Genomic DNA, 72,089 nt, shown 5'->3' on the forward strand with positions numbered 1-72,089 from the left:
AGCACCGAGCCTTGCAGTACCCCACTAGTCACTGCCTACCATCCTGAAAAGGTCCCGTTTATTCCCATTCTTTGCTTCCTGTCTGCCAACCAATTCTCTATCCACATCAATACCATACCCCCAATACCATGTGCTTTAAGTTTGCACACTAATCTCCTGTGTGGGACCTTGTCAAAAGCCTTTTGAAAATCCAAATCTACCACATCCACTGGTTCTCCCCTATCCACTCTACTAGTTACATCCTCAAAAAATTCTATGAGATTTGTCAGACATGATTTTCCTTTCACAAATCCATGCTGACTTTGTCCGATGATTTCACTGCTTTCTAAATGTACTGTTATCATATCTTTGATAACTGACTAGCACTTTCCCCACCACCGATGTTAGGCTAACCGGTCTATAATTCCCCGGTTTCTCTCTCCTTCCTTTTTTAAAAAGCAGGGTTACATTAGCCACCCTCCAATCCTCAGGAACTAGTCCAGAATCTAAAGAGTTTTGAAAAATTATCACTAATGCATTCCCTATTTCTTGGGCCACTTCCTTAAGCACTCTGGGATGCAGACCATCTGGCCCTGGGGATTTATCTGTCTTTAATCCCTTCAATTTACATAATAGCACTTCCCTACTGACATGTATTTCCCTCAGTTCCTCCATCTCACTAGACCCTCTGTCCCCTACTATTTCCGGAAGATTATTTATGTCCTCCTTAGTGAAGACAGAACCAAAGTAGTGTTACGAGAATACACATAAAATTAAGATGTTTGCTGGCCTGGGTTCGCATCAGTGGCATCAGCAGTTGGTCTGCCACCTGCCCTCAGGGGAAGGAGAGATAAGGAACAATGGAGCAGCGTCTGGAGATGTGTAATGAAGGGACGTGGGAGAGAGAGCTGTCTGGAGCGGCTCCCCCCTTTGAACCTTGAACTGTTTGAAGTGATGGACAGGCGATACCCCAGCAGGGGGATAAAAAGAGACCAGTTCGCTAAGGCAACACACACACGCCACCCGAGGTAACGAGACCCTGGAAGCGGTGCGCCTCTCACGAGTGGGTGAGAAGTATCAGACAACGACCAGGGTGGAAAGGTACGATCAGCGGGAACCCGGTGTGTGTCCGCCCTTGCCTGGGTGCCGGGTTCACTGCAGAGGATCGACCGCATCTGGAGGAGGGGTCACAGTCGGTGACCTCAGGTGACATCACCAAGGACCCGCCCAAAAGTTGCTTGTGAGCAATCTCGCCGGTCTGTGAGTGAAGCAGTGTTCTGAATGATCAGTTGTTCCTGTTCTATCTCTCTCTTCCCCCACGTTGTCCATCGCCATGGCAACGATTACTGCGAACTGAACTGGACCGAACTTTGAGTCATTTTGAAATTTGGTCATTTACCCCTAGACAACGATAGAGCTTGATTGATGCTGTTATCTTAATTCTGTGCACATGTGTGTTTATCATCGCTGAACTGTTGCATTTATTATCCTTTCGATTACTGTGTTGCTTGTTTCTTTAATAAAACTTTCTTAGTTCTAGTACTCCAGACTCCAACTGAGTGACCCATTTCTGCTGGTTTGGCAACCCAGTTACGGGGTACGTAACAGTAGTTACTCAATTGGTCTGCCATGTCCTTGTTCCCCATGATCAATTCACCTGTTTCTGACTGTAAGGGACCTACATTTGTCTTAACCAATCTTTTTCTTTTCACATATCTATAAAAGCTTTTACAGTCAGTTTTTATGTTCCCTGCCAGTTTTCTCTCATAATCTTTTTTCCCCTTCCTAATTAAGCCCTTTGTCTCTCTCTGCTGAACTCTGAATTTCTCCCAGTCCTCAGGCGAGCCACTTTTTCTGGCTAATTTGTATGTTTCTTCTTTGGAATTGATACTATCACTAATTTCCCTTGTCAGCCACGGGTGCACTACCTTCCCTGGTTTATTCTTTTGCCAATCTGGGATGAACAATTGTTCCAGTTCATCAATGCGATCTTTAAATGCTTGCCATTGCATATCCACCGTCAACCCTTTAAGTATCAATTGCCAGTCTGTCTTAGCTAATTCACGTCTCATACCTTCAAAGTTACCCTTCTTTAAGTTCAGAACCTTTGTTTCTGAATTAACTATGTCACTCTCCATCTTAATGAAGAATTCCACCATATTATGGTCACTCTTACCCAAGGGGCCTCTTACGACAAGATTGCTAATTAACCCTTCCTCATTGCTCAATACCCAGTCTAGAATAGCCTGCTCTCTAGTTGGTTCCTCGACATGTTGGTTCAAAAAACCATCCCACATACATTCTAAGAAATCCTCTTCCTCAGCACCCTTACCAATTTGGTTCACCCAATCTATATGTAGATTGAAGTCACCCATTATAACTGCTGTTCCTTTATTGCACGCATTTCTAATTTCCTGTTTAATGCCATCCCCAACTTCACTACTACTGTTAGGTGGCCTTTACACAACTCCCACCAGCGTTTTCTGCCCCTTAGTGTTATGCAGCTCCACCCATATCAATTCCACATCCTCCCGGCTAATGTCCTTCCTTTCTATTGCGTTAATCTCCTCTCTAACCAGCAATGCTACCCCACCTCCTTTTCTTTCATGTCTATCCCTCCTGAATATTGAATATCCCTGAACGTTGAGCTCCCATCCTTGGTCACCCTGGAGCCATGTCTCTGTGATCCCAACTATATCATATTCATTAATAACAGTCTGCACTTTTAATTCATCCACCTTGTTACGAATGCTCCTTGCATTGACACGCAAAGCCTTCAGGCTTGCTTTTACAACACTCTTAGCCCTTATACAATTATGTTGAAAAGTGGCCCTTTTTGATTTTTGCCCTGGATTTGCCGGCCTGCCACTTTTACATGTATCAGTATCGCAATGGAATAAAAGGAATTACAGAGGCATGAGCGAGGAACTTGCCCAGGTGGATTGGAGAAGCAGAGATGGCTGAACTATCTGGGAATACTTCACAAGGTGCAAGATAGCTACAGTATATCCCACGGAGGAAGAAGTTCTCAAATGGCGGGGCTAGGCAATTGTGGCTGACAAAGGAAGTTAAGGACTACATAAAAGCCAAGGAAAGTGCACATAAGGTAGCAAAAATGAGTGGTAAATTGGATGATTGGAAAGCTTTTAAAACCCTACAAAAGGCAACTAAAAAACTATAAGAAGTGAAAAGGTGAAATAAGAGGGCAGGCTATCCAATAATATATAGCAGGATACCAAAAGTTTTATGATGAGTATGGCAGATTTGGGCCTGTACTCACTGGAATTTAGAAATCGCATTGAAACCTACCGTATGTCGAAAGGACTAGATAGGGTGGATGTGGAGAGGATGTTTCCTTTGGTGGGAGTATCCAGAACTAGAGGGCACAGCCTCAAAACTAAGATGCGTCCTTTTAAAACAGAGGTAAGGAGGAATTATCTTTAGCCAGAGTATTGAATCTGTGAAATGCTCTGCCTCAGTGTGTGGTGGAGGCCAAGTCACAGAGTAGATATACTTAAGGTGGAAATTGATTGTTTCCTGATAGTGTAACCTGCTCTAGAAACTGCCTAGAATTTCCCTACTGCATAGCCCGCCATTTTTCTAAGCTCAATGTACCTATCTGAGAGTCCCTTAAAAAACCCTATTGTATCCACCTCTACCACTGTTACTGGCAGTGCATTCCATGCACCCACTACTCTCTGTGTGAAGATGTTGAGCTGCAGGTGATTCAGCCCACACTACGCAACAAAGTTGTCCACCATTCTAGCCAGAGTGGGAACGAACGAGGATGTGCTGGAGCTTTTGGAAAACATCAAGTTGGATGTGTCACTGGGACCGGACAAGATATAGCCCAGGCTACTGTGGGAGGCGAGAGAGGAGATTGCTGAGCCTCTGGCAATGATCTTTGCATCAACATGCAAAGGTTCCGGAGGATTGGAGGGTTGCAGATGTTGTTCCCTTATTCAAGAAAGGGAGTAGAGATAGCCCAGGAAATTATAGACCCGTGAATCTTACTTCAGTGGTTGGTAAGTTGATGGAGAAGATCCTATGAGGCAGGATTTATGAGCATTTAGAGAAGCATAATACGATTAGGAATGGTCAGCATGGCTCTGTCAAAGGCAGGTCGTGCCTTACAAGCCTGATTGAATTTTTTGAGAATGTGACTAAACACATTGATGAAGGCAGAGCAGTAGATGTAGTGTATACGGATTTCAGCAAGGCATTTGATAAGGTACCCCATGCAAGGCTTATTGAGAAAGTGAGGAGGCATGGGATCCAAGGGTACCTTGCTTTGTAGATCCAGAATTGGCTGGCTCACAGAAAGCAAAGAGTGGGTGTAGACAGGTCATATTCTGCATGGAGGTCAGTCATCAGTAATGTGCCTCATGTCATGTCTATCTATGTTCTTAGATAGAATGGATATGTGGCTTGAGCGGTGGGGCAGGAGGGAGGGTTTCGGATTCTTGGGACATTGGAACCGCTTCTGGGGGAGGTGGCACCAGTACCATCCGGACAGTCTACATCTGGGCAGGGCCAGGATTAATGTCCTAGGGAGATTGTTTGCTCATGCTGTTGGGGAGTTTTTAAACTAATACGGCAGGGGGATGGGAACCCACACAGAAAAGGAAGTGATGCAGAGACCAAAGCTGGAGTTAGTGAAGAAAAAAGTAAGAGCAGAGTGCAAAAAAGTAAAAATCAAAAACCACATAGGTCATTAGATTCTAGAAGGACAATGGTCCTTCTAGGGCACTTTATCTAAATGCCCGTAGTATTAGAAACGAAGTTAGTGAACTTGTGGCGCTGATCAGTACCAAGGCATATGATTTAGTGGCCATTACAGAAACCTGGTTGCAAGGTGAAGATGAGTGGGAATTAAATATCCAAGGGTATCAGGTAATATGGCAGGAGGGCAAAGGAGATGGGGTGGCGCTCTTAATTAAGGATGAGATCAGGGCGATTGTGAGAGATGATATAAGATCTACAGAGCAGAATGTTGAGTCCATCTGGGTAGAGATTAAGAATAGTAAAAGGAAAAAATCACTGGTGCGAGTTGTCTACAGGCCACCTAATAAAAATATTGCAGAGGCAGAGGCGATTAACCAGGAAATAATTGAGGCTTGTAATAACGGAACAGCAGTTGTCATGGGGGATTTTAACTTCTACGTAGATTGGGTGAATCAGGTTGGTCAAGGAAGTCTTGAGGAGGACTTCATAGAATGCATCCATGGTGGCTTTCTTGAGCAGCATGTTAGTGAATCTACAAGGGAAAATGCTATCTTAGATCTAGTCCTGTGCAATGAGACAGGTAAGATTAACGATCTTGTAGTCAGGGATCCTCTTGAAAAGAGTGATCATAGTATGATTGAATTTCACATACAGATGGAGGATGAAATAATTAGATCTAAAACTAGTGTATTATGCTTGAACAAGGAAGATTACAACAGGATGAGGGAGGAGTTGCCTAATGTGGATTGGGAGCACAGGTTATTTGGTAGGACAGTTGAGGAACAGTGGAATACTTTCAAAGAGGTTTTTCACAGTGCTCAACAAAAGTATATTCTAGTCAAAAGTAAGGACAGTTAAATGTGGGGAGTGCTAGCCTTGGATAACTAAGGAAGTAAAAGATAGTATCAAATTAATACTTCATGTGTACAAAGTCGCAAAGAGTAGTGGGAGACTGGAGGATTGGGAAAACTTTAAAAAGCAACAAAGAACAACTAAACAAGAAATAAGGAAAGGGAAGATAGAGTTTGAAAGTAATTTAGCACACATATGAAAACAGATAGCAAAAGTTTTTATAAATATATAAAGCAGAAGAGGGTGGCTAAAGTCAACATAGGTCCCTTGGAAGACGAGAAGAGGAAATTGATATTGGGTGATAAGGAAATAGCTGAGACGTTGAACGACTATTTTGTGTCGGTCTTCATGGTGGAGGACACGTCTAATACGCCAAAGAATGATGTTATGGACGAAATGGGAGGTGAGAACCTTGATAAAATCACCGTCCCTAAAGAGATAGTGATGAGCAAACTAGAGGGCCTGAAGGTAGATAAGTCCCCTGGTTCTGATGGGATGCATCCCAGGGTGCTGAGGGAATTGGCAGAGGTCATAGTAGACGCTTTGGTAATCATTTACCAAAATTCTCTGGACTCTGGGCAGGTCCCGGCAGATTGGAAGACAGCAAATGTCACGCCACTTTTTGAAAAAGGATGTAGGCAAAAGACGGGCAACTATAGGCCAGTTAGCTTAACATCTGTAGTCAGGAAAATGCTTGAAGCTGTCATTATGGAAGAAATAGCGAAACATTTAGAAAGGAGTGGTTCCATTAGACAGACGCAGCATGGATTCAGAAAGGGCAGGTCCTGTTTGACAAATTTACTGGAGTTCTTTGAGAACATAATTAGAGCAGTGGATAGAGGGGAACAGGTCGATGTCATAAACTTGGATTTCCAGAAGGCGTTTGATAAGGTGCTGCACAAGAGATTTATGAATAAGATATGGATGCATGGAGTCGGAGGAAGTGTATTGGCATGGGTAGTGGATTGGTTAACCAATAGAAGGCAGGTAGTTGTTATAAATGGGTGTTTCTCCAGTTAGCAGTCAGTGGTGAGTGGGGTGTCGCAGGGGTCGGTGCTGGGCCCGCAGCTCTTTACCATTTACATTGATGATTTGGAAGAGGGGACTGAGTGTAGTGTAGCAAAATTTGCTGATGACACTAAACAGTGGAAAAGCAAATTGTACAGAGGATGTGGAGAGTCTGCAGAGGGATATAGATAGGTTAAGTGAGTGGGCCAAGGTCTGGCAGATGGAATACAACGCTGGTAAATGCCAGATAATCCACTTTGGAAGGAATAATAGAAGAGCAGATTATTTTAAGTGGTGAAAGACTGCAGCATGCTGTTGTGCAGAGGGACTTGGGAGTGCATATACATGAATCGTAAAAAGTTGGCTTGCAGGTACAACAGGTTACTAAGAAGGCAAACGGAATGTTGGCCTTCATTGCTAGAGGGATTGAATTCAAGAGCAAGGAGGCCATGCTGCAACTATACAGGGTACTGGTGAGGCCGCACCTGGAGTACTGTGTGCAGTTCTGGTCTGCATACTTGAGGAAGGATATACTGGCTTTGGAGGCAGTGCAGAGGAGGTTCACCAGGTTGATTCCAGGGATGAAGGGGTTAACCTATGAGGAGAGATTGAGTTGCCTGGGACTAAACTCTCAGGAATTCAGAAGAATGAGAGGGGATCTGACAGAAACATAGAAAATTTTGAAAGGGATGGATAAGATAGAAGTAGGAAAGTTGTTTCCATTGGTAGGTGAGACTTGAACGAGGGGACATTGCCTCAAGATTCAGGGGAGAAGATTTAGGACGGAGATGAGAAGAATTTTTTTTTCCAGAGAGTGGTGAATCTGTGGAATTCTCTGCCCAAGGAAGCAGTTGAGGCTTCTTCACTAAATATATTTAAGATACAGTTAGATAGATTTTTACATAGTAGGGGAATTAAGGGTTATGGGGAAAAGGCAGGTAGATGGAGTTGAGTTTATGGACGGATCAGCCATGATCTTATTGAACAGGGGGAGGGGGGCAGGCTCGATGGGCCGGATGGCCTACTCCTGTTCCTATTTCTTATGTTCTTATGTTCTTCTGTATTCAGCCCTGAGGTCAGTTGATACAGACCACAACTGCCGAATCATCCAAAAACTTCTGCAGGTTGCAAGACTCCAAGTTGTATCTGAAGTCCGAGGTGTAGATGGTGAACAGGAAGGGGGAGAGGGCACACAGCACCGTAACAGGCTCTTCTAGGACGCTGAGCCAGTGCTGCCCAATTACACCCATGTGACCAATTAACCTTCTAATCTATATGTCCTTGGAGTGTGGGGAAAACTGGAGCAGATGGAGGAAACCCACACAGTCACAGAGAAAACATACAGACTGCTCACAGACAGTGGCAGGAACTGAACCAGGGTTGCTGACACTGCAATGCCTTACACTAGCCACTGTGCTACTGTGCCGTCCCTAAATTGCACCAAACGTACAAAAACTGAAAGTTTTGACTGGTTAGGAATATTCTCCTCTTCATGCTAAAGTCTATCTTTTCCAGCAGTTCATGCATCCAGAGTTCCAAGTGGTTAGTGCAAAAAAATGCACTTAACTATATGTTTTGATGTACATGTGATAAATCAATGATTCAGATCAGAATCTGTACATACGTTCAATCATGTAAAGTGTATCTTTCTTATTATGGATGCTCAGACATGCACCATTCTAGTAAATCAGTAAACATTCTGACAATAAAATAGCTAATGAACTGATTAAGTATTTTTCATCAGTCTTCACTGTGGAACACACCAGCAGTATAGTGGAAGTCCCAGGTGTCAGGGATCATAAAGTGTGTGAAGTTGCCATAACTAGAGAGAAGGTTCTTGGGAAACTGAAAGGTCTGAAGATAGATAAGTCACCTGAACAGATGATGTACACCCTAGAGTTCTGAATGTGGTAGCTGAAGAGATCGTGGAGGCATTAGTAATGATCTTCCAAGACTCACAAAATTCAGGAATGATTCCGGAAGACTTGAAAATTGCAAATGTCGCTCAACTCTTCAAGATGGGAGAGAGGCAGAAGAAAGGAACTATAGGCCAGTTAATTTAAAAACGCGAACACGAGGAAATTTGTAGATGCTGGAAATTCAAGCAACATACATCAAAGTTGCTGGTGAATGCAGCAGGCCAGGCAGCATCTCTAGGAAGAGGTACAGTCGACGTTTCGGGCTGAGACCCTTCGTCAGGACTAACTGAAAGAAGAGCTAGTAGCTCTTTGATGTGTGTTGATAGGCCAGTTAATCTAGTCTCAGTGGTTGGAGCCAATTATTAAGGATGAGGTCTCAGGGTACTTGGAAGCACATGATAAAATAGACAATAGTCAGCATGGTTTCCTCAAGGGAAAAGCTTGCCTGACAAATCTGTTAGAATTCTTTGCAGAAGTAACAAGCAGGATAGACAAAAGAGAATCAGTTGACATTATGTACGTGGATTTTCAGAAGGCCTTTGACAAGGTGCCACACATGAGCTGCTTAACAAACTGAGCCCATTGTATTACAGGAAAGATTGGAGCATGAATAAAGCAGTGGCTAATTGACAGGAGGCAAAGAGTGGGAATAACGGGAGCCTTTTCTGACTGGCTACCTGTGATTAGTGGTGTTCCATAGGGGTCTGTGTTGGGACCAATTCTTTTTACGTTCTATATCAACGATTTGGATGATGGAATTGATGGCTTTGTTGCAAAATTTGCAGATGATATGAAGATAGGTGGAGGGGCAGGTGATTTTGAGGAAGTAGAGAGGCTACAGAAGGACTTAACTTTCTACTAATTTTTGCTCTATTATATCCCCTCTCTTTGGCTTTTATGTTGATTTGGACTTCTCTTGTTAGCCACATTTGTGTCATCTTCCTTTAGAAATTCCAGCTATTGCTGCTCTGCTGTCATCCCTGTCAGTCAATTCTGGCTATCTCTGCTCTCATGCCTCTGTAATTCCCTTTACTCCATTGTAATACTGATACATCTGACTTTAGCTTCTGCTTCTCAAATTTCAGGGTGAATTTGATCATATTATGATCACTTACCCTGAAGTGTTCTTTTACCTAAGCTGTCTAATCAACTTTGGTTCATTGCACAACACCCAGACAAACTAGCTGATCCCCCAGTGGGCTCTAGAAATTTTAGGCACTGTAGAAATCCTCTCTCCTGGAATCCAGCACCAACCTGATTTTCCCAATCTACCTACATATTGAAGTCCCCCATGACTATTGTAACACTGCCCCTTTGGCATGCATTTTCTATCTCCTGTTGTAATTTTTAGGCCACATCATTACTACTGTTTGGGCGGGGTGGGGTCTGTATACATCTCCCAACAGGGTCTTCAGGGTCTTTTTACCCTTGCAATTCCTTAACTCTATCCACTATGACTCAATATTTTTCAATCCTGTGTCATCTCTTTCTAAAGTTTGATCTAATTTTGATCTAATTTTTTACCAACAGAGCAATTCCACCCCCTCTGCCTTCAGGCCTGTCCTTTCGATACAATGCGTATTCTTGGACATTAATCTCCCAGCTATAATCTTCTTTCAGCTACGATTCAGTGACGCCTACAACATCATACCTGCCAATCTGCAACTGTGATGCAAGTTCTTCTACCTTATTCCATATACTGTGCTCATTGAACTATACCATCAATCCTGTACAGGTATTCACCTTTGTTGATTTTGTTTGCCTTTTACATTGCAACTCATCTGTTGACTGCAATTTTGCCCTCTCCTCACTAGATATTGCCTCTGTTTATAAACCAGCTACCTCATCTTCAGCACTATTATCTGCCTTTCCTACAATAGAAACATAGAAACATAGGAAACCTACAGCACTATACAGGCCCTTCGGCCCACAAAGTTGTGTCAAATATATCCCTACCTTAGAAATTACAAGACTTACCCATAGCCCTCTATTTTTCTAAGCTCCATGTACCTATCCATAAGTCTCTTAAACAACCCTATCGTATCCGCCTCCACCACCGTTGCCGGCAGCCCTTTCTGCGCACTCACCACTCTCTGAGTAAAAAAACTTACCCCTGACATCTTCTCTGTACCTACTTCCAAGCACCTTAAACCTGTGTCCTCTTGTGGCAACCATTTCAGCCCTGGGAAAAAGCCTCTGACTATCCACACGATCAATGCCTCTCATCATCTTATACACCTCTATCAGGTCACCTCTCATCCTTCTTCGCACCAAGGAGAAAAGGCTGTGTTCACTCAACCTATTCTCACATTGAAATATATGCAGCTCAGGACACTTGTCACACCATGCTGAACCTTTTGATTCCTAACTTTATCTGAGGTCTTAACCAACATCTACCTCCATAACCTCTCCACTAACTGTTCTCACACTCAGGTTCCCATGCCCCCGCAACTCTGGTTTACACCCCACCATGCAATAACATTAACAGACCTTCCCACAAGGATATTAGTCGCTCTCTGGTTCAGGTGCAAGCTGTCTCTTCTGTACAGCTCCACCTTCCCTAGAAGAGAGTCCGATGATCCAAAAATCTTATGCCCTCCCTCCTACACCAAATCCTTAGCCACTGAAAGGCCTAGATAGTGTAGAGTGGAAAGGATATTTCCCATGGTAGGAGAGCCTCAGACAAGAGGCCACAGCCTCAGGATAAAGGGGCACCCATTCAAAACAGATGCGGAGAAATTTCTTTAGCCAAAGGGTGGTGGATTTGTGGAATTTGTTGCCACATGCAGCTGTGGAGGCCAGGTCATTGGGTGTATTTAAGGCAGAGGTTTATAGGTTCTTGATTAGACATGGTTGAGGAGGAGATAGAAAAAAAGGATCAGCCATGACTGAATGGCAGAGCAGACTCGATGGGCCAGATGGCCTAATTCTGCTCCTATGTCTTATGGTCTTATTAAACTGTGTAACCTTCCTAGTTTTGGCTTCACTAGCATGTGGCATGGGTAGTAATCCTGAGAGCACAATCCTGGAAGTCCTGCCCTTTAAATTAACATCTAACTCCCTGAATTCCCTATGCAGAACCTTATCACTCATCCTGCCCATGTCATTGGTACATATATGGACCATGACTTCTGGCTGTTCACCCTCCTAATTAAAAATGCTGAAGACTCGATCTGGGATATTCCGTGCCCTAGCACCTAGGAGGTAACGTAACATCCCTGAATCTTGTTCTCACTCACAGAGCCTCCTGTCCATTCCCCTATGTAACAAATCCCCTATCACTACAGTATGCCTCTTCTCCCCTCTTTCCTTCTGAGTCACAGAGGCAGACTCAGTGCCAGAGTCCCGGCCTCTGTGGCTTACTTTCCTCTGCTAGGAATCCCCCCCCACCCCCAGCAGGATTCAAAGTGATATAACTGTTGTTGAGGAGGATTGCCTCAGGGGCTCTGTGCACTAGCTTCTTAACACCTTTCCTCTTCCTCACTGTCAACCATTTTCCTGTGTAACTACCTCTCTATATTTCCAAACTATCACCCACTCAGCCTTCTGAATGATCTGGAGTTCATCCAGTTCCAGCTTCAGCTCCTTAACACAGATTGTTAGAAGCTGCAGCTGGATGCACTTCTCGCAGTTGTAGTCGTCAGGGACACTGGAGGTCTCCCTGCCTTCACATATTCTGCAAGAGGAGCATTCAACTATCCTGTCTGGCATCTCTACTATCCTAGCTGAACAGATATAAAGAAGGGAAAAGAAACTTAAACTACAGTTTTTATTTCCTTTGCTTCTTTTGACTGAAGCCTCTCTTTGTTCAAGCGTTGAAGAGCTAAAGCCTCACGGTCACCACTCTGACTCTGTCCACTCAGATGACGGCCGCAGTGACAATAGCCTCTGCGCTTGCCCCTGCCTTCCTTTAATTAGCTCTTGCAAATCAATCGCAAATGCTGATTGGTCACTGATCAAAGCTCTTTTTCACTGTCTGACCTGCTGCTGCTCTTTTGTATTCAGGCAGGGGACCTGATTGAAGTCCCCTCATTTCAAAACTTCCGATGTCCGGTTTGGCCGCAGGTCAGGGCTCTTTTTCTCATCACTGTCATATGTCATGAAATTTGTTTGTGATTTTTTTCGTGGTAGCAGTACAGTGCTACATAAAACGGCTACAATTCTGTGCAACAGTCCCCGTACTGTGCTATCATCTGTTCAATTGGGTCATACGATACATACTGTATTTATAATGTTAAATTCCCTCTGTCAAAACATATAGTTCAAAAACCTACTTGCCTGGTATAAACTTTGATATGTAGTTTACTCCAGAAAGGGTATTGTTCACTGCTGTCCTGCTGGAGGCAAATTCCTCATCGGTCAGAGGCGAGCTGGAGAATACTTGATGAAGCACAATGATGCTCCCATTTCTGAATTAATAAAAGCCAAAAAAAAAGCATTAGAACAGATGAACAGCCCATTACCAATGCATTAAATGACATTTCCTGCCTTTTTGGAGTAGCTAAAACAAAATTAGATCCTAGTTTCTCTCTTCAAAATGTAAAACTGGAGACGCAAAAGACTTCCTGTCCTAGTGATTCAAAAGCTCTTTCGGACAAAATTGACAGGGATTTGTAGTACATCCCAGTACTGAGAATATGTCATCTGACACCATTTCCATCAACTTTATCCCAGCAATGGTGATTGCTAAGTCTTGTTAATTTCTGGTATTTAGGAGAGAATTTAAATGAAGGGAAAATGTAACTTGAACTGAAGCAAATACAAAAGCTGTTTGTTTGACCTTTTCATTCACTTTGAGGCACAAACTTGTGGCTTTAGGTGCACTTACAATGTGCCTTGGGCTACTGTAATATCCAATTCAACCTGAGCTCTCCCTTCCCAGAACAATTGGTGCAGAGACTGTTGACTGAAACACCACATTTTTTTACAATACTTCTCCTTCATTGGCAGGTGTAAGGTGCTGACTGTCCACTCAGTTTCATATCTCATGAACACTAAAAGCCGCTACAGTTGGTCCCGTGTGCCACTATGCATTTATTTTATACACAGTTGCTAAAGTCAAATCTCAATTCTATCCCTAAGACATGAAGAGCAGGTGTATTTGCATGTGGAAACCAGCCTGAGGTGGCACTCAGACTGCACTCTATGAAGAGCCTAGAGACTATACGAAACTATCCAGATGGGGTGCACAGATACCCTATTCACTTCTGGAAGTAATCCAAATGTACCTATAAAGTGTCTTGGCTTTTTTAAAATAACTGCTAGGTTAACGTTGATAGTAAGGTAAAATGATAATAAGAATGAAAACTAGCCCCATGTAAATGTTCCAGACTGTAATCCACAAATATTTCATTGTTTCTTGTGCACTTTGCAGTTCCTTCCTATTAATCAGGCTTTCTGTAGTTTGCCATTAAGTTTTTAAAACTAAATAAATATCTACCCCTTAAAATACTTCACTTACGCGAATCCCAAAACTTTTACGAAAGCATTCGGAACCACCCTTCTGTACGCTTCATTAAGCTGAGGAAAGGATAGAAATGAAAAAAAAACACACATTTTCAAAAACAGAAAAAAATGAAGAGTTACACAGTTCTACTATATTAACAGGTGTAAAAATAAAATCCACGTTAATATTTTAAATTGCCCATAATTTCAATGGCAGCTAAAGCTGCTTGCTGTTGGTTAGGTATTTCCATATATATTCAGTGTTTATGTTTGTGTTGCAAGGCCAGTTGCTAAAATGCAGGCAATGAAATAAATAAGTCATGGAACATTTGAAGGAACATTGAATATTTGGCTGGTCTGTAAAAGTAAGTGCAATAACTGAGGAGAGAATAGAGGGACAAATTCAAATGTCAATCAAGAGCAGAAGGGGAATTAAAGAGAGGAGAAAATAGATTGAGATGACAAGAACAGGAAGGAAAAATAAAAAAAGTGGAAGTACAATTTTACCATTTACAATATAAAACTACAGCAATTAAACACAAATAAGTGAAACTGCCCACTTCTAATGGTTAATGTTAGGTAACAGAATAATTGAGACGATGCTTAACCAGAAATCGACAAGCATTATCTCTCTGTGCTGAATTTAATACTCTTTTGTTTCAGACATCATAGGTCTGAATCCATTGCAATGATGTAGCTAACAGTGCGATATTGTTGTTGTAAATTTTACAAAGCAGTACATCCTGAACTACAGCCTTTGGATATTTCAGTTTCGCAAATAATCTGAGCCTTACTTAAAATTGCTGTACCATCTACCTAAAAATAATAAGTGTTACTTGGCCTACTGTTACTTTGTCGACAAGATCTGGGTATGTCATGTATCTCCGAGTTTTTATTTGAAAACTACCTGCACCTAGATAGTTTCTTAATAGGATTAACATCATAATGCTGCCTTGTACACTGCCTTAATACACGAAGGTGTGCTTCTGCCATTTCTGAACCTTCACCCTTCATTACATATCTATTGCACTGCTAATTGATTCGTGAGGTAAAAGTATGAGAGATCCACTGATTCATATATTTTAAGATAATTTTTGACTCATAGGCACATCACTTACTCCCACAAGTACATTTCGATTAACATAACTGCTAGGAATAGTTCGACTTTGAAGAAATCATCTCTGGTTGCTGAATCAGTTGCTGAACCAATTCTTCACTTTGAGTTTAATTTTTTTCAGGTGATTAAACACACCATTTGAAAAAACATCGGCATGGCTTTCATAATGATTTAACACCTATATGACCAAGAATTCAACCGTAGATGCAAATAATGTAGGATGGATTTTCTACTAATTTTGACAAGAATTAGCTTCAGTTTGGAGTAGATCTTTTCATGGGGCTTAAACTGGGCATCTCAATCACAAGAGAATCAAAGAGTAAACATAGATATTATCAAGACCCAAGCTACAAAAAGACCAAGACAAACATTCTCTAGTAGTAAGTCAGGTTTGTTACTCATGTTAAAAATGAGATATTGCTATACTTAAGCATATTTTACAATAAAGTCTTATGTGTCAGAAATATTCATGTTAATGAATTCCTGTTAAACTTTCTTTTAATGTTCTAAGTTGGTCAATCACATAGAGTACAAAAAGAAACAAGTCAACAGAGTAAGCAGCAAGTTTGGTGTAGAAATGCTAATTCCATTTTCCTTTTCATAGAAACTGCCTGCTTCTCCATATATTTCTGATAGTTTGTGTTTTTATTTAAAATTTGTTTCAACTTCTGTATTTTGATTTTGGACAATCATATCAAAACACATACATGAGGAAAATAATGGTTGGAACTTCTTCATGTTAGCCCTGTCACTCAGCAGAAGTTCAGGATTCCTGTATAAGCAGGTGTAAACAAGCCCTTTCTAAACTTCTGCACAGTCATGCAACTGCTGTCAGTGCTGTTCACAGCAGACTCATTTAAATGGTCCTATGACGGTGGGCAAACTTCTACATTTTCCCAACATAGATGATGGAGAATCTGCCAGCTGATCTGTGTCAGTATCTGAGATCTCTGTTATCGTTAAGAACACATTTAGTAAGTAGGACACCAGTAATTCAGGCAACAAACAGGTTAAGAGAAATCTTGAGACAATATACAATAATTTATGCACCACTGTTGTTTGAAGAAACAAGTGATCCTCTCAAAATGCTTTCTGAGTGTTTCACACATTAACAGAATTCACTCTTCCCACAAATTGGTGCTAAATCAATTCCTTTAAAAATAATATAAAAATTTGTATTGGATAATGCCAAAATTACATTTTCTTTCTTAACTGCCCAGAGACTTTAATTATCTTTATTAAAGATTGTACTTCAACATGTTAGCCTGGGTCTCACAGAAATTCTGTTGCCTTGATAAAGGGTCTAGGCCTGAAATGTCAATTGTTTATTTATTTCCATAGATGCTGCCTGACCTGATGAGTTCCTCCAGCATTTCGTGTGTGTTGCTCTGATTTTCCAGTATCTGTAAACTCTATTGTGTTTGTTATATAAACCTGAAGGTCAATACTTGTCATCAGAGGCACATTAAAGATATTAATAAATATCCTTTTAGAGTCACAATGTTATTCACTCAGTTACATACCAATGAAGTGAGTTCTGTTGAACGACTTTTATACTCGGCCGAGGAAGCATTTTTCAGTTCATTACAGAAGTTCAGATTTTTAATAATCAATGCAAATGTTCTACTTTCTGTAACAGATATGTATTATTAACCTTTTTATTACTTCAAATATAAAAGGTGTGCAATTCTTTGCAATTACAGTAGTTCATAATAATTTTTTGTGATTGTGCAGTCCAGTATTCTACAAGGAAATATGGCTGCTATTTCTCAAAACATTCACAGAGTCATAGAAAAGTACAGCACCGAAACAGGCCCTTCTTCCCATCTGGTCCGTGCAAGCCATTTAAACTGCCAAATCCCATCGACCTGCATGTGGACTATAGCCCTCCTTACCCCTATGATCCATTTACCAATCCAAATTTTTCTTAAACGTTGAAATCGAAATCAGATCCATCACTTGCACTGGCAGCTTGCTCCACACTATCACTACCCTCCGAGTTAAAGAAATTTCTTCTCATGTTCCCCTTAAGCAATACACCTTTCACCCTTAGCCCATGGTCTCTGGTTGTAGTCTCTCCCAACCTCAGTGGAAAAAGCCTGCTTGCATTTACCCTATCTGTACCCCTCATAATTGTGTATACCTCTATCAAATCTCCCATTAATCTTCTATGTTCTAGGGAATAAAGTTCTAACCTATTCAATCTTTGTGAAAAACATGGAAAGAAAGTAGGAGAGCTAGCACTGTTGATTGAAAAGAACACTTGTGCTGTGGAGAAGACATACAGAGAGTCCAAAGTCAGAATTCTGTTTGGGTAGAGCTAACAGTAGAGAAAACACTACATAGCTGGGTGCAAACAACAGGAATTCTGCAGATGCTGAAAATTCAAGCAACACACATAGAAGTTGCTGGTGAACGCAGCAGGCCAGGCAGCATCTCTAGGAAGAGGTGCAGTCGACGTTTCAGGCCGAGTCCTGACGAAGGGTCTTGGCCTGAAACGTCGACTGCACCTCTTCCTAGAGATGCTGCCTGGCCTGCTGCGTTCACCAGCAACTTTTATGTGTATAGCTGGGTGCATTCTATTGGGCACCACTGAGTTTGGTAGATAATAGTGTTAGGGCCGGAGAAGATAAGGAATTTTTAAAATGTGAGAAGGAGCAATCAACAAAAAATGATTAATTATTAGAGGAAGGCCATTTTCAATGGGATGATAGTGGATCTGCCAGATAAACCCGAACCAAAAGTTGACAGGCAGGCTAAACCGTAACTTAACAATCACTGACATTGAAGAGATTGCTGTGGTGCCACTTATTCACTCTTTCATGTGATATAAAAAAATATTAACAAACAAATCCAGAGCTCCCAGGATGATGAAAGAGATACTGAGGATGCTAAAGTTAAAAAAAGATGGTGGTTGACAAGTAGAATCAACCAGAACCAAAAACAGAATCAAAATGGTTACATGGAAATCAGAAGGGTGTTGTAAATGGCAGCAAGATATAAACAGGCTGGTGAAAAAGGCAGATGAAATTTACTGTGGAGAAAAGTGAGATAATGAATTTAGGTGGGAAGGTTGAAAAGAAGCAAAATTGTTTTAAATGTGGTGCAGAGCAGAAGGATCTGGTGTGTAGGTGCATAGATCAGTGAAAGAGCAGGTTGAATTGAATTGAATTGACTATTTCTTACACCCTTCACATACATAAGGAGTAAAAACCTTTACGTTACATCTCCATCTAAATGTGCAATGTGCAATTAATAATAATTTGTAATAAACAGAACATACAACAGGACAGTCAATATAGCATAGAAATACAATTTTATCAGCGTGAATTAATTAGTCGGATGTTCTAGTGGAAGAAGCTGTCCCGGAGCCTGTTGATCCTGGCCATATTAAGTGGTCAATATGCCATACATGCCTTATCAAAGAAGAATTAAAAATGAAAAGCCCTGCTGAACCCTTATAAAACTAGAGGTCAACCCATGAATAGATATTGCTTTCAATTCTGGTCACCTCATTACAGGAAAGATAGCAAGGCATTAGAGAGCACAGAATAGATTTAAGAGCACTGTTCCTGTGAGAAAGAAGTAGTTTTATAATGCAGAGGAGAGCGATTCAGGCTGCTTTCTTTGGGTAAAAAGGTAGATGGCAAGAAGCATATAGACTGATGAGGGGTCTGGACAGAGTGGAAAGTGGCGGGCTGTACCTGTTGGTGGAGGCATGAGATCATTGGTATAATGTAAGTGGAAGAAAATTAGGAGTGGCATGAGGAATAACTTCTTTTACACAATACATGGAATCGACAATACAGGGATGGCAGACACAGAAGAGGCATGCTCTCTAGTGACCTTCATTAAAAAACAATAAATAGTTAAAGGAAAAAAAAAGGAAAACTGCAGAAAAAGGGCTAGGGAGTGAAGCTGGTGAGTTGTTCCGGTAGATGGTACAGACATAATGTACTGAATGGCCTACCTCAGTGACTCTATGAGGTTAATAAATTCTTGGGCACGAGGAGAATATGCGGACAGTACAAGAAAATGATGCTGAAATAGACATTCATGCCAAATGATAGAGCAGTTCTGAAGGGCCATGTGGCCTTCTCCTGCTCCTGGTTCTTATGTTCCCATTTTTCTGTAAAATGTTTAAAGTTCCTGCCTCATATAGTGCACATGTACTCTATCTGCACTTTTTAAGATCACCACTGAGAGCCACATTCCATTCTGTGTCCTCTCAATGAACACTGGGAGTACATCACACATATGCTAATGAGATTGGCACAAAGCAGACTAATGGTTTGCTTTTACAGTCAAATGAAAATTCTTTGCACCAGTTTCTTTGTCTTCTCTCAGTTTTATGTTTGGAAGTTAACAGGTGTCAGAGGAACTTGCATGTCTGCATCATTTCTGAGTCAGGTGTGTTAAATTTGTTCACTGATACTTTCTAGGATAGAATACCATAAAGCCATAAGACAAAGAACAGAATTAGGCCATTCGGCCTATCGAGTCTGCTCTGCCATTTGATCATGGCTGATCCATTTCCCTCTCAACCCCATTCTCCTGCCTTCCCTTGTAAACATTCACGTCCTGATTTATCAAGAAACTATCAACCTCTGCCTTAAATACACCAAATGCTCTGGCCTCCACAGCTGCCTATGGCAAGAAATACCATGGATTCACCCCTCTCTGATTTTAGAAATTCCCCCTCATCTCCTTTTTAAAGGGATGCCCTTTTTCCTGAGGTTATGTCCTCTTGTCCTGGACTCCCCCACCAAAGGAACCATGCTTTCCACATCTATTTTATGCAGGCCTTTCCACATTTGATAGATTTCAATGAGATTCCCCCTCATGCTTCTAAATTCCAGCAAGTACAGGTCCAGAGACATCAAACAGTTCTCATATGATAAGCCTTTCATTCCCGGAATCATTTTTGAATTTTCTGCCTGTTTAGAAAATAGTCTACGCTTTTATTCCATCTACTAAAGTGCTTGACAGTGTATTTCCTGGCACTGTATTCCATCTGCCACTTCTTTGCTCATTCTCCCAATCTGTCTAAATCCTTCTGCAGCCTCCCTGCTTGCTCATCACTACCTTTCCCTCCATCTATCTTCGTATCATCCGCAAACTTGGCAAAAAAGCCATCAATTTCATTGTCCAAATCATTGATATACAATATAAAAAGAAGCGGTCCCAAAACCAACCCATGCGGAACATCGCTATACCCACTCTTTGCCTTCTGCCAATTAGCCAATCCTCTATCCATGCTAGTATCTTTCCTTTTTATACCACAGGCTCTTATCTTGCATGTGACTGAATCGCAAAAGGTTGGTTTGCAGGTACAGCAGGCTATCAAGAAGGCAAATGGAATGTTGGCCTTCATTGCTAGACGGATTGAATTTGAGAGTGGGGAGTTTATCCTGCAACTGTACAGGGTACTGGTGAGGCCACACCTGGAGTACTGTGTGCAGTTATGGTCTCCTTACTTGAGGAAGGATATACTGGCTTTGGAGGTGGTGCAGAGGAGGTTCACCAGGTTAATTCCAGAAATGAAGGGGATAGACTATAAGGAGAGATTGAGTTGCCTGGGACTGTACTTGCTGGAATTCAGAAGAATGAGAGGAGATCTTATAGATCTTATCTTATTTTGTCTTTGGCGGTTTGATTGAGGAATGACTGTGCAGACATGTGGATGTCAGCGTGTCAGATCGGCAGGAAGAGTATAAAAAGCGATCATTTTTTCTTCGACGATTTGATCAAGGAATGACTGCATAGGCATGTGGACGTCAGCGAGTTAGACCGGCAAGAAAAGTATAAAAAGAAGACAGCTTTATGGAGCGGGCGCCCGAGAAGAGGGAGGCAGGGTAGGATTGGCTTTGGCTCAATTGGGCTTCAGTGATAATGGGTCAAGGCAAGGTAAGTTACTTGTGAAGGATTGGAATAGGAAGTATGTCTGTGAGGCTGGTTTTCAGTACTGGGTGTCACACGTGGAATGTCCACGAGACTCCCAGCCTTATGGATGGCCACATCTGCACCAGGTGCCTTGAGCTGCAGCTCCTTAGGGACCACGTTAGGGAACCGGAGATGCAGCTCGATGATCTTCATCTGGTCAGGGAGAGTGAGGAGGTGATAGAGAGGAGCGATAGGCAGGTAGTCACACCGAGGCCTCAGGAGACAGATAAGTGGGTCAGGAGAGTGAAGGGCAGGAGTCAGATGGTAGAGAGTACCCCTGTGGATGTACCCTTAAAAATAAGTACTCCTGTTTGAGTACTGTTGGGGGAGATGGCCTACTTGGGGGAAGCAAAAGTGGCTGCGCCTCCGGCACAGAGTCTGGCCCTGTGGGTCAGAAGGGTAGGGAAAAGAAGAGGATGGCAGCAGTGATAGGGGACTCTATAGTTAGGGGGTCAGATAGGCGATACTGTGGACACAGGAAAGAAACGCGGATGGTAGTTTGCTTCTCAGGTACCAGGGTCCAGGATGTTTCAGATCGCGTCCACGACATCCTGAAGTGATAAGGAGAACAGCTGGAGGTCGTGGCACATATTGGTACCAATGACGTAGGTAGGAAAAGGGTAGAGATCCTGAAGGCAGACTACAGGGAGTTAGGAAGAAAGTTGAGAAGCAGGACCTCAAAGGTAGTCATCTCGGGATTACTGCCTGTGCCACGCGACAGTGAGTATAGGAATAGAGTGAGGTGGGAGATAAATGTGTGGCTGAGAGATTAGAGCAGAGAGCAGGAAATCAGATTTCTGGATCATTGGTTCCTCTTTTGGGGCAGGAGTAACCTGTACGAAAAGGACGGATTGCACTTGAATCCAAGGGAGACCAATATCCTGGCGGGGATGTTTGCTAAGGCTATTGGGGAGAGTTTAAATTAGGATTGCTGGAGGCTGGGAACCGAACTGAAGAGACGGAAGAAGGAGCGGTTGGCTCATAAATTGAGAAAGTTTGTGGACAATGTGAGAGGGAGGATAGGCAGGTGATAGAGAAGGTATACGCTCAGACTGATGGTTTGAAATTTGTCTATTTTAATGCAAGGAGGATCATAAACAAAATGGATGAACTTAGAGCGTGGATCAGTACTTGGTGCTATGATATTGTGGCCATTACAGAGACTTAGATGGCTCAGGGGCAGGAATGGTTACTTTGAGTGCAAGGCTTTAGATGTTTCAGAAAGGACAGGGAGGGAGGCAAAAGAGCTGGGGGCGTGGCACTGCTAATCAGTTAGTATCACGGCTGCAGAAAAGGAGGAAGTCATGGAGGGATTATCTACTGAGTCTCTGTGGTTGGAAGTTAGAAACAGGAAGGGATCAATTATTCTACTGGGTATTTTTTATAGACCACCCAATAATAACAGGGACATAGAGGAGCAGATAGGGAGACAGCTTCTGGAAAGGTGTAATAATAACAGGGCTGTCGTGGTGGGAGACTTTAATTTCCCCAATATTGATTGGCCTAGAAGAGGAGAGGCTGTACGTGATCTGGTATTGGAAAATAAAACTGGTCAGGTGTCAGGTCTCTCAGTGGGAGAGCATTTTGGAGATAGTGATCACAATTCTATCTCCTTTACCGTAGCATTGGAGAGAGATAGGAACAGACAAGTTAGGAAAGCGTATAATGGGAGTAAAGGGAAAAAAGAAGCAATCAGTCAAGAACTTGGATGCATAAATTGGGAACAGATATTCTCAGGAAATGTATGGCAGAAATGTGGCACTTGTTCAGGGGATATTTGTGCGGTATTCTGCATTGGTACATTCCAATGAGACAGGGAAAGGATGGTAGGGTACAGGAACTGTGGTGTGCAAAGGCCGTTGAAAATCTAGTCAAGAAGAAGAGAAAAGCTTAGGAAAGGTTCAAAAACTAGGTAATAATAGAAATCTAGAAGATTGAGGCTCGCAGGAAGAAGCTTAAGAATGAAATTAGGAGAGTCAGAAGGGGCCATGAGAAGACCTTGGTGGAAAGGATTAAGGAAAAACCCCAAGGCATTCTACAAGTATGTGAAGAGCAAGAGGATAAGATGTGAGAGAATAAGACCAATCAAGTGTGACAATGGAAAAGTGTGTATGGAACTGGAGGAGGTAGCAGAAATACTTAGTGAAGACCCTGCTTCAGTATTCACTACGGAAAAGGACCTTTGCAATTGTAGGGATGACTTACAGCGAACTGAAAAGCTTGAGTGTATAGACTAAGAAAGAGGATGTGCTGGAACTTTTGGAAAGCATTAAGTTGGATAAGACACCGAGACCAGATGAGGTGTACCCTCGGCTACTGTGGGAGGCAAGGGAGGAGATTGTTGAGCCTCTGGCAATAATCTTTGCATCATCAATGAGGATGGGAGAGATTCCGGAGGATTGCAGGGTTGCAGAAGTTGTTCCCTTACTCAAGAAAGGGAGTAGAGATAGCCGGGAAATTATAGATCAGTGAGTCTTACTTCAGTGGTTGGTAAGTTGATGGAGAAGGTCCTGAGAGGCAGGATTTATGAACACTTATGAACACTTGGAGAGGCATAATGTGATTAGCAATAGTCAGCATGGCTTTGTCAAAGGCAGGTTATGCCTTACTAGCCTGACTGAGTTTTTTGAGGATGTGACTAAACACATTGATAAAGATAGAGCAGTAGATGTAGTGTATATGGATTTCAGCAAGGCATTTGATAAGGTACCCCATGCAAGGCTTATTGAGAATGTAAGGAGGCATGGGATCCAAGGAAATCTTGCTTTGTGGATCCAGAATTGGCTTGCCCACACGAAGCAAAGAGTGGTTGTAGATGGGTCATATTCTGCATGGAGGTTGGTGACCAGTGGTGTGCCTCAGGGGTCTGTTCTGGAACATCTTTTCTTTGTGATTTTTATAAATGACCTGGATGAGGAAGTGAAGGGACGGGTTAGTAAATTTGCTGATGACACAAAGGTTGGGGGTGTTGTGGATAACATGGAGGGCTGTCAGAGGTTACAGCGGGACATCGATTGGATGCAAAACTGGGCTGAGAAGTGGCAGGTGGAGGTCAACCCAGGTAAGTGTAAGGTGGTTCATTTTGGTAGGTCAAATATGATGACAGAATATCGTATTAATAGTAAGACTCTTGGCAGTGTGAAGGATCATTGGGATCTTCGGGTCCGAGTCCACAGAACACTCAAAGCTGCAGCGCAGGTTGACTGTGTGGCTAAGAAAGCATATGGTGCATTGGCCTTCATCAATCGTGGGATTGAGTTTAGGAGCCGAGAGGTAATGTTACAGCCGTATAGAACCCTGGTCAGACCCCACTTGGAGTACTGTGCTCAGTTCTGGTCACCTCACTACAGGAAGGATGTGGAAACCATAGAAAGGGTGCAGAGGAGGTTTACAAGGATGTTGACTGGATTGGGGAGCATGCCTTATGAGAATAGGTTGCGTGTACTTGGCCTTTTCTCCTTGGAGCGATGGAGGATGAGAGGTGACCTGACAGAGATATTTAAGATGAAGAGAGGCATTGATCATCTGAATAGTCAGAGGCTTTTTTCCAGGGCTGAAATGGCTAACACGAGAGGGTAATTTTAAGGTGCTTGGAAGTGGGTACAGAGGAGATGTCAGGGGTAAGTATTTTATGCAGAGAGTGGTGAGTGCGTAGAATGGGCTGCTGGCGACTGTGGTGGGGGCAGATACAATAGGGTTTTTTAAGTGGCTCCTGGATAGGTATATGGAGATTAGAAAAGTAGAGGGCTATGGGCAACCCTAGGTAATTTCTAAAGTAATTACATGTTCAGCACAGCATTGTGGGTCAAAGGCCCTGTATTGTGCTGTAGGTTTTCTACTTTTCCATATAAAATTATAAAAGGGATAGATAAGATAGAGGCAGGAAACAAAGCCTATACAACGACTGAAAAGAAAATCTAAACATTAAACAAATACCGCTAGTCTTCAAAGTCAGTTGACTCAGAAGTCCAATTTCTCAGGGAAGGCCAAAAGCAAACAGGCAGCAAAGTTTTGCTAACCTCTGTCCAAGTCTCAACAAGCACTATGATGACAAGTATGGAGTTAAATACTATCACGATTAAATAATTAGCTGACATGTGCAAATTCACAAGCGCAATTGCTGTATCTACCTTGCTGCCGAATCCATGGTTTGACACGACCATGTTACCTACTCTAGAAGCTGCTTAGAATTTCCCTACCACATAGCCCTCTGGTTTTTAAGTTCCATGCACTTTTCTAAGAGAGTATCTTAAAAGACCCTATTGTATCCACCTCTACTACCTTCGCTGGCAATACATTCCATGACCCCACCACTCTCTGTGTGAAAAACTTACCCCTGACATCCCCCTTGTACCTACTTCCAAGCACTTTAAAACTATGCTCCCCTCATGTTAGCTATTTCAGCCCTGGGAAAAAGCATCTGGCTATTCACACAATCAATACATCATGATAATTGATTTAGTTCATCTGTCATTTTCATGTCCTGCATTACTCCCTCTTCAGTGTCATTTTCCAAAGGTCTGGTATATACCTTTTGAAACAGTTGAGGCCAGTTCATTGGCTATATTTAAGAGGGAGTTAGATATGGCCCTTGTGGCTACGGGGATCAGGGGGTCTGGAGGGAAGGCTGGTACAGGGTTCTGAGTTGGATGATCAACCATGAGCATACTGAATGGTGGTGCAGGCTCGAAGGGCCGAATGGCCTACTCCTGCACCTATTTTCTATGTTTCTATACTCTCGCCTCTCCTTTACTCTTTATATATCTGAAAAATCTTCGGGTAACCTCTTTGATATTATTGGCTAACTTACCTTCATATTTCATCATTTCCCTCCTTATGGCTTTTTTAGTTGCCTTCTGTTGGTCGTTAAAAGTTTTCCAATCCTCTAACCTTCCACTATTTTTTGCTCTTTTATATGTCTTCTTGATTGCTTTTATGTTGGCTTTGACTTTCCTTGACAGCCACAGTTGTGTCACCCTGTCTTTAGAATATTAATTCTTATTGAGGATTTATCTGTCCTGCACCTTCCGAGTTGTTCCTAGAAACTCCAGCCATTACTGCTCTGCCATTCTCCCTGCTGGTGTCCCCTTCAAATCACCTTTGGCCAGCTCCTCTCTCATGCCTCTGTAATTCACTTTACTTCACTGTAATAATGATACATTTGACTTTAGTTTCTCCCTCTCAAATTGTGGGGTGAATTCCATCATATTAAGATGACCACCTCCTAAGGGTTCCTTTACCTTAAGCTCCCTAATCAAATCCACTTCATTACACAACACCCAATTCAGGATATCTGAACCACAAGCTGGGCTCAACCACAAGCTGCTCTAAAAGCGATCTTATGTGCATTCTACAAATTCTCTCTCTTGGGATCCAAAATCAGCACCAACTACCTGTATATTGAACTCTCCCATGATTGTTGTAACATTGCTGTTTTAACATTTATTTTCTATCTCCCACTGTAATTTGTAGCCTATATCCTGGCCTCTGTTCGTAGACCTTTATATAACTCCCATCGCAGTCTATTTACCTTTGCAGTTTCTTAACCTCACCTATCACGATTCTACATTTTCTGATCATATGTCACCTCTTTCTAGTGATTTCATTTCACTTTTTACCAACAGAGCTACACCACCCCTTCTGCCTACCCGCCTGTCCTTTTGAGGGAATGTGTATCCTGGATGTTAATCTCCTTGATGGAGCCACAGAGCAAGCTGCCGTGTTCTTCCCACCTACCACGTCAAATGATTTTCTCAGTCTTTCTATTAGTCGTGGGGTAGGTATTGTAAAGGATTCTTAGGAACAGGGATATGCAAAAGCAAGGATTTATCAGGAATAGGCATGGTACATGGTAGATTGATCTAAAAGATTAAGTCACAATGGTTCAAAATTGACTTGGTAGATTAGATTCAAAATTGCCTTGGCTGCAGAAGACAGAATAGTGATGGAGACCTGTTATCCTGATTAAAGGTCTTTGTTACAGGGATTGTTATTGAGACCTTCTTTTGCTTGTGACTTACAGAAATAACTTGGATGAAAATGTAGTAAGTTCACAGATGACACAAAAATTGTGTTTTTATAGTGAGAAAGGTTGTCAAGGTTACGGCGGGAGATAGATCAGCTAGGAATATGGGCAGGGAAATGGAAGATGGAGCCTAACCTAGACCAGCGTGAGATGTTGCACTTTGGGTGGTCAAATGTAAGAAAAAGAATACAGTAATCACCAGGGACCTTGACGGCAGTAATGTACAGAAAGATCCAAAATTGCACTTCAAATCCCTATGTACATCAATACTTCCTAAAAACTCAACGTAAGAGGATAATTTGGTAAAGTAAGTGTGCTTACAACGTGCTTGCCTTTATCAATCAGCACAATGGATATAAAAGCTGATAAATCATGTCACAGCTGTATAAAGCTTTGGTCAGGACACATCTGGAATATTGTGTGCATTTCTGGTCATCGCATTACAGGAAGAATGTGGAGTCTATGGAGAGGGTGCAGAAGTTCTCCAGGGTGTGAGGGGTCACAGTTTGAGGATAAAGGGGAAGCCTTTTAGGACCAAGATTATGAAAAACTTCTTCACACAGAGAGTGGTGAATCTGTGGAATTCTCTGCCACAGGAAACACGAGGCCAGTTCATTGGCTATATTTAAGAGGGAGTTAGATATGGCCCTTGTGGTTAAAGGGATCGGGGGTATGGAGGGAAGGCTGGTACAGAGTTCTGAGTTGGATGGTCAGCCATGATCGTACTGAATGGTGGTGCAGGCTCAAAGGGCCGAATGGCCTACTCCTGCACCTATTTTCTATGTTTCTATATTAGCTAGGAGAGGATTGGATTGTCTTCTCTGGAATGTCAGAGACTGAGGGGTGACCTGGTAGACATATATAAACCTATGAGAAGCAACATAAGGTAGATAGTAAGAGTCCTTATCCCAGAGTGGAAATGGCAGATATGTACCAGGGGTCATAGCTTTAAGGTGAGAGAAGAAATATTTAGACAGGCACATCAATATGTAGGGAATGAAGGGATATAGACCATAATTTAATTTGGCATCATGATCAGCATAAATGCTGTTGGTCAAGGGGCCTGTTCCTGTGCTGTACTCTTCCTCATGCTATGATGGGTGTTGGGTACAAACTAACCTATGCTGTTTTTACAAGATAGTGCTTCAAATACCTTAAGATGACAGTTTTAAGTATTTCATCTCTTCAGGCAAAGGCATAACTGAGATCAAATATTGTTCTACTTTTCTTTGAAGAGCAAAGAATCTACCCAAAGCCTCTAAAGCAGCCTTACTCCTCTGAACTCCCGTCGTGGTAGGAGGTAGAAACGGGAAGTGCGGTGAGTGGGAACTATAAGGTTGGTAGCAGTGGATGATGTTAGTCCTGACGAAGGGTCTCGGCCCGAAACATCGATGGTACCTCTTCCTAGAGATGCTGCCTGGCCCGCTGCGTTCACCAGCAACTTTTATGTGTGTTGCTTACTCCTCTGAATATCAATTTTCTGGATGTTTTCAATAAAGGCATATAGCTGAATCCTAAAGCCAATTATTTAGTGTGATGGATTTTGATCACATAGATATTAGTGTCATTAAGTTATATTACGATCATAAACTCAGTACTAGTTCAGTAATATTATCATTACATTTGCCATTGTTATACAGTGCAGCATTATTTCTGCTGGTTCATTGAAATAACATCTTTCTCACAAACAGTTCAGACTTCCTCGCTAACGAGGGAGAAACATGTTCAACATACCTCCTTGTGGTGATGTAGCTGATGTTGATGTAGTTTTTGACGTTGACATACCTGTTGATGATGACGTACTTGTTGATGTTGATGTACTTGATGATGACATAGCTCTTGATGATGACATATTTGTTGATGTACTTGATGATGACGTACTTGATGATGATGTACCTGTCGATGATGACATAGCTTTTGATGACGACATACTTGTTGATGTACTTGATGATGACATAGCTCTTGATGATGATGTACTTGTTGATGTTGATGTACTTGATGATGACATAGTTGTTGATGTTGACGTTGTTGTGACAGTTGTCTGTGTAGCATTTTGTGTGGGTATGAGGTCACAGAATTCCCCCTCTATTGGGTAGCCTCTGATGCATTTACAGGTTTGGTCTGCTGTAGTATGTGCTCCGCAAGACTGACGCATTTTACAAAGTGTTGAGTTCCAAGTAAATTCACTGATACATGTACATTGAATTTCATTGTTCACCAACTGGCAGACTAGGGAAAGAAAAATTCATCTCAAATGGGTGTTACTTAATTTCCTGCCAAATGGATTGAGGAAGCCTGTACCAATTTTTAAATTATTACTTTTTGCATTGGACTTGACCAAGCTAATGTCAATTTGGCCTAAGATAATGTTAAGCTTCATCAGTTCACTCTCAGATTGAAATAATAGGCACAATTCTCTGATACGGGACATAATCTGGTTTATCACACATTTGTCGAAGGAATTATCATGGTATCCTTATCCAAACTGATTGGCTGCACACTGGTCAATGTCTGTCTTGATGTAATCCAAGAGTTGATGGATTAATGATTATAATTTTTGATTTCTTATATTAATAATGACAAATTATGATCAGAAAGTTTCATTTCATCATTCTAGCTGAACAGATTCGAATATATGCACGTACAGGTGATGCTAGAACAGCTGTTAACACATGTTTTGACCAACTTTTGCTCTGTTCATCCTCTAACTTTTTCAATACTGTAGACATTCACTGCATATATTCATCTACCCCACAGTGTTCATCTCAAATGGGATAGTTTCCTTAACCACTAAGGAACTGGGTGTCAGACATTCAACCAGAAAGAATTCAGAACAAAGTGTGGCATTTATTTTGCAGGAAATAATGTAATAAAAGTAAAAATTATGATAAGAAAATTTTTCTAATATCATATGGTGGTTATGTTATTGAACTATTATCTAGAATCACATGTAGGCCATTACAGGGCAGAATGGAAGATTTCCTTCCCTGAAGAACATTAAGTAACCAGATAAGTTTAATTTTAGTTAAATAACTCAGTAATCTTCAGAAGTATTTTATTTATCATTGGTAACACTGTTTTATATTCCATATCCTTTAAAATATTGAATTTAAATGCCATGATCCATGAAATTTGAACCCATGCCTCTGATCTCTGTATGTGTAAAGTGAAAATTGGTTTAAATGCACTCTGGTTGAATGCCCAAGTTGGACAGTCTTTCATCGATTCTGTTATGGTTATTATTCTATAGATTTATTGAGGATGCCCACAATAGATGAATCTCAAATGACATATGCAGTACGTCCTTTGATAATAAAATTACTTTGAACTTTGAAATGAATTCAATTAGAGGTGGATTCTTTTAAATTATTCTTCACTCTCTGCAATCCATACTTTATACAGTATGCACACCATTAGTTAAAAAAAGATTTTTTAATAAAGCTTGTTTTTAAAATTCTTTTATGTAAGTGTAATCCTCAGGTTCGGTGAGCTGCATTCGGTGGGGACATATGCTGCCCCTATCAAAATGATGAAATCTCTTTTGTGTGCATGCTGCGTGATGTGTTTCCCTGTTAAAACTCAGTACCATGAAAGATCAGACGGTACACCATGTGCAATTAAACAATTGAGCTTTATAATTCTTAAGATGGCTATGAGGGTTAGTACAGAAAACAGAAAGAAAAAGGGCCCATTTTAATGGAACAATCTATTGTGCACGTTGGAGTTAATGGTTTTCCGTCCTTGAAGTTAAGAAAGCTTATGGAGTGTTAACTTTCATAAGTCGAGGGATAAGTGTTTAAGAGTCGTGGCGTAATGATGCAGCTCTATAAAACTCTGGTTAGGCCACACTTGGAGTACTGTGTCCAGTTCTCGTCGCCTCACTATAGGAAGGATGTGGAAGCATTGGAAAGGGTACAGAGGAGATTTACCAGGATGCTGCCTGGTTTAGAGGGTATGCATTATGATCAGAGATTAAGGGAGCTAGGGCTTTACTCTCTAGAGAGAAAGAGGATGAGAGGAGACATAATAGAGGTATACAAGATATTAAGAGGAATAGATAGAGTGGATAGCCAGTGACTCTTCCCCAGGGCACCACTGCTCAATACAAGAGGACATGGCTTTAAGGTAAGGGGTGGGAAGTTCAAGGGGGATATTAGAGTGGTTGGTGCATGGAATGCACTGCCTGAGTCAGTGGTGGAGGCAGATACACTAGTGAAATTTAAGAGACTACTAGACAGGTATATGGAGGAATTTAAGGTGGCTGGGGAGGGGTGTTATATGGGAGGCAGAGTTTAAGGGTTGGCACAACATTGTGGGCCAAAGGGTCTGTACTGTGCTGTACTCTTCTATGTTCTATGTTCTGTGAATTCCCCATTGATTTTGTCCGAGCACCCTTGACTTGCGGACCCTCAGTCCAAGTCCACTCCACCCTGCGGTCTACCAGGTCGCTCCTCTTATGTCTTCTCTCTCCATCTCTCGCCGACAACATACCACAAATACCTCCTCTCAGACACACAAGAAAGAAACAACATGCCTCTCATTGGATGGCGCACATTCCAAAGCCCCCGTTATCTGCAGTCATAACCCAAATACTGCTGCTACAGAGAAACCATTACATTAGCAGTGAAACCTTAGAGCGTTACAATCTTCCCCCACCCCCACCAAATTTAGTCATGTCCTTATGACGTTGAGATTTTTCACCAATCCTTCCTGTAAAGCACGAAGTCCAACCCAGGTGTAAAAGGCAGTGACGTAGCACCCACAGCGGCAGGGGCCACACTCTGTTCCCCCAGTGCTACGTAGGCCAGCCTATCCGGTGGTCTCCTATTTCCCTGAGAACTCTGTTCCTCCTCATCTACCTCTTCATGTTCCAACACTACTAGGGATAATTCTGGTCTACCTGGCGAGACCTCCCTCGGCCTATCACTCATGCTCACCTACACATCTGACCCCTCTGTCCCTTAGCTAAGCCCCATTTCATCCCTTGCAGGGTCCCGCTGCAACCCAGGCTGTCCACCGATAGCCCACCACCCCCCCTCGCCGATTTCATCTGACTCAGCGTGAGAAGGGTTGTAAGTCTCTTCCTCAATCAGTGGGGAGTTAGCAAAAGGCAGCATATATCACACCTCCATGTCCTCATCCTCCGAATCAGTGGCGGGGGCCAGCCTAACCTCTCCTGTTGTTGGTCCTGCAGTCACCCTGCGTCACTGCAGAGCCCTCTTACGAGGTGTAGGCTCCAAGTTGGGCTCTGGGTCAACCTGAACCTCTTGTCCCAAAGGCAGAAGGTGCTTCCGATGGAGAATCTTTACAGGCCCATTCCCATTCTCTGGTTTCACCCAGAAAACTGGTACATTTGGCATCTGACTTCCAGTACGTAGGGCGTAGCTGCCCAGCAGTTGGCCAACTTGTGCTTCCCAGATAACCCCCAATTCCTTACGAGGACTCAGTCTCCCGGCAGGGGTTGGGAGAACCTAATCTTTTGATCATACCTCCTCTTATTTCCTTGATTCTGCTTGGCAGCCGCAACCTCAGCTAATTCATAAGCCTTTTCCAGCTCTCTTCTCATATCAGACACATACTTTAGATGAGTCTTCCGTGACAGGTCGTCCTCGCCAGTCCCAAAACAGAGGTCGATGGGCAACCTCGCCTCGCGCCCAAACATCAGATAATATGGCGAGTACCCAGTATCTTCATTTTGGATACAGCTGTAACAGTGGACCAGATGTCCAACATGTTGACTCCATCTGCTGTTACTTATCTCCAGGGTCTGAGCATGTCTAGCAAGGTCTGATTAAACCTCTCGGGCTGGAGATCACCCTGCAGGTGATAAGGAGTAGTCCTCGACTTCTCAACTCTGAGCATGCTCAGTAACTCATGGATGAGCCTGCTCTTGAAATCCCATCCCTGATCACTATGTGGCCTGGGGAGGCCATAATAAATGAAATACTTCTCCTATAACACTTTGGCCACTATGGACACCCTCTGGCCCTTGGTAAAGAAGCCTGCATGTATCTGGTGTCGTGATCCGTGATGACTATGACATTCGCCGTGTTGCTGGCATCTGACTCTATTGACAGGAAATCCATACACACCAGGTAAAGGGGCCCCGCACTCTACAAATGGGACAATGGAGTGACCCTCGTAGGCAGCGTCTTCCTCTGTATGCATCGAATGCATGACTTGCAGTATTTTTCAACCCCTGGCTTCATTCGGGGCCAGTAAAACTGGTCTCTGAGCAATCCATAGATCTTTTCAACCCCTAAATGTCCAGAATCATCATGAAGTGACTTCAGTGCAATCCTCAGACACTTCTCGGGCAGAACCAGCTGGGAACGCTGAGGTCGGTCCGGGGGTGACATGACCCGCTATAGGATCTGGTTCCTCAACTCTAACCTGGGCCACTCTCTCAGTAATGGAGACACCCTAGCGTGTTTCGTCTTCTCTGCCTGAGGCATGTCTCCCTTTTTGACCGCTGACCAAATGGTACCGATGCCTGGGTCATCTTGCTGAGCAGCTGCCACTTCCCCAGGACTCAATTAAAATAACTGGTTTGTCTGCAGAGCAGTCCGGTCACAGTAAGCTGGTGGAAAGGCATCATCAGAAGCCCCCAATTGATCTACCGCTCAAACCTGCCCTTGCTTTCTGTCCACCTTCAAACTGAAGACAAACTGACACATGCCTTTCACCCCTAGGGCGGGAACGCTCCCCTACTCTTCGCCACGGTCCAGCTATTCATGTGCACGTCGGGACAAAGCATCAGCATCGATGTTTCTGCTTTTCGGCCGGTGCTTCAGGCTGAAATCATAGGCAGACAGTGCTGCCAACCACCGATGGCCTGTGGCATCCAGTTTCACGAAGGTCAGGATATAAATTAGGGGACTGGTATCCATCCTGACCTCAAATTTGGCCCCGTAAAGGTAGTCACTGAGCTTATCCACCACAGCTCATTTCAATGCCAGAAACTCCAACTTGTGCATGGGATAGTTTTTCTTAGAGCGACAGACTCAGGCTGACAAATGCAACAGGTCTCAACCCCGTGCCCTGATCCTGATACAGGACACCCCCTAAGCCTTCTCGGTTGGCATCCATATGTAGTACGTGTGGCAATCGGGGGACTACAAAAGCCAGCACAAGTGCCTGGGTCAGCAGCTCCTTTAATGACTGAAAGGCCTCTTCGCATTTCACATCCCACCTCATCCAAAAGGCTCCAAAGGACTAAGATATCTTTTACCCTCCTCTCCTTTTGTCCTCTTCCCTGTCTTCCCCAAGGGAGGGTAACTACACAGAAGCTGATTTAATGGGTGATTCACTTTTGTGTAGCCCCTCACAAACCTCCGATAGTAACCACAGAACCCAAGGAACGAGTGCAAACTATTCACAGTCTGGGGCCTTGGCCAGGTGGTCATTGCCTCTATCTTAGATGGAGACTACTCCATCCCCTGAGACTATGTGCCCAACATAGCTAACAGACATCTTGCAGAACTGGCACTTGTCCAGAGAAAGTTTTAACACTTCAGCTTTCAGCCAGCCCAGTACCTTCAGTAGCCTTGCTTCATGTTCTTTCAAGGTTGACCCAAACACTGAGGTCATCCAGATACACCAATACCTCAAGCAAGTTCAGGCTCCCCTCCGTTTTCTCCATCACCCGCTGGAAAGTTGCCGGGGCTCCCGATATGCCCTGGGGCATCCTTTTGAACTGGAGGAATCCTAATGGACATATAAATGCCGTCTTCTCTTTGTCAGCCTCACTCATGGGGGTCTGGTAATATCCACTCCTCAAGTCCAGCACACTGAACCACTTTGCACCACTCAGACAAGCCAATATGTCTTCGATTTGTGGGACCATATACTGGTCAGGGACTGTACGCATGTTCAGAGACCTGTAATCCACACACATCCGTACCTTCCCATTTTTCTTTCGGGCCACTAACTTTGGGGATGCATAGGGGTGTTGGGTCTCGGTGATGACCCCAGCTTCCTTCAACTTACACAAATGCACCTCTGCAGGGGCTAGTCGTCACTCGGATAGTTTGATAAGTACTTTTGGAACAACCCACATTAAACTCGTCAGTGGAAAAGACACCTTCCAGCGTCAACATCTTCTCTATCCACCTTCTCTTCCAGTCCACAGGTACCACGTTGTCCCAGAGGTTGAAGGAGTCAGTGGTCAACTTGCTCCTGTTTACAGAGGGTTTCTCCCCGGCTTGTCTCACCAGGACGCTCGACACCACCGTCACCAGGAACTGATGTGCTAGAGGCATCCCCCGCTTGAAAGTGACCTCCCTCTTCGCAATGTTCCTGACAATCACTGCCATCCTGCTCGCCTGTACAACCAAGGGCTCCTGCAGGTCAAGCCTCACTAGTTTCCCAGCAGGAAGTCCCAACTCTTCCTCATGGTCTTCTGGAGTTCCTCGCCCTCAGGCACTCTGGGGAAATTTGGTGGTCCCCATCACTCTCGCTACTTCCCCAGGCCATACCACGATCAGCTTTAAATGGGTAAACCAGACCATCCCTCATCTAAGTTTGCTATCCGGCCTAATGCACCCACACACTTCCTCAAAAGCAGCCCAAAGCACCGGGTGCATGGACAGTGTTCCCAGAAAGCTCTTCCCAGCTTTCTCCTTGTACGCATCCACGAGCCTCCTCACAAGAAGGGTGTTGGTCCCCACCAGAATTGAAATGCCACCCTTCTCAATGGGGCCTGGACAAACCAGCACTAATGTATCAAGGACCTCAGCCACTTCCACATTGGCCCCCGAAAACTCCAGTTTCACTGACAAATCACCATCATATGGATAATCACCAGCACTAAGACCCCAGATCTTCAGTGCACTGAATGGTGTCAGTGGTAAATGCTTCAGATACTGGTTGCAAAACGAACGGTACAGCAACGCAACCTGCGACCCAGTATCGAGTATGGCTTCAGCATAAATACCCTCTATCCGTAGCAACACACTGGAGCATAGTCCTACTAAGCCTTCAGGAATAGGGTCTTTCACTTTCGGGGGTTCCTTGGTATATTGTTGGGAATGTGATCCCCCAGAGTCACCAGGCCATTTCCTCTCTGGGGGATCACATTCCCAACAATATACCAAGGAACCCCCGAAAGTGAAAGACCCTATTCCTGAAGTTTCCCAACGTCTCTCTCTCTCTGCTTAGGTACCCGAGGGATCGCTCTCCGAGGAGCTTCCCGCTGCTCACACTCCTGCCTGAAGTGTCCCTCTTCACCACAGTTACGGTAGACAATACCAGCCACCACCACCCCTTCTCACGGAACCCTGGCCACCAGCAGCCCTCTGCGTAGTCCGTCCACTTAGGGGGCCCACCTCTCTATCCATCCCATCATACGGGGGGTGGGGGCACACCCACTGATAACAACCGGGACATGTCAGTTCTCAACTCTGCCACAATCTCCTTTACCATCCCCCGAGCTGGGCTAGCCATGGCCACTTCACCACAAGGGGCTACTACCGAGGACCGTACCCTGCTGACGGAGCTCTCCCGCAGTTCTGACGCGTTCTTCTCCTCCCGTACCTCTCTGATCAGCTAACAAAAGAGGAAGGGGCGCATCTTAGGTGGAGACCCCAAGCAATCAGGTCCTGGGACTGGGCCATTCTTAACTGATTCACCTCAGCCGCCTGAATGGCCCCTCTGCACCGCAAGCAACTTAACTGCTTCTCTAGCTGAAAAATGTAGGCAGAAGGCTTCTCCCCCTGCCCCTGCCACATGTCTGAAACCCCGCCATTGGGCTCCTTGTTGTGCCAAATGCATTTTCCAATGCCCCCATATAACTGGCAGTATTAGGGGATACCAGATTTTCACAGCTCTCATCACATCAACGGCCCGCTCCCTCAAACTCTCAACCAATCTCTGTCGCTTTAAATCATCAGAGCACTGTCACTAATCTAACAACTGAGAGGTCTGCTCCGCCCATGTCACATACTCCTCTTCCCCCTCAGGAGTGGGCATTATTCCAGAGAACATTCTTAGCTTCTGGTGGGGACCCTTTGCCTGTGTACTGGGCCACTTATTCACCAGAGAGGTAAGGGCTGATGCCAGCTCAGAACTTCCACTCTTCACTGGGGGACGGGGACTACTTAGACATTACAAGTCCAACCACTCTTTCCCCTCACACTTCAGCAATGATAGAACCCTGCCTTTGAAGTCTCCGCCCCCAGCTACGGGAACCTTGACTTGTGACTCGGCCCACTCCACTACATTCTTTCTCCCTGACAATATGGACATTCCATGGCCCCGCATCCCCTGGGGCACCGATAGTAGTGGGCAGCTCCACTGCCGTTACATCAGCACTAGTCTGCAGTAAAGACCATAAGACCATAAGACAAAGGAGCAGAAGTCGGCCATTCGGCCCATCGAGTCTGCTCCGCCATTTTATCATGAGCTGATCCATTCTCCCATTTAGTCCCACTGCCCCGCCTTCTCACCACAACCTTTTATGCCCTGACTACTCAGATACCTATCAATCTCTCCCTTAAATACACCCAATGGCTTGGCCTCCACTGCTGCCCGTGGCAACAAATTCCATAGATTCACCACCCTCTGACTAAAAAAATTTCTTCGCATTTCTGTTCTGAATGGGCGCCCTTCAATCCTTAAGTCATGCCCTCTCGTACTAGACTCCTCCATCATGGGAAACAACTTTGCCACATCCACTCTGTCCACGCATTTCAACATTCGAACATTCGAAACGAGGTCTGTGCCTGCCATTTTATCAAACCTCCATCCTGTAATTGTAACTTTGCCAACAACTTTAACAGTCGAATTAACAATTCATCCGGACTACAAATATCTACACCACTCAACACATGCATTAGTTACCGATAACCCTATGGAGGCACACCACTGCTCCACCCCAGCAGCGTCCATACCAGCACAGACTTAAACACACAACCCACTGGTTCAATGTTCAGGGCAATCACACAGCATCCAACTAAATCAATCCCAGACAAGCCCCCACAATTGTAACTCCCAGGTTTGGTGGGCTGTGTTAATCTAGTGGAAGACAGTCGCTGCCCCTGCCAAACAGATGAAATCTCGTTTGTGTGAATACTGCATGATGTGGTTCCCGGTTAGAACTCAGTACCACAGAAGATCAGATGGTACACCATATGCAGTTAAACAATTGAGCTTTATAATTCTTAAGTTGGCTATAGGGTTAATACAGAAAACAAAGAAAAAGGGCCCATTTTAATGAACCAGTCTATTGTGCACGTTGGAGCTCACGTTTTCCATCCTTGAATTCCCCATTGATTTCCTCCGACCTGCGGACCCTCACTCCAACTCTACTCCGCCCTGTGGTCTACCAACTCACTCCTCTCACGCCTTCTCTCTTCATCTCTCGCTGACAAGGTTTCATTAGCAGTGAAACCTTACAGAGAAGCCATTACATTAACAGTGAAACCTTACAGAGCGTTACATAAGCTTCATTGTGCTATGAAAGGAGATGAATGGAAGTTTGTTTCCCATTGTGCAAGCCTAGTGACAATTGGATGTCAAGACATATTCATTGCTAAGCAACTTCTGGCCACTAGATGGAGAAATATGCTTGACTTTGAAATCAATGAAAATTGAACTGAAAATGCATATAACTCTTAAATTGACCACTTGGTTGCTAAAATTGAGAATTATTTCCTTTGGTTCAAACACGATGTTTGCATAACGTGCACTCCTCAACATATGCCTATCACTATAATGATTATTTTGTCAAATTATAAGTATGGTCATAGTGTTGGTGATGTGAAAACTTAACAACTTTTTGAGTTTTGCTCCTTTGTTTCCCTTCTTCCCAGAAGGTCCAGGAATGCAAATAAGACACAAGAAATCTAATATTTTATTGATAAACCTCATCTCCATCGTGAGACATGACAGTAATTCCTGGCTGGCGGTCTGATATGTGGCACCCTAGCAAGCCTGATTCATTTGTCACAGAATGTCAGTGTCATTTTTCGTCAGCGGCATTGGTAAGCGATTGGGAGCTAGTTTCACCCCACACTTGCCTGTAATATAGCAGTGTTCCACTTTCAGTCTCTAACTAACTCTGCAAACAGACTGGGGTCAATCAGGCAACCCTCAGACTGTCAGATGGGAATGTGCAACTCCAAGGTTGTCACAGGGATCAGTGCTGAAGTATTAGTTACTCACAGCCTAAAATAATGATTCCTCCAGGAGGACCACAACTTTGCCATAGGGCTTGGTGTCTTGTGTGCCTCAATGATCAGGAGACCTATTTTGGCTGGAGTCAGGGCCTTGTGCTTTTGCACTTGATAGGGTCACCTATGGCAAACAGGTCAAAGGGTAGAGGCTAGACTAAGAGTGGTCCACTGATCCTCCAAGTTCAAGTGTTCAGCTCAGTGCTACCAACCCTGACTGGTCAAAAAACAGTTGTTACAGAGACAGCAATGAACAAACCCTTCTCTGCAGATAGAGATGGTGGACCTTCACTGCTGCCCTAAACACCTCTCATGTAACAGGCAGTAAGTAAGTATAATAATGATTAAGATGAAAGAAACAAGTGTATTGAATTAACATTTACTGATAATACATAAAAATAGATGGGAAAAGGAGTTGTGAGTAGCAAAATGGTCATAAATTAGATTTCACCTATTCCTGATACATTACGGGGTGCTCTCAGATGTAAAGACAGACCAGAAAGGATTTTCAAAGTAAAGTTTACCTAAGAAAACCATTTAATTGGTTGCATCTATGTTCTTTTGTTAAAAGAATATACAGTAAGTGCAAGCATTTCCCAAATGCAGATGAATATCAGTCATTGAAAGTGGGCATGCAGGTACAGCAGGCGGTGAAAAAGGCGAACGGTATGCTGGCATTTATAGCGAGAGGATTCGAGTACAGGAGCAGGGAGGTACCACTGCAGTTGTACAAGGCCTTGGTGAGACCACACCTGGAGTATTGTGTGCAGTTTTGGTCCCCTAATCTGAGGAAAGACATCTTTGCCATAGAGGGAGTACAAAGAAGGTTCACCAGATTGATTCCTGGGATGGCAGGTCTTTCATATGAAGAAAGACTGGATGAACTGGGCTTGTACTCGTTGGAATTTAGAAGATTGAGGGGGGATCTGATTGAAACGTATAAGATCCTAAAGGGACTGGAGAGGCTAGATGCAGGAAGATTGTTCCCGATGTTGGGGAAGTCCAGAACGAGGGGTCACAGTTTGAGGATAGAAGGGAAGCCTTTTAGGACCGAGATTAGGAAAAACTTCTTCACACAGAGAGTGGTGAATCTGTGGAATTCTCTGCCACAGCAAACTGTTGAGGCCAGTTCATTAGCTATATTTAAGAGGGAGTTAGATATGGCCCTTGTGGCTACAGGGGTCAGGGGGTATGGAGGGAAGGCTGGGTTCTGAGTTGGATGATCAGCCATGATCATAATAAATGGCGGTGCAGGCTCGAAGGGCCGAATGGCCTACTCCTGCACCTATTTTCTATGTTTCTATGTTTCTATTCCAGTGTACGTATACAGGAAGTTACCTCATCAATCCCACTCTGGTTACTGGGAGGCTTGTCAGAGCTCAGACCTAATGTGCACCTTCTTGGCCGACATGGGTGACAGCTGTAAAGTGGGACAAAATCAAAGGGTGGGAACAGAGAGCAGAAGAAGTCACTAGAGTGATTGGAGGCATTTCTTGTGACAGTCTGACCCAAATGGCCCAATGCCAGACATAGAATAATGACAGTGGGAATGATCACTGCACTTTTCACTGAGATCCATAACATGGAGATAATACAATCTTCAATCTTTTTGGAGAAAATCACAATGGAACAAAATGATTGGGAGATTTGAGAGAGGTCTACAAAATTGAGGGGAATAAATGGGGTTAAATCAAGGAGGCTTTTTCCACTGAGATTGAGTGAGACTACAATTAGAGGTCATGGGTTGACAGTGAATGGTGAAATGTTTAAGGGGAATATGAGGGGAAAGTTCTTCACTCAGAGGGTAGTGAGAGCATGCAGTGAGCTGCCAGCACAAGTGGTGGATGCGGGTTCAATTTCAACATTTAAGAGAAATTTGAATAGGTACGTGGATGGGAGGAATATGGAGGGCTACAGTCCAGGTGCAGGTTGATGGAACAGGGCAGTTTAAATGGTTTGGTATGAACTAGATTGGCTGAAAGATCTACTTCTATGCTGTAGTTTTCTATGACTCTATTGCAGCAAAGTATGCAGCAAACCATCTATTCCACAGGTGGATCATCTGACTCTGATTCCAATTCTGACTCTCAGAAAGATGCTGTCTGGCTACAAGAAGGATTTCTTGTTGAATGTGAGTGTAAAGGAAAAGCCATAGGTAGTGACTTTTAAAGGCAATTTTAAAGTAACAGTATAAGTGCAAATGTTATACAAAAAATAACAGTGCTCCAAATCATTTTGCAGTCAGAAATTGCTACTCTATTTTTCCAAGGAGCAAGGCTTGCAGGCTGCAGATGATTAGGAAATAAATATCCAAGGATATCAGGTAATACAGAAGGGTAGGCAGGAAGGTACGAGGTGGGATAGTGCTCTTAATTAAGGATGAGACCAGGGTGATAGTGAGAGGCAATATAAGATCTAAGGAACAGAATGTTGAAAACATCTGGGTAGCGATTAGCAATCGTTAAGGGAAAAAATCACTGGTGGGAGTTGTCTGTTGGCCGCTGAATAATAACATTACAGTGGCAGAGGCAATAAACAGAAATATCTGAGGCATGTAAGAATGGAACAGCAGTTATCATGGGGGACATCAACTTGAACATAGATTGGGTGAATCAAGTTGGTCGAGGCAGTCTTGAGGAGGATTTCATAGAATGCATCTATGATGGCTTTCTTGAACAGCATTTTACTAAACCTACAAGGGATCGTACTATCTTGGATCTGGTCCTGTGAAATGAGATAGGTAAAGTTAGTGATCTTGTAGTTAGGGATCCTCTTGAAAAGAATGATCACAGTGTGATTGAATTTCTCATACAAATGGGAGGGTGCAATTGTTCAATCTAAGACTAATGCATTATGTCTAAACAAAGGAGACTACAACGGGATGAGCAAGGAGTTGGATAGGGAATACTGGGAACACAGGCTATATGGTGGGATGGTTGAGGAACAGTGGAAGACTATCAAAGAGATTTTTCATGGTGCTCAAAAAAAGTATATTCCAGTTAAAAGCAAGGACAGTAAGGGTGGGGAGAGCCAGCCTTGGATAACTACGGAAATAAAAGAAGGAATCAAACTGAAAACTTGTGCATACAAAGTCACAAGAGTAGTGGGGAAAATGGAAGACTGGGAAAACATTAAAAAGCAACGAAGTACCATATAAAAAATTATATAAAGCAGAAAAAGGTGGCTAAAGTGAATGTAGGTCGCTTGGAGGACGAGAAGGGGGAATTGATATTGTGCAGTTTTGGTCTCCTAATCTGAGGAAAGACATTCTTGCCATAGAGGGAGTACAAAGAAGGTTCACCAGATTGATTCCTGGGATGGCAGGACTTTCATATGATGAAAGACTGGATCGACTAGGCTTATACTCTCTGGCATTTAGAAGATTGAGGGGGGATCTTATTGAAACATATAAACTCCTGAAGGGATTGGACAGGCTAGATGCAGGAAGATTGTTCCCGATGTTGGGGAAGTCCAGAACAAGGGGTCACAGTTTGAGGATAAAGGGGAAGCCTTTTAGGACCGAGATTAGGAAAAACTTCTTCACACAGAGGGTAGTTGAGAATGAGAAGCGTGGGGAGTGTTACCAGCTTCCGATACCTAACAGCTTGAGGATCAAAGTGTTAGAGTATGTACGTGACTCTATGGGCCATCAGGGCATAGAACGTACTCTGTGGTTGTTGAGAAGCCAATGTTTTTGGGTGGGCGTACACGAGGATGTGGCACGGTGGATCAAAAATTATCCATGTTGTGTACTAGCTAAGATGCCGCAGCCTAGGATCCGCCCCCCCCCCCCCCGCATGAAGTCATTTCTGGCTTCTAGGCCGTTTGAAGTTGTAGCTGTAGATTTCACTGTGTTGGAGCCGGCAACTGATGGGCGTGAGAATGTCTCAGTGGTCACGGACGTTTTCACTAAATTCACCCAAGCATTTCCGACTCAGGATCAAAAGGCGGATACCACAGCAAGGGTGCTCTTGAGGGAATGGTTCATGAAGTACGCTCTTCCTGAGAGATTGCATTCTGACCAGGGCCATTAACTTCGAAAGTGAGATCATAGCGGAGCTTTGCAAACTATACTGGGTAAAGAAAAGCCATACCACACTTCATTATCCTACTGGCAACGCGCAATGCGAGCGTTTCAACGGGACGATGCATGATTTGTTGCGTACGTCGCCTCCCGAAAAGAAGCGCAGATGGCCAGAGCATCTACCCGAGTTGGTGTATGCATATAATGTGACACCTCACGCAACCACCAAGTATTCACCTTACTCTCTGTTGTTTGGGGTGGATCCCCACTTGCCCGTGGATGCTCTGCTGGGGCAAGAATAGACTCTGGACCGGAAACATGAGTGGCTAGCTGTACACCAGAGCCGACTGGGGGATGCACATGACAGAGCAAAAGAATGCTCTGAACAGAAGGCAGCAGAACGCATTGCCTGGCAGGAGAACGAAGTGTACTGTCCCAAAGTTGATGTGGATGCGCTGGTTTACTTGAGGTACAGACCATTAGGCCATAATAAGATCCAGGATGCTTGGAACTCAACTGTCTACAGGGTGGTAGAGGTACTGGGCAACACCTACACGGTGGAACCTTAGGAGGGTGGGCCTAGCAAGAGGGTGAACAGGGTAGACATCAGGCCCTGTGAGAACCATCCCACTCCAGCTAACCGAAGGAGACTGCAAACTCCAGTAACTCAGGTCAGCTCACCCCTGGGGCATGAATCAGATTCTGAGGATTCAGAAAATGGTGTGACAGTGGTAGAAGATATGTCAGAACAAGGTGTACAGAGTCTTGACCCTAGCCTAGACAGCATATTACCATAGAAACCATAGAAACTACAGCACAGAAACAGGCCTTTTGGTCCTTCTTGGCTGTGCCGAACCATTTTCTGCCTAGTCCCACTGACCTGCACACAGACCATATCCCTCCATACACCTCCCATCCATGTATCTGTCCAATTTATTCTTAAATGTTAAAAAAGAACCCGCATTTACCACCTCATCTGGCAGCTCATTCCATACTTCCACCAGTCTCTGTGTGAAGAAGCCCCCCCCAATGTTCCCTTTAAACTTTTCCCCCCTCACCCTTAACCCATGTCCTCTGGTTTTTTTCTCCCCTTGCCTCAGTGGAAAAAGCCTGCTTGCATTCACTCTATCTATACCCATCATAATTTTATATCCCTCTATCAAATCAACCCTCATTCTTCTACGCTTCCAGGGAATAAAGTCCTAACCTATTCAACCTTTCTCTGTAACTGAGTTTCTCAAGTCCTGGCAACATCCTTGTAAACCTTCTCTGCACTCTTTCAACCTTATTTATATCCTTCCTGTAATTTGGTGACCAAAACTGAACACAATACTCCAGATTCAGCCTCACCAATGCCTTATACAACCTCATCATAACATTCCAGCTCTTATACTCAATAATTCGATTAATAAAGGCCAATGTATCAAAAGCTCTCTTTACGACCCTATCTACCTATGACGACACTTTTAGGGAATTTTGTATCTGTATTCCCAGATCCTTCTGTTCCACTGCACTCCTCAGTGCCTTACCATTAACCCTGTATGTTCTACCTTGGTTTGTCCTTCCAACGTGCAATACCTCACACTTGTCTGTATTAAACTCCATTTGCCATTTTTCAGCCCATTTTTCCAGCTGGTCCAAGTCCCCCTGCAGGCTCTGAAAACCTTCCTCACTGTCTACTACACCTCCAATCTTTGTATCATCAGCAAATTTGCTGATCCAATTTACCACATTATCATCCAGATCATTGATATAGATGACAAATAACAATGGACCCAGCACTGATCCCTATGGCACACCACTAGTCACAGGCCTCCACTCAGAGAAGCAATTCTCTACCACCACTCTTTGGCTTCTTCCATTGAGCCAATGTCTAATCCAATTTACCACCTCTCCATGTATACCTAGCGACTGAATTCTCCTAACTAACCTCCCATGCGGGACCTTGTCAAAGGTCTTACTGAAATCCATGTAGATAATATCCACTGCCTTCCCTTCATCCACTTTCCTGGTAACCTCCTCGAAAAACTCCAATAGATTGGTCAAACATGACCTACCACGCACAAAGCCATGTTGACTCTCCCTGGTAAGTCCCTGTCTATCCAAATGCTTGTAGATTCTGTCTCTTAGTACTCCCTCCAATAACTTACCTAATACCGACGTTAAACTCACCGGCCTATAATTTCCCGGATTACTTTTCGATCCTTTTTTAAACAATGGAACAACATGAGCCACTCTCCAATCCTCAGGGACCTCACCCGTAGACAGCGACATTTTAAATATTTCTGCCAGAGTCCCCGCAATTTCAACAATAGTCTCCTTCAATGTCCGAGGGAACACTCTGTCAGGTCCCGGGGATTTATCCACTCTAATTTTCCTCAAGACAGCAAGGATCTCCTCCTTTTCGATCTGTACAGTTTCCATGATCTCACTGCTTGATTCCCTCAATTCCATAGACTTCATGCCAGTTTCCTTAGTAAATACAGACGCAAAAAACCTATTTAAGATCTCCCCCATTTCCTTTGGTTCCGCACATAGCCGACCACTCTGATCTTCAAGAGGACCAATTTTATCCCTTACAATCCTTTTGCTCTTAATATACTTGTAAAAGCGCTTTGGATTATCCTTCACTTTGATAGATTATCCTTCACTTTGACTGCTAAAGCAACCTCATGTCTTCTTTTAGCTCTCCTGATTACTTTCTTAAGTATTTTCTTGCACTTCTTATACTCCTCAAGCACCTGACTTACTCCCTGTTTCCTATACATTTCATACAACTTCCTCTTCTTCTTTATCAGAGTTGCAATATCCCTTGAGAACCAAGGTTCCTTATTCCTATTCAATTTGCCTTTAATCCTGACAGGAACATACAAACTCTGCACTCTCAAAATTTCCCCTTTGAAGGCTTCTCACCTACCAATCACATCTTTGCCAGATAACAACCTGTCCCAATCCACGCTTTTTAGATCCTTTCTCATTTCTTCAAATTTGGCCTTCTTCCAGTTCAGAACCTCAACCCTAGGACCAGATCTATCCTTGTCCATGATCAAATTGAAACTAATGGTGTTATGATCACTGGAACAAAAGTGCTCCCCTACACAGACTTCCATCATTTGCCCTACCTCGTTTCCTAACAGGAGATCCAATATTGCATCCCCTCTAGGTGGTCCCTCTATATATTGATTTAGAAAACTTTCCTGAACACATTTTACAAACTCTAAACCATCTCGACCCCTTACAGTATGGGAGTCCCAATCAATGAGTGGAAAATTAAAATCCCCTACCACCACAACTTTATGTTTCCTGCAGTTGCCTGCTATCTCTCTGCAGATTTGCTCTTCCAAGTCTCGTTGACTATTGGGTGGTCTGTAATACAATCCCACTAATGTGACCATACCTTTCCTGTTTCTCAGCTCCACCCACAAGGACTCAGTAGACAAGCCCTCTAATCTGTCCTGCCTGAGCACTGCCGTAATATTTTCCCTAACAAGCAATGCTACTCCCCCACCTTTCATTCCTCTGCCTCGATCACATCTGAAACATCGGAACCCTGGAATATTAAGCTGCCAGTCCTGCCCCTCCTGTAGCCAAGTTTCACTAATTGCTATAACATCATAATTCCACGTGTCAATCCACGCCCTCAACTCATCCGCCTTCCCCGCAATACTCCTAGCATTGAAATATATACACCTCAGAAGAATTTTAACACCACTCACAACCTTTCTATCAGCGGATTTGCTTAAACTTTCAACATCATTTATCTTCCGAAGATATGACACCTTCTGGAACTGAGACAGGGGAGCCGACAACAGCTAATCCAGGGGCAGAGGTCGGTAGCCCTCTCATAGCAGCACCCCACAGGAGTAAACGAGTAAATGCTGGACAGAATCCTAACCCACATTGCAAACCAAGGTCAGTCCTTGATGAGGTCTCCATAATTCCGTCAGCAGTGTCTGAGATACTGGCTAGTCTCAGTTCAGTTCTCTTCAGAGAAGCAGTTAAGGAGGTTAAAAGTACCCTTGTAGTGAGCAAGTAATCGAGGACGATTACTTGAACGCAGGGGAGAATGTAACCGGGTGACCGTCAGATCTTATTCAGTATCATTAAAAGTGTACTTGGGCATCCATCCGGGTAATGCTAAAATAGTTGTCTGTGCCTTCAAGGGAGATAGTGATGTCATTATGCATGCGCAGGATAGTGGGGAGACCATTTTGTTTTCCGCTGAAGACGCTGATGGGGCATTGGAATTGAGTTCCTCCCCGAGACTGGGCATGGTGAGGAAAGATTTTCACGAGTAAAGGCATCAATGCTGGATCGCGTGGCTTATGCAAAGTTCCTCACCATCAAAGTAGAATTGCCGCTACCGTATGAGTTCTGGTATTTTTTATACTGCATACGCAATTTTGTCCATACACAAGGGTGTGGATCGAAAGTTAAACTGAGATTGTAACGGCAAGATCTGGTTGTAAATTTGTTTGTTTTGTTTTGCGACCCTCTTCTGGCACTTAAACATCTAAATCAGATAAAGGAATTAAAACCCGAAGAAGTATTTGTTGTCCTGAGTGTGTACTTTTCCCCAGGCTACAGACTCCTATTAATGTTCTTGAGATTTGGGGGCATAGTGCTGATCGTATCCTTATGATGGTTACTTGTCATTGAAACTGGAGCTCTTGGAAACAGGTGTTGGAGTAGGTGAGACTATTGATACATTAGTGTTAGTCTGCCCAGATCCGGTCATAAAAGGTAGAGCTTCCATTCTTGTGGGAACAAACACTTCCATTGTGAGAAGGCTCATTGGAGCATGTAAAGCAAGAAGGGGAGAGAACTTTCTGAGAGCCCTGTCTATTCACCCTGTCTTCAGAGACAGTTTTGAGAATGTGAAAGTTTCTGCTCTGCAGGATGACGAGAATAAAAGAGGATCTGTGTGGTATACTCACTCTAAACCAGTTACTACACCTAGCATAGGAGCAAGAGTGACTGGAATACCAAAATTTTCAGGAGTGCCCAGCACCCTAGCCATTTTTGTGGATGTTCCGGATGATCAGGAAGAAGAGTCACATTTTCACACAGGAGTGCTAGTGAGACCTGAACTGCAGAAATCTTCAGAAGTCTATTCTAACAGGATAACAGTGATTGTCAGGAGTACCTCAGGAAGAGGTATAATCCTCAAACATGGCATGTAGATTGCACATCTCATTCCTGTGGCAGTAGTTTCTAGTTTTCCAGTGAAGAAGAAGGAAGAGGAACAACCTCCTGTGTCGGGAAAGTTGACTTCGAAGTCATTCAACTTTGATGACTCACCAATACCAAAGGAGTGGGAAAAGAGAATAACTGATAAGATGTTGGAATGTAAAGCTTTCTTTTCTACTGATGGGTTTGATGTTGGTTGCCCCAAGAGTACTCACCACACTATCAGAGTGACAGAGGGCACACCTTTGCGAGAGAGGTCATGCTGCGCAGCACCAGCAGAGGTTGAAGATGTCAGGCAGCACCTGCCGAAACTTAAGCAAGCTGAAATTATCACTGAGTGGAGGAGTCCCTATGTGTCGCCTCTAGTGGACGTAGGGAAAAAGAATGGGAAAATACAAATATATGTTGATTATAGAACAATGAACAGACCTACAATACCAGACCAATATACAGTTCCTCAGTTCGAGGTTGCTCTGGCCTGGTTGTGTAAGTGGAAACAAATGTTTCAGTGCGTTGGATTTAAGAAGCCGGTATTATCAAATACCAATGAGTTAATCTCATAAAGAAAATACAGCATTCACTTGTCTTCTGGGATTTTTTTCATTTCTAAAGGTTGCCTCAGGGCATATCAGGAGCACTGGCTATCTTCCAATGTGTCGTGGCGCATACTGCTGGAGACATGAACCTGCTTGAAGTACTTGTGTACTTGGATGATCTCACAGTGTTTGGATCAACACTAGAGGAGCATGAGAGAAGATTACTGAAGGTGTTAGACTGCGTGACAGCTGAAGGTTTAAAACTGTTACTGGAGCTCGCCGTTTGGCCGCATTTTGGTATGTCCAGGTTCAGCCTGAAGTCAGGTGCCTTTGAGGGTCTGCGTGGCCCTGTGGAACAAATTTCCACTGGTGTCATGTACCGAATGTCACAACCACGGATTTGACAGCGCAACAGACACGGCAATTGCACTCATGAATATTCACGTGTCAGCTACTTCTTATTTCATTGTATATAACTGCATTCTTTTCATTGTAGTGCTTGTCAAGACTTGAACACAGCACAACAACACTTCGCTGCCTGTTTGCATTCGGCCTTGCCTGAGAAATTGGACTGTTGAGTCAATTGACTCTGAAGACAAGAGGTATTCATTTTATATTTAGTTATTCCTTTCAGCCGCAGTGTAGGCTTCGTTTTCCATTTGAGAGTTTTAGTTAATGGCCCTGTTTGGCCTAGCATTTATTGTTTTCTTTTCCCTTTTAACTCTGTTCGCATTAAAGTCTGCGAACTATCAATCCACTTCATTGTCTCTCGCTCTGCACTTGGGCCATATCCGAACTTGGTGACACTGAAATGTAGCGGGAGCTGGAACATCAAAGATATCTGTTGGAGAGCTCTGCACTAGGTAATTGATTTGCTGATTCTCCAGTTGGGGAACTCGAATTAAAAAAATCAACACTTCCGACTGACTGTAACATCAAAATAGCTACTCTTGTCTCCCCTGTCACTATGGAAGGAGTGATACCTGCCTCTCCCTCGTTCGTGAGAGTGAGTGCTTGTGGGATCTTGAAATGTTGGAGTAAACAGTTTGTGTTTGATGGAATGTAGACCATAATCTCTCTTAGGGGCTTTGCTTTTGCTTGCCTGGTGTGTGTTGGGAATGTTGATGCTTTACATTAGAATAAGTGGGGGGAGGGGAATAAGGGTTGATACTGTACTGCTTTCTGCTGCTTGTGTGTGGGAGTGGGGCAGGGGCTTTGGGTTTTTTCTATCATTCATTCTTTGCAGTTTTTTTCTTCTGTTTCGAAGATGTTTGCAGAGGGTAAGAATTTCGGGTTGTATATTGTATAGATTCTCTGATATTTAATGGAGCTATTGAATTATTTAAATTAAAGATTACAATAAGTCGTGTGTTTTTTGAGTTCAGAGGAAGATGCTACTGAAAAGCGTCACTCCCTTGTTTCACATGCAAGAGAAACTGAGTTGCAGGAAGGAGTGAGTGAGACATCTCAAAGTAAACATGAAGTCACAAAAAAAGACTCAGCCTGATGATATAGTTGATTCTCAGTCATTATTAAATGAAGAAGATCTCAGAGATCCAGGAAACCTCCAGATAGGCTGGTATAAGTTGCAACAAGAAAAAATCTCCAAAGGGCCAGAGTCGCTTCTACTTCCTGAGGAGAGTGAGGTACTTTGCAGTATGCAAGCCTTTCCTTCATATGTTCTACCAATCTGCTATCACCAGTAAAATTTTCTGTGGTGGTGTGCGAGGGCAATGGCATCAATGTGGGTGATGCCAACAGGCTCAATAAACCTATTAGAAAGGCTGGATCCGTTATAGGAGTCAAACTGGACGTACTGCAGGCTGTGGTAGAAGAAAGGACCCTCAGGAAGTTTCTAACAATCCTGGTCAATGTTTCTCACCCTCTGCATGCCTCCTTGTCTGAACAGAGGAGCATTTTTTTGTAATAGACTAAGACAACTGCGCTGCTCCAAAGAGCGCTATATGACGCAAACACGAGGAAATTTGCAGATGCTGGAAATTCAAGCAACACACATCAACGTTGCTGATGAACGCAGCAGGCCAGGCAGCATCTATAGGAAGAGGTACAGTGGACATTTCGGGCTGAGACCCTTCATCAGGACTAACTGAAAGAGGAGCTAGTAAGAGATTTGAAAGTGGGAGGGGGAGGGGGAGATCCAAAATGATAGGGATGGAGCCAAAAGCTGGACAGTGGATTGGCAAAAGGGATGTGAGAGGATCACAGGACAGGAGGCCTAGGGAGAAAGAAAAAGGGGAGGGGGAAACCCAAAGGATGAGCAAGGGGTAAAGTGAGAGGGACAGAGGGAGAAAAAGGAGAGAGAGAGAAAAAGAATGTGTGTATGTAAATAAATAAGTAACAGATGGGGTACGAGGGGGAGGTGGGGCATTAGCGGAAGTTAGAGAAGTCAATATTCATGCCATCATGTTGGAGGCTACCCAGACGGAATATAAGGTGTTGTTCCTCCAACCCGAGTGTGTCTTCATCCTTATAGTAGAGGAGGCCATGGATAGACATATCAGAATGAGAATGGGACGTGGAATTAAAATGTGTGGGCTCTGGGAGATCCTGCTTTCTCTGGCGGACAGAGCATAGGTGTTCAGCGAAAAGATCTCCCGGTCTGCGTCGGGTCTCGCCAATATATAGAAGGCCACATCGGGAGGCCAATATATAGACGGCCACATCAGGAGAACAGACAGTCCTTCCAGGTGAGGCGACGCTTCACCTGTGAGTCAGCTGGGGTGATATACTGCATCCAGTGCTCCCCACAAAACAACGTGAAAAGTAGCGGTCTGAATACTGACTCCTGAGGAACACCAGTAGTCTTTGGCAGCCAACCAGACAAAGCCCCGTTTATTCCCAAACACTGACTCCTGCCTGTCAGCTATTCCTCTATCCATGCCAGTATCAGTCCTGTAATACCATTGGATTTTATATTGTTAAGCAGCCTCATGTGTGGCATCTTATCAAATACCTTCTGAAAATCCAAGTAAATGACCTCTGCCTCTCCATGCAGGTGGAATCGGTGGTGAGGAAGGCAAACGCCATGTTAGCACTCGGGAGCCTAGAATGCAAGAGCAAGGCTGTGATGCTGAGGCTTTATAAAGCAATGGTGAGGCCTCACCTTGAGTATTGTGAACAGTTTTGGACTCCTCATCTTAGAAGAGATGTGCTGGCATTGGAAAGGGTCCAGAGGAGGTTCACAAGAATGATTCCAGGAATGAAAGGGTTATCATACGAGGAAAATTTGATGACTCTGAGTCTGTATTCACTGGAATTCAGTAGGATTAGGGGGGATCTCATTGAAACCTTTCAAATGTTGAAAGACCTAGACAAGTAGATGTGGAAAAGATGTTTTCCATGGTAGGAAAGTCTAGAGGTCAAAGCCTCAGGATAGGGGGCGCTCTTTCAAACCAGAGATGCGGAGACATTTCTTTAGCCAAAGGGTGGTGAATATGTGGAATTTGTTGCTACATGCCACTGTGGAGGCCAGGTCGTTGGGTGCATTTAAGGCAGAGGTTGATAAGTCCTTGGTTGGACATGGCATGAAAGGTTACGAGGAGAAGGCCGGGAACTAGGGTTGAGGAAGAGATATTAAAAAGGGATCAGCCATGATTGAATGGCGGAGCAGACTCGGTGGGCCAGATGGCCTTATTCTGCTCCTATGCCTTATGGTCTTATGGTCTATGTATTTTCTATGTTTCTATGTTTCTATGTCCTTTGTCCACCCTACTTGTTACTCTGTCAAAGAACTCCAACAGATTTGTCAGGCAAGATTTCCCTTTACAGAAACCATGCTGATTTTGACATATTTTATCATTAGTCTCTAAATACCCTGGAAAATCATCCTTAATAATAGACTTCAACACTCCCCCAACCACTGAGGCTAGGCCAACTGGCCTGTAATTTCCTTTCTTTAGCCTTCTTCCTTTCTTGAAGAGTGGAGTGACATTTGCAATCTTCCAGACCTCCGGGACCATGCCAGAATCAAGCGACTCTTGAAAGTATGAGCTATACATCCATAATCTCTTCAGCAACCTCTTTCAGGACTCTGGGATGTAATCCATCTGGTTCAGATAACTTATCCACCTTAAGACCTTTGAGTTTGCCTAGCACTTTTTCCTTTGTAATTGCAATGGCACTCACTCCTGCTCGCTGACACTCATGGACCTCTGGCACACTGCTGATGTCGTCCACAGTGAAGACAGATGTAAAGTAGCCAGTAAGTTCATCTGCCATTTCTTTGTCCCCCATCACTACCTCACCAGCATCATTTTCCAGTGGTTCAATATCAGCTCTCAGCTCCCTTTTTCTCTTTATATAACTGAAAAAACTTTTGGTATCATGCTTTATATTATTGGCTAGTCTGCCTTCATATTTAATCTTTTCCCTTCCTCTAGCTTTTTTGGTTGACTTTTGTTGGATTTTAAAAGCTTCCCAATCATCCAACTTCCCACTCATTTTGCTACCTTATATGCCCTTTCCTTGGTTTTTATGCAGTCCTTAACTTCCCTTGTCAGCCACAGTTGCCTACCCCTGCCAGTTGAGAATTTCTTCTTCTGAGGGACATATTTATCTTTCACCTTGGGAACTATACCTGGAAATTTCAGCAATATCTGCCCTCCCATCATCCCTGCCAGTATCTTCCTCGAATCCACCTGGGCAAGCTCCTCTCTCATGCCTCTGTTATTCCCTCTATTTCATTATGATACTGATACAAGTGACTGGTCCTTCTCCCTCTCAAACTGCAGTATGAATTCTATCATATTATGATCACTGACTCTTAGGGATTCCCTTACATTAAGTCCCTAAGACAATCTGGGTTAATACACAACACCCAATCTAAGAATGCTGTTCCTCAAGTAGGCTCGAGCACAAGCTGCTGTAAAAAGCCATCATGCAGGCATTCAACAAATTCCCTCTCTTGTGATCCGACACCAACCTGATTTTCCCAATCCCCTTGCATATCGAAGTCCCCCATTACAATTGTGTCATTACCCTTATTGCATGCCTTTTTCAGCACGCTTTGCAATCTTAACACATCCTGGTTACCATTTGGAGGCCTATATATGATTCTTATAATGGTTTTTTTACCCTTGCAGTTTCTTGATTCCACCCACAGAATATCAACATTCTCTGACCCTATGTCACCCATTTCTAAAGATGTAAATCCATCCCTGACCAGCAGAGCCACACCACCACCTATGCCTTCCTGCCTATCCTTTCAATGCAAAGTATATCCTTTGATGTTAAGCTCCCAACTATTTCTTCTTTCAGCCACGACTCAGAGATGCCCACAATGTCATACCGACCAATCTAATTGCACCACGAGTTCATCCACCTTATTCTGAATGCCACATGCATTTAAATACAGCACCTTCAGCACTGCATTCTTTCCGCTTCTGAATTTTGCCACTGTGAAATTTAACTCTTTGCTCTGTCTGCATTTGTACTCAATCATCAGCTTGTCCATCCTTTCTGGAAAAGTAGGGAATCGAAGTAGGAGAAAGAAGGGAAGTGAAAATGGACAACAAATAGAATGAGAGAACATGGTGAAACATGGACAAATTTTTATGCTGTATGACTCAATCACTATATGATTTTAAGGGAAAGTTACAGAGTCAAAAGGAAAAGAGCAGTTGTGTTCTTATTAATATTGACAAAGGCGTGAAGGGCTGTCTATCTCCCTTGTACTCCCATCCCTTATGTGGTAAGTTCCCTGAAGTTTCACCCAAAAGTGCAAGCCCCGCACTGTTTCACATGACTGGACTGTTTTGTATTCAGATCTTTCAGAAGTAGTGCTGTATTTTGAATGTTTCCAGAGGTCTCCTAGGCCTGGATAAGAAATGGAAAAGCACAGGTGTGAGATGGAACACCAGTAGCAACCATTGGGAGAGAAGTACAGTTGGGAAAGGTGGAAGTCTTCTCCCTGTAAATATAAAACACAGATCATTCCTCCTCTTCTGGACATCATCCAACAAAACTTCTAGAGCTGCAGCTGACAGTAATTTCCTTTTCCGTCATTCCCTGAGTCATGCGGCTAAATTCCAAACATAGCTCTCTACACCTAAAGTGAACCTGGCCGCTAGGATCCCATGTACACCACTCAGTCACAACAAGAATTGTTTATATTTCTGCAGTTAGTGCAAACATTTTGTGCTACATCCTTATTAGCACTAAAACCCTTGTGTATTTGCTTCAATTTTTATCCAAAATAACACTCAGATTTTACCAGCAACATCAGTTTTGATGTTATTACATTACATATGATGTAATGTTAATTTTGAGGAGACATAAAACAGATTTGTCAAATTCATATTTTGTACAAGATTGTTCATATATTTTATCGATACTCACCAGTTGTAGGAGTGATCCTGGTAATACTGATGTTGCTACCACTTTGAATGTATATTGAAAACGGATAGGTTACATTATCTCGGATCAATTTCAGTGAGTCAAGCGAAAATCCATTTTCAAGTCTGTTTAATTCAATGTCTATTTCATATGCGGTCTGTTGATTGACTGTACCAATTAGCAAACAAAGGAAAAAGAGTGAAAATCTTAATACATAAAGGAAACTCAATTCTGAGCACATTCAAGAATATCAAAAACAAGCTACTCAGGTTTGTTTTTTTGAAAAGAAACATCTGGACAAGGGAAAGTAGCACGTAGTGTTTACACGCATTATCATAACTTAAAGCATATATCAAGCTGATGTGTAGTATTTCTCCATAAAATTTAGACTCAATTTGTACAAATAATCATTAGATGTCCTGCTGGAAGACTCTCTTAAAAATCATCTCTCTTCGTCAGTGATCACAAGACTGTAGCGGTCTTGATGGCAACTTAGCAGCATGGATCAGTACAAAAACATGCAGGGAAACATAGAGGAAGTCTTGTTTGCCAATGGAGTCAGTGTAACGCTCTGTAATGTTCCACTGCTAATGTAATGATTTCTCTGTAGCAGCAATGTTTGGGTTATGACTAGAGATGACAGGGGGCTTTGAAATGTGTGCCATCCAATGAGAGGCATGTTCTTTCTTTTTTGTGGGGCTGGGAGAAGGGATTCATGTTTTTTTGTTCGGCAGAAGATGGAGAGAGAAGATTCCAGAAAGGGGAAGTTGTAGACTGCAGGACGGAGTGGACTTATATCGTCTGTTATATTTTCTCTGAGAAGCAATGCAACACCTCCCCCTCTTGCCCCTCCAATTCTATCACACCTGAAGCAACGAAATCCAGGAATATTTAGTTGCCAATCACACCCCTCCTGCAACCATGTTTCACTAATTGCTACAACATCATATTTCCAGGTATCAATCCATGCTCTAAGCTCATCCACTTTTCTTACAATGCTCCTAGCATTGAAATAGATGCATTTAAGAAACTCTCCAACTCTTACTCTCTGTTTATCCCAAATGGTGCAAACAACTTTGTTATCTTTTTCTTCCTTCTCCCCTACATCTTCGGTCTGAGTGCTCCCGTTCTCTGTCCCCTGCCTATCCTTCCTCACACACTGACTGCTAGCTTTCTCTATTTGTGAACTAACCTCCTTTCTCCTAGTCTCTTCAATTTGATTCCCACCCCCCAACCATTCTATTTTAAAGTCTCCCCAGTAGTCTTCGCAAATCTCCCCGCCAGAATATTGGTCCCCCTAGGATTCAAGTGCAACCCATCCTTTTTGTACTGGTCACATCTGCGCCAAAAGAGGTCCCAATGATCCAGAAACTTGAATCCCTGCCCCCTGCTCCAATCCCTCAGCCACACATTTATCCTCCACCTTATTCCATTCCTACTCTCACTATTGCGTGGCACAGGCAGTAATCCTGAGATTACCACCTTTGCGGTCTTTCTTCTCAACTCCCTTCCTAAATCCTTATATTCTCCTTTCAGGACCTCTTCCCTCTTCCTACCTATGTCATTGGTACCTATATGTACCACGACTTCTGGCTCCTCACCCTCCCACTTCAGGATATCTTGGACATGATCAGAAACATCCCGGACCCTGGCACCAGGGAGGTAAACTACCATCCGGGTCTCCTGACTGCATCCACAGAATCGCCTATCTGACCCCCTAGCTATCGAGTCCCCTATTACTACTGCCCTCCTCTTCCTTTCCCTACCCTTCTGAGCTACAGGGCTGGACCCCGTGCCGGAGGCATGGCCACTGTTGCTTCCCTCAGGTAGGCTGTCACCCCCCAACAGTACTCAAACAGGAGTACTTATTGTCAAGGGGTACAGCCACTGGGGTACTCTCTAGTACCTGACACATCCCCTTCCCCCTCCTAACTGTGACCCACTTGTCTGCCTCCCGTGGCCCCAGTGTGACAACCTGCCTGCAACTCCCATCAACTCATCACTCTCCTTTGGTATACCAAGCTGATGTGTAGTATTTCTCCATAAAATTTAGACTCAATTTGAATATCTGAACTAGAAGGCTCTGCCGTACAAAGAATCATTAGATATTCTGCTGGAATACTCTCTTAAAAATCATCTCTCTTCACCAGTGATCACAAGACTGCCAAAGCTACAAATAAGGGCCATACGCCAGGCATAGATGGCATACCTGTGGAACTTGACCTTGCACTTTGGGATATTCTTGGACCAGTATGGTTAGAACCATTAAATTATGCTTTTGGAAATGGTGCTTTCCATAGAGATCTAAACACAGCCCTGATCACAGTTATACCTAATCCCGGTAAGGACCCCTTGGAGTGTGCCAATTACCGTCCAATCTCCTTGACAAATGCCGACCTCAGGATATTTTCCAAAGTCTTAGCCAGTAGGCTTGAGACAGTAGTTGGGAAAATAATTAGCCCAGATCAAACGGGCTTTATCAGGGGGCATCTTGCATCTGATAATATTCGCCGGCTCTTACACATACTGAGTGCAACACATAAAATCCCGCCTGCCCGTGGCCTGCTATTTCTAGATGCTGAAAAAGCATTCGATCGCCTTGAATGGCCATATCTTTGGAGAGTTCTAAAAGAATTTCAGTTTGGTGATAAATTTATCAATATGATTCAAACACTGTATGCTAATCCTTCAGCTCGGGTATGTGTGGGAGGAGGTTTCTCGGAGTTATTTGACATAGGACAGGGCACACGACAAGGGGAACCTTTGTCTCCTTTAATTTTTACTTTCTCTATTGAACCACTTGCACATTTAATTAGAAACTCTCCTCAGATGTTCCCTATTACAATAGGTACAACATCGCATTCAATATCACTTTACGCGGACGACACGCTAGTATATATGGTAAATGTTCAACAAACTCTCCCCTATGTTTTAAAAACACTGGAGCAATTTGGATTTCTTTCAGGATACAAAGTTAATTTGTCAAAATCAGCACTGATGCTGATTAATATGGATGAAAGTAAGGTGTCTCTCCCTCCCCAGATTAAGGTTACAAATGAGGTCCTCTACTTGGGTATTAAAGTTAATACTTCCCTATCATCTGTGGCTAAAACAAATTACTCTTTAATTCTGAAAAAAATAGAAGAAGATATTAATAGATGGAGACACCTGCCAACATCAGTCCCAGCCTGTATATCGGTCATTAAAATGAACATCTTACCCCGCATTAATTTTATCAGCTCAGTGATCCCACTTGCACCTCCAGCAGGATATTGGCAAAAACTGGACTCCTTATGACGATGTTATGTTTGGAATGGTAAACAACCCAATATAAAATGGTCAGCTCTACAATTCAAAAAGTCAGATGGGGAATTGGCATGTCCAAATTTTAAATTGTATCACTGGGCATTTGTATTAAAAAGTCTCAGCTATTGGATGGAGGAGGATAAAGTTTCATCATGGAAAAATATAGAACAAGAGCTAATAGCACCAATAAGGTTGAAGGACTTTCTCCTTATAGGTATGTCTACCAAAAACTCTGATTTGTATTACGGTCCAATTTTAACCCATATGCTACAAGTGCTTAGAGCAGCAGAAAAATTCCTAAAATTTAAAAGCGTATGGTGCAAATCATCTCCATTATGGAACAATAATCATTTTCTATCTGGGGGGAAACTATTTACTAACAGAACTTGGGAGGATAAAGGTATTACTATTCTTCAAGATATTAATGGGGCAAACACTATCTCTAGCTTTCAAGAACTGATATCTCAAAATAATATTGATAAACACTCTCTTTTCTTCTACTTTCGAGTAAGATCAGCTTGTAAAGCCTACAGTGTTCCCTGGGGGTCAGATTTAAAGGACCATCCCATTTTAAGTTGGATACAGAGTGCTCCAGGACAGATAGTGTCATATATCGATGATAAATTAATCTCCCAGAATTATATGCCCATATCAGGAATGAAAGCCTGGGATACTTTATACTTTATAGTCACCAAATGATTGATACTAGAACATACAATCATCACAGCGATATTTGATTCTGCACTTCCCACTCCCTGGATTACAAATAATAAATATTAAAAATATTAAAAATAGTAAAAATTAGTAAATATTAAAAATTTAAATTATAAATCATAAGTAGAAAACAGAAAAATGGAAAGTAAGGTAGTGCAAAAAAACCAAGAGGCAGGTCTGGATATTTGGAAGGTATGGCCCAGATCCAGGTCAGGATCCCTTCAGCAGTCTTATCACAGTTGGAAAGAAGCCTTTCCCAAATCTGGCCGTACGAGTCTTCAAGCTCCTGAGCCTTCTCCTGGAGGGAAGAGGAACGAAAAGTGTGTTGGCTGGGTGGGTCGTGTCCCTGATTATCCTGGCAGCACTGCTCCAACTGCGTGCGGTATAAAGTGAGTCCAAGGACGGAAGATTGGTTTGTGTGATGTGCTGTGCCATGTTCACGATCTTCTGCAGCTACTTTCGGTCTTGGACAGGACAACTTCCATACCAGGTTGTGATGCACCCTAGAAGAATGGTTTCTACGGTGCATCTATAAAAATTAGTGAGGGTTTTAGGGGACAGGCCAAATTTCTTTAGTTTTCTCAGGAAGTATGGGCGCTGGTGGGCCTTCTTGGCAGTGAACTCTGCTTGGTTGGACCAAGTCAGGTCATTTGTCATATTGACCTCGAGGAACTTAAAGCTTTTGACCTGTTCCACTTGCGCACCACCGATGTAAATTGAGTCGTGCGGTCTGCTGCTTCTTCTGAAGTCAACAACCAATTCCTTCGTCTTGCTGACATTGAGGGACAGGTTATTGTCTTCGCACCATACCACCAGGTTCTTAATTTCCTCTCTGTACTCAAATATCATTACTCGAGATACGGCCTACAATTATTGTGTCATCAGCAAAATATATTGAGTTTTATGGAAACTTGGCTACACAATCATGGGTGTACAGTGAGTACAGCAAGGGGCTGAGTCAACAGCCTTGTGGGGCACCGGTGCTCAGAGTGATTGTAGAGGAGAGCTTGTCTCCTATTTTTACAGCCTGGGTCCTGTCTGTGAGGAAGTTGAAGATCCAGTTGCAGATCTGAGTGCTAAGGCCCAGGTTCCAGAGCTTGGGAATCAGTTTATTTGGAATGATGGTATTAAAGGCAGAGCTGTAGTCAGTGAAAAGGAGCCTTACATATCCCTCTTTATTCTCCAGGTGTTCTAAGGAGGAATGTAGGGCCAGAGAGATGGCATCTGCCATTGACCTGTTGCTCTGGTAGGCAAATTGCAAAGTGTCGAGGTTGACCAGTAGGCTGTGGTTGATGTGTGCCATAACCATCTCTCGAAGCACATAGAGGGACATATCTGAATTGGGACAAGACTTAGACCAGGATGCGATTTGGGATAACGCTGCCGGTGCTTCGAAAAACCCAAATCATCGGTATATACACTTGAAATTTTGTCATAGAGCATATTTAACACCGAGAATTAGACATCAAATGGGACTGGTTCCTGACCCATATTGCTCATTTCGTCCTCACGGCACCATTGGCTCTTTTATACATGTCGTATGGGAATGTCCAGGGGTTTTTAGTTTGTGGGGGAAGGTTATCAGTACTCTTACAGAACTAACAGGGGTACAATTACCAATGGACCCCACTGTACATCTTCTAAATAATGACTTCCACCTTTCCCTTACAGAAAAAACTCGCAAAATCTGGCTGGCAGGCCTGACTGCAGCTAGGAAGATTGTAGTCCAGCGTTGGAAAGCTCCCCATGATATTTCAAATATTCACTGGCTTTGGAGTTTTTTGGACATTTCTTACCTGGAACTTTCATCAGCAAGAGTAAATGATGCACGACCAAACACAATCTTAATGAGGACAAATTTGATATCTAATTTAAAAGATCTTTTGTTAAAATAGGAATGCTTTGTCTGTGTATGTACTACTATTCAGTTGGTTGGTGGAGGGAGAGGGATGGGGGGGAGGGGGTGGAGGGGGGCTGGTGATGAAGGTTGGGGGATGGCTGGCAAAATGTAATTGGCAATTGGTTGCATTGAATGTAATTTGTTGGTGTTACAATAAAAATTAATAATAATAATAAAAAACAAGACTGTAGCAGTCTTAATGGCAACTTAGCAGCATGGATCAGTACAAGACATGCAGGGAAACATAGAGGAAGTCTTGTTTGCCAATGGAGTCAGTGTAATGCTCTGTAATGTTCCACTGCTAATGTAATGGTTTCTCTGTAGCAGCAATGTTTGGGTTATGACTAGAGATAACGGGGGCCTTGAAATGTGTGCCATCCAATGAGAGGCATGTTGTTTCTTTCTTGTGGGGCTGGGAGAGGAGATTCATGTTTTTTTGTTTGGCAGAAGATGAAACCATAGGAAAAAAAAACCATAGAAAAACTACAGCACAGAAACAGGCCTTTTGGCCCTTCTTGGCTGTGCCGAACCAATTAAGATGGAGAGAGAAGATTCCAGAACAGGGAAGTCATAGACTGCAGGATGGAGTGGACTTGGAATGGGGTTGGGAATCAACACCTCGGGAGAACGAACCAATAGGAAATCCGTGAGCTCCAACGTTGCGCATTAGACTGTTTCATTAGAATGGGATCTTTTTTTTCTTTGTTTCTTTACTAACCCTATAGTCAAAGTAAGAGTTATAAAGCTCCATCATTTAATTGCATATTGTGTACTGTTTGTTATTTCATGGTATTGATTTATAACGGGGAACACATCATGCAGCATGCACCCAAACAAGATTTCTCAAACTTGACCGGGCCAGAGGCTGTCTTTCCCTGGAGGAAGCCACTAGCCAAACAAGAGACAATAGGTGCAGGAGTAGGCCATTCGGCCCTTCGAGCCAGCACCACCATTCACTGTGATCATGGCTGATCATCCACAATCAGGACCCAGTTCCTGCCTTATCCCCATAACCTTTGATTCCGCTATCTTCAAGAGCTCTATGCATCTCTTTCTTGAAAGCATCCAGAGACTTGGCCTCCACTGCCTTCTAGGGCAGAGCATTCCACATATCCACCACTCTCTGGGTGAAAAAGTTTTTCCTCAACTCTGTTCTAAATGGCCTACCCTTTATTCTTAAACTGTGGCCTCTGGTTCTGGACTCATCCATCAGTGGGAACATGCTTCCTGCCTCCAGCGTGTCCAATCCCTTAATAATCTTATATGTTTCAATCAGATCCCCCCTCATCCTTCTAAATTCCAGTGTATACAAACCCAGTCGCTCCAACTTTCAACATATGACAGTCCAGCCTTCCCGGGAACTAACCGTGTGAACCTATACTGCATTCCCTCAGTAGGAAGGATGTCCTTCCTCAAATTTGGAGATCAAAACTGCACACAATACTCCAGGTGTGGTCTCACCAGGGCCCTGTACAGTTGCAGAAGGACCTCTTTGCTCCTATACTCAATTCACCTTGTTATGAAGGCCAGCATACTATTAGCTTTCTACACTGCCTGCTGTACCTGCATGCTTACTTTCAGTGACTGATGTACCAGAACATCTAGGTCTCATTGTACTTCCCCTTTTCCTAAATTGACTCCATTTAGATAATAATCTGCCTTCCTGTTCTTACCACCAAAGTGGATAACCTCACATTTATCCACATTAAACTGCTTTTCCATGTATCTGCCCACTCACAAACCTGAGGGTTGCATTAGTAACAAGTTTTCTCAGAATATACAAATTTTGAGATAATGGGCCTGTTCCCAGGATACTAGGTTCTAAAAGAATGTGAAACAGATATAATAATTTCTCCTGAGATAAATTAACCCCATAGGTAGGATAAAATGGAGACTAGTTTCTTTCCCGGACAATTAATTTCTACAGGGATGAATCGAGAGGACTCAAGAATATTGTAAGTAAATTGTCATCAGGTGAAATTTGGCAATAAATAAAGTGCAAAAGGTATTTGAAGTAATAACAATAATAATAATAATGCATAACATGTAGACATCACTGAATCATGACTGAAATAAGAGCAACCTTTTCACCCACACAGTGGTCAGTGTGTGGAAAGATCTGCCAGAGGAAGTGACTGAGACAGGAACATTTAAAGACATTTGGACTGATACAGGGATAGGAAAGGTTTAGAGGGATAGGAAAGGTTTAGAGTGATTTGAACGAAATGTGGTACAAATGGGGTTAGCTGAGGTTGGAATCTTGGTCAGTATGGACAAGTTTTTATGCTGTATGACTCAATCACTATACGATTTTAAGGGAAAGTTACAGAGTCAAAAGGAAAAGAGCAGCTGTGTTCTTATTAATATTGACAAAGGAGTGAAGGGCTGTCTATCATCCTCGTACTCCTGTCCCTTATGTGGTAAGTTCCCTGAAGTTTCACCCAAAAGTGCAAGCCCTGCACTATTTCACATGACTGGACTGTTTTGTACTCAAATTTTTCAGAAGTACTGCTGTGTTTTGAATGTTGCCAGAGGCCCCTTAGGCCTGAATAAGGAATGCAAAAGCACAGGGGTGAGAAGGAACCATTGGGAGAGAAGTACAGTTGGGAAAGGTGGAAGTCCTCTCCTTGTTAATATAAAACACAGAACATTCCTTCTCTTGTGGACATCATCCAACAAAACTTCTAGAGCTGCAGCTGACAGCAATTTCCTTTTCAGTCATTCCCTGAGCCATGCGGCTAAATTCCAATCATGGCTCTCTACACCTACAGTGAACCTGGCCGCTAGGGTCCCATGTACACCACTCAATCGCAACAAGAATTGTTTATATTTCTGCAGTTAGTGCAAACATTTTGTGCTACATCCTTATTAACACTAAAACCCTTGTGTATTTGCTTCAATTTTTATCCAAAATAACACTCAGATTTTCCCAGCAACATCAGTTTTGATGTTATTACATTACATAGGATGTAATGTTAATTTTGATGAGACATAAAATGGATTTGTCAAATTCATATTTTGTACAAGATTGTTAACATATTTTATCTATACTCACCAGTTGTAGGAGTGATTCTGGTAATACTGATGTTGCTACCATTTTGAAAGTATATTGAAAGTGGATAGGTTACATTATCTCGGATCATTTTCAGTGTGTCAAGCGAAAATCCATTTTCAAGTCTGTTTAATTCAATGTCTATTTCATATGCGGTCTGTTGATTGACTGTACCATTTAGAAAACAAAGGAATAAGAGTGAAAACATTAATATATAAATGAAACTCAATTCTGATCACATTCAAGAATATCAAAACCAAGCTACTCAGGTGTGTTTGTTTGAAAAGGAACATCTGGACAAGGGAAATTAGCATGTTGCGCTAGCATGCATCATCATAACTTAAAGCATATAACATAACATATAACTATATAACAGTTACAGCATGGAAACAGGCCACTTGGCCCTTCTAGTCCGTGCCCAACTCTTACTCTCACCGAGTCCCACCGACCTGCACTCAGCCCATAACCCTCCATTCCTTTCCTGTCCACATAGCTATCCAATTTTACTTCAAACGACAACATCGAACCTGCCTCAACCACTTCTGCTGGAAGCTCGTTCCATACAGCTACCACAAGGACAATTGTGCTCACCCTGACTTCCCACATATTGCAAACGGAGCACTCGACTGCCCTAACTGCTGCCTCCATTACCTACTCCTAAGTTAATTAGAGTAATTAAAGGAGCTTACCCGGCCTTACCTCACTGGGAGCAGACTCGTCCTCAGCCTCTGCTCGCTGAAGCCTCTTGAGCCAAAGCCTTCCTACTCTGTCTCCCACTACTCCGTTGCCCACTACTACATCGCCCGCTCCATTAATCTGCTCGCTTTTTAAATTCTCCCGCTGTCTCACGGGCCGATTTTCACGCGCTTGCGCAGTCGTGCCTTGTTGAAACTGTTGAAACCTTGACGATAAGTACTCCCGTTTGAGTACTGTTAGGGGGGGACAGCATACCTGGGGGAAGTGACAGTGGCCGTACCTCCGGCACAGAGTCTGGCCCTGTGGCTCTGTGTAGGGAAAGGAAGAGGAAGGCAGTAGTGATAGGGGACTCTATAGTCAGGTGTCAGACGGGCGATTCTGTAGATGCAGGAAAGAAACTTGGATGGTAGTTTGCCTCCCAGGTGCCAGGGTCTGAGATGTTTCAGATCACTTCCAAGATATCCTGCAGTGGGAGGGAGAACAGCCAGAGGTCATGGTACATATTGGTACCAATGACATAGGTAGGAAAAGCGAAGAAATCCTGAAAAAAGAGTACAGGAAGTTAGGAAGGAAGTTGAGAAGCAGGACCACAAAGGTAGTAATTTCGGAATTACTGCCTGTGCCACGTGACAGTGAGAATAGGAATAGAATGAGGTGGAGGATAACTGCGTGGCTGAGGGATTGGAGCAGGGGGCAGGGATTCAGATTTCTGGGTTATTGGGACCTCTTTTGGGGCAGGTGTGACCTGTACAAAAAGGAAGGGTTGCACTTGAATCCCAGTGGGACCAGTATCCTGGCGGGGAGGTTTGCTAAGGCTACTAGGGAGAGTTTAAACTAGAATTGTTGGGGGTGGGGGTGGGAACCAAACTGAAGAGACTGGGGAAGAGGAGGTTGGCTCACAAATAGAGAATGCTTGGAGACAGTGCGAGAGGGAGAAAAGGCAGGTGATAGAGAAGGGACGCCCTCAGACAGAAGGTTTGAGATGTGTCTATTTTAACGTAGGGAGTGCGGTGAACAAAGTAGATGAGCTTAGAGCGTGGATCAGTACTTGGAGATCTGATATGGTGGACGTTACAGAGACTTGGATGGCTCAGGAACAGGAATGGTTACTTCAAGTGCCAGGTTTTAGAGGTTTCAGAAAGGACAGGGAGGGAGGCAAAAGAGGTGGGGGCATGGCACTGTTGATCAGAGATAGTGTCATGGCTGCAGAAAAGGCGGACGCCATGGCGGGATTGTCTACGGAGTCTCTGTGGGTGGAGGTTAGGAACAGGAAGGGGTCAATAACTTTACTGGGTATTTTTTATAGGCCGCCCACTACTAACAGGGATATCAAGGAGCAGATAGGAAAACAGATCCTGGAAAGCTGTAATAATAATAGAGTTGTCGTAATGGGAGATTTTAATTTCCCAAATATCAATTGGCATCTCACTAGAGCAAGGGGTTTAGATGGGCTGGAGTTTGTTAGATGTGTTCAGGAAGGTTTATGTAGATAAGCCTACAAGAGGAGAGGCTGTACTTGATTTGGTATTGGGAAATGAACCCGGTCAGGTGTCAGATCTCTCAGGGGGAGAGCATTTTGGAGATAGTGATCATAATAGTCATAGTCATACTCATACTTTATTGATCCTAGGGGAGATTGGTTTTCGTTACAGTTGCACCATAAATAATAAATAGTAATAGAACCATAAATAGTTAAATAGTAATATGTAAATTATGCCAGTAAATTATGAAATAAGTCCAGGACCAGCCTATTGGCTCAGGGTGTCTGACCCTCCAAGGGAGGAGTTGTAAAGTTTGATGGCCACAGGCAGGAATGACTTCCTATGACGCTCTGTGTTGCATCTCGGTGGAATAAGTCTCTGGCTGAATGCACTCCTGTGCCCACCCAGTACATTATGTAGTGGATGGGAGACATTGACCAAGATGGCATGCAACTTAGACAGCATCCTCTTTTCAGACACCACCGTGAGAGAGTCCATTTCCATCCCCACAACATCACTGGCCTTACGAATGAGTTTGTTGATTCTGTTACTGTCTGCTACCCTCAGCCTGCTGCCCCAGCACACAACAGCAAACATGATAGCACTGGCCACCACAGACTCGTAGAACATCCTCAGCATCATCCAGCAGATGTTAAAGAACCTCAGTCTGCTCAGGAAATAGAGACGGTTCTGACCCTTCTTGTAGACAATCTCAGTGTCTTTGACCAGTCTAGTTTATTGTCAATTCGTATCCCCAGGTATTTGTAATCCTCCACCATGTCCACACTGACCCCCTGGATGGAAACAGGAGTCACCGGTACCTTAGCTCTCCTCAGGTCTACCACCAGCTCCTTTGTCTTTTTCACGTTAAGCTGCAGATAATTCTATCTCCTTTACAATAGCAGTGGAGAGAGATAGGAACAGACAAGTTAGAAAAGTGTTTAATTGGAGTAAGGGGAATTATGAGACTATCAGGCAGAAAATTGGAAGCTTAAATTAGAAACAGATGTTCCCAGGGAAAAGTACAGAACAGATGTGGCAAATGTTCAGGGGATATTTGTGTGGAGTTCGGCATAGGTACGTTCTAATGAGACAGGGAAGTTATGGTAGGGTACAAGAACCGTGGTGAACAAAGGCTGTAATAAATCTAGTCAAGAAGAAAAGAAAAGCTTATAAAAGGTTCAGAGAGCTAGGTAATATTAGAGATCTAGTACATTATAAGCCTGATAGGAAGGAGCTTAAGAAGGAAATTAGGAGAGCCAGAAGGGGCCATGAGAAGGCCTTGGCGGGCAGGATTAAGGAAAACCCCAAGGCATTCTACAAGTATGTGAAGAACAAGAGGATAAGACGTGAAAGAATAGGACCTATCAAGTGTGACAGTGGGAAAGTGTGTATGGAACCGGAGGAAACAGTAGAGGTACTTAATGAATATTTTACTTCAGTATTCACTATGGGAAAGGATCTTGGTGATTGTAGTGATGACTTGCAGCGGACTGAAAAGCTTGAGCATGTAGATATTAAGAAAGAGGATGTTCTGGAGCTTTTGGAAAGCATCAAGTTGGATAAGTCGCCAGGACCGGATGAGATGTACCCCAGGCTACTTTGGGAGGTGAGGGAGGAGATTGCTGAGCCTCTGGCGATGATCTTTGCATCATCAATGGAGACAGGAGAGGTTCTGGAAGATTGGAGGGTTGTGGATGTTGTTCCTTTGTTCAAGAAAGGGAGTAGCAATAGCCCAGGAAATTATAGACCTGTGAGTCTTACCTCAATGGTTGCTAAGTTGATTGAGAAGATCCTGAGAGCCAGGTTTTATGAACATTTGGAGAGGTATAATATGAGTAGGAGTAATCAGCGTGACTTTGTCAAGGGCAGGTCGTGCCTTATGGGCCTGATCGAATTTTTTGAGGATGTGACTAAACACATTGATGAAGGAAGAGCAGTAGATGTAGTGTATATGGATTTCAGTAAGGCATTTGATAAGATACCCCATGCAAGGCTTATTAAGAAAGTAAGGAGGCACGGGATCCAAGGGGACATTGCTTTGTCGATCCAAAACTGACTTGCCCACAGAAGGCAAAGAGTGGTTGTAGACGGGTCATATTCTGCATGGAGGTCAGTCACCAGTGGAGTGCCTCAGGGGTCTGTTCTGGGACCCTTACTCCTTGTGATTTTTATAAATGACCTGGATGAGGAAGTGGAGGGATGGGTTAGTAAGTTTGCTGATGACACAAATGTTGGAGGTGTTGTGGATAACATGGAGGGCTGTCAGGGGTTACAGTGGGACATTGATAGGATGCAAAACTGGGCTGAGAAGTGGCAGATGGAGTTCAACCCAGATAAGTGGTTCATTTTAGTATGTCAAAAATGATGGCAAAATATAGTATATGGTAAGAATATGGTAAGACTCTTGGGAGTGTGGAGGATCAGAGGGATTTTGGGGTCCAAGTACATAGGACGATCAGAGCAGCTGCGCAGATTGACTCTGGTTAAGAAGGCATACGGTGTATTGGCCTTCATCAATCGTGGAATTGAATTTAGGAGCCAAGAGGTAATATTGCAGCTATTAAGGACCCTGGTCAGACCACACTTGGAGTACTGTGCTCAGTTCTGGTCGCCTCACTACAAGAAGTGTGTGGAAGCCCTAGAAATGGTGCAGAGGAGACTTACAAGGAATTGCCTGTATTGGGGAGCATGCCTTATGAGAATAGGTTGAGTGAACTCGGCCTTTTCTTCTTGGAGCAACAGAGCATAAGAGGTGACCTGACAGATGTGTATAAGATGACGAGAGGCATTGATTGTGTGGATAGTCAGAGGCTTTTACCCAGGGCTGAAATGGTTGCCACAAGAGGACACAGGTTTAAAGTGCTGGGGAGTAGATACAGAGGAGATGTCAGGGGTAAGTTTTTTACTCAGAGAGTGGTGAGTGCGTGGAATGGGCTGCCAGCAACGGTGGTGGAAGCGGATACAATAGGTTCTTTTAAGAGACTTTTAGATTGGTACATGGAGCTTAGTAAAATAGAGGGCTATAGGGAAGCCTAGTAATTTCTAAGGTAGGGACATGTTCGGCACAACTCTGTGGGCCGAAGAGCCTGTATTGTGCTGTAGGTTTTCTATGTTTCTATTTCTAATAATAATGTATTGATTGATGAAAGTAAAGGAATAACATATACAAAATTCTGGAGTAAATCAGCAGGTCATGCAGCATCTGTAGAAAGGAACAGGGAGTCGACGTTTTGAGTTGAGACTCTTCATCCTCCATAGGTGCTGCCTGACCTGCTGATATCCCCCAGCATTTGTCTGTGTTCCTCTGGATTTCCAGCAACTGCAGAATGTTGTGTTTATGAAAAGCAAAGGAATGTTTCATTGTGATTGAATATTCAGGAGCCTCCACGTACATGATTGCTCTCTGGATGAGTGAATTCAAGGTGCCTGATTTTGCATCTTCTTGTTTCACGCTGCTTATGAGAGAATAACTGGTCCTTTGTACTTTGGTGGAATTGTTGTACCATATCTCCAAAATGTGTTTACAAATTTATACCAAATGGGAGTCTGTACTGGACGAGTATAGAGCAAATTATAAGTAATTCGTTCAACTCAAAGGATTTCTTGAAGGACTGACAATAAATGATGGTGATATTGACACAATAAAATCCAGATTTCAATTAATCCCAAACTTACTAAACTTACTGATTCAGAAGATGAGAAAAACTTGATTTCAAAAGTTAATAGGATATTTTTAGACAAATTTTAGTCATTAAAGACAGAATTTCAGAAATTGTTTCATAATGCCCTCATTCTAAAGGGATGTAACAGGGCATGATAATGTCATAATACAATTAATTACTTACCATTTCTTTTTTGCTTGGTGAGATGAATTTGGCTTTTACTGACTTCTGTCAATGTATTATCTTCAACCTGAATTTTGACGCATTGAAATAAATAATTTATGTAATACTGCTTAAAAATCTTTCAAGCTCAAATTATTTACTCTTTTTTATACTCTGCTTGAATGTTGTTTCATTTTGGTTCACATACCTAAATGAACATTTTTTCAAGTGCGATAAAATGAGACAAACCTGACTAGGATTTAAGTAAATTCTTAGCATTAAGGTTTGCACAGATGACAGCAGCCAACAATTGCATTTATAATTGTTTCCCAATTATCTGCCCTCCCTCTTCCACATCTAAGATCCTCTCCATTGACTGCATGTGGTGTGTTGAAGATTTAGTAAGTAGTGGTAACAGATCATGCATAATACGTTGAAGAATTTAGCAGGTCTCATTTCAAATCCCAAACTAAAAGCCCGAGCATGAAACTTGCAATGCTGAAGCAAGGAAATGCTGCATTTCCAGAAGTTTCTCTATTGAATAGGATGGATGTCCTGAGGACACTGATTAACTGGACTTTGAAAATGCATCCTCATTCTTCAAAGACAATTTATTTCCTTGTGCACAAGGAGAACAGCTTGGCCCCTGTCACTAAGTTGCTCTGAAGTTACAGTTTGGAATTGTTCATTTTTATACTGTTACTGAGCCAATAATCCAATAGCTGAATAATGTTAAGACCAATAGACATAGGAGCAGAATTAGGTGTTTTGGCCCATCGAATCTACTCCAGCATACCATCATGGCTACTTTATTATCCCTTTCAACCCCATTTACCTGTCTTCTCCCTGTAATCTTTGACACCCTGATAAATCAAGAATCTACCGACTTCTGCTTTAAATAGTCAGTAACTTGACCTCCTCAGCCATCTGTGGCAATGAATTCCACAGAATTACCACCCTCTGGCTAAAGAAATTCCTCCTCATCTCCATTATAATAGGACATCCCTCTATTTTGAGGCTCTGCCCTCTGGTCTTAGACTCACCCACTATAGGACACATCCTCTCCACATCTCCCTCATTCTTCTAAACTCCAGTGAGTACAGGCCCAGGATCATCAAACACTCATCCACCATTGTTCCAGAATCTATAAAGACCAAGGTAACATGCCTGATTGACTGGCGACCTGTCGCACTCATCTCAATGATAAGCAAATGCTTTGAGGGGCTGATCAAGGACTACATCTGCGGCATGCTACCATCCACACTGGACCCCCTACAGTTCGCCTACCCACTGATTGACAGATGACACAATAGCCACAGCTCTACACATCTGGAGAAGAAATATGCTTATGTGAAAATGCTGTTCTTGGACTACAGTTCAGCATTCAACACCATAATCCCCTCCAGGCTTGACAAGAAGTTCAGAGACCTCGGCCTTCACCTTGCCTAGTGCAGTTAGGTCCTGGACTTCCTGTCAGATTGCCAACAGGTAGTAAGAGGGGGCTCCCTCACCTCTACCCATCTGACCCTTAACACAGGAGCCCCTCAGGGCTATGTACTAAGCCCCCTCCTTTACTCTCTGTATACCCATGACTGTGTCGCCACTCACAGCTCCATTCTGCTAATTAAATTTGCTGATGACACTACACTGATTGGCCTAATCTCAAATAATAATGAGGCAGACTACAGAGAAGTCATCACCCTGACACAGTGGTGTCAAGAAAACAACCTCTCCCTCAATGTCGCAAAAACAAAGGAGCTGATCTGGGGTTGAGAGAGTGAACAGCTTTAAGTTCATAGAACATAGAACATAGAACAGTACAGCAC

At 43.2% G+C, this 72,089-nt stretch overlaps 1 protein-coding gene across 1 annotated transcript; it reads right to left on the reverse strand.

The window, feature by feature from the left end:
- Positions 1–12,753: 12,753 nt before the first annotated feature.
- Positions 12,754–55,392, reverse strand: LOC134343109 (uncharacterized). The gene is made up of 5 exons (XM_063041997.1): positions 55,291–55,392; positions 28,748–29,242; positions 16,569–16,675; positions 13,945–14,003; positions 12,754–12,892 (listed from the first exon to the last, which is right to left on the reverse strand). The coding sequence occupies exons 2-5, from the start codon at positions 29,166–29,168 to the stop codon at positions 12,754–12,756; spliced, it is 726 nt and encodes a 241-aa protein (XP_062898067.1). The 5' UTR covers positions 29,169–29,242; positions 55,291–55,392.
- Positions 55,393–72,089: the final 16,697 nt, after the last annotated feature.

Source organism: Mobula hypostoma, chromosome 2, assembly GCF_963921235.1.
Source record: "Mobula hypostoma chromosome 2, sMobHyp1.1, whole genome shotgun sequence".
Lineage (NCBI taxonomy): Eukaryota > Metazoa > Chordata > Chondrichthyes > Myliobatiformes > Myliobatidae > Mobula > Mobula hypostoma.

Coding starts and splice junctions, on each gene's coding strand:
- LOC134343109 (XM_063041997.1), bottom strand. CDS start 29,168: ATGCGTCAGTCTTGCGGAGCACATACTACAGCAGACCAAACCTGTAAA. Junction 16,676..28,747: donor AGCTACATCACCACAAGGAG/GTATGTTGAACA, acceptor TATCTGTTACAG/AAAGTAGAACATTTGCATTG. Junction 12,893..13,944: donor GTAAAAGTTTTGGGATTCGC/GTAAGTGAAGTA, acceptor TTATTAATTCAG/AAATGGGAGCATCATTGTGC.